Source organism: Staurois parvus, unplaced genomic scaffold (assembly GCF_062004578.1).
Source record: "Staurois parvus isolate SC_StPar_1 unplaced genomic scaffold, SC_StPar_1.0 ptg000230l, whole genome shotgun sequence".
Classification (NCBI taxonomy): domain Eukaryota; kingdom Metazoa; phylum Chordata; class Amphibia; order Anura; family Ranidae; genus Staurois; species Staurois parvus.
This window is the reverse complement of record NW_028318026.1, coordinates 6,878,956-6,951,044: the sequence shown is the minus strand read 5'-3', so window position 1 is coordinate 6,951,044 and position 72,089 is coordinate 6,878,956. Positions and strand designations below refer to the sequence as shown.

General features: G+C 40.5%; 1 protein-coding gene across 1 annotated transcript; it reads left to right on the top strand.

The window, feature by feature from the left end:
- Positions 1-41,057: 41,057 nt before the first annotated feature.
- Positions 41,058-62,962, top strand: LOC149460452 (solute carrier family 7 member 13-like). The gene is made up of 4 exons (XM_089679734.1): positions 41,058-41,793; positions 48,144-48,275; positions 51,029-51,393; positions 62,626-62,962. Exons 1-4 carry the CDS (start codon positions 41,070-41,072, stop codon positions 62,869-62,871), a joined length of 1,467 nt encoding a protein of 488 aa, XP_089535860.1. The 5' UTR covers positions 41,058-41,069; the 3' UTR covers positions 62,872-62,962.
- Positions 62,963-72,089: the final 9,127 nt, after the last annotated feature.

Sequence of the window (72,089 nt, the reverse complement as noted above, 5' to 3'; positions counted from 1 at the left end):
CTTTTCAATTGAGATCAGAGGTGCTCCCCCAGAAGATGAACTCTGACCTCCAAAATCCACTAAATGACCCCCACTACAAAGGTCAAACTGGCATATTAGTCAGGCACCAGGACCCAGGAGGAATGGACCAAAAGCCAAGAGTTGCCATCTTCGCTAGATCAGCCTGTGTCCTGTATAACTCAGAGAAATGACCTCTGCAGCCCAGCCGTTTTACTGCTTCAGTTAGTCACATCCAGGAGAAGGGTATAACTTTCATGCTCAAAAATAGAGAAACCAGGCCATAGTACTTACTATAATAAAACCAGTGTATTAAAAAGTTAAATCGCACTCACATGGCAAATAAAGCTGCTGTCAAGTCCCTCCAGATCACAAATATGTGTTCAATTCAGGATCGCTGTGACTGCCCGACATGTTTCCGCATGAATTACTTCCTCAGGAGCAAAGAGCACAGCGAGACTATGCCTTGTATTTATCCACCAGTACAAACAAAATGGCAACCACACCAATGTGTAACTTGCCTATGCAACAAGGAGCACATGGAAGGGCAATGCATGTCAAAAAACAACAAACAAAAGCTCACTTACCAGCCAGCCTGCAACAAACAAAATTACCATGTCTAACAGTTCACATTAAAACCAGGGTTTAGTTTGCACACATTTTCAAATATATGCATAAACTGCAGAGGCCACTTCACGGCACCCAGTGTACTGCAGTCCAAACTCTATAAATTTTAAAAGCCTCCAAAGTTGAAGCACGATATATAATAATATATAATATTAGGCAGATTGAGGGCAGGTATGCCTGGAGGGAACCAACCCCTCCTTATTTATCCAGCAGAGGTCATCTGCTGCAGCTGCACAGTCGCACTAAGAACTAATTCACAGAGCAGCATGTTCCAAGAGACCAAATAAGACAACACACAACATAAAAACAAAAACAGCAAAAACCCAAAACATCGTATGTACTATATTGATTCGAGCCTCTGGTCCACATGGCATTGTAAGCAGGACTATTATGTAGATTTAAAAAAAAAACATAAAAACAAAAGGCAGTAAAAAGAAAAGGAGAAATGTTCAGTCCTGAAGCCAGCCGGGCTTAAGCAGGCTCGGATGGGGGGCAGCCCGGGTGGGCATGTGGTGATAACTTGGCACCTTTTACGAATTGTAGTAGGAAGGGGAGATCAGATCGGGAGTGCCGGCAGGGATGAGGGAGTACTGTCAGACTGGAGTGAAGTCCAGAATGGAGAGGAAGGAGCAAAAGAGGACCGTCACCCAGACCGTGGATTGATTGAGCCTCAGTGGCAGAAGCAGGAGCTTTGGGGCAGCTGGAGGATTAAGAATCAGAGGACTGAGGCCTGCCGTCTAACTGAGCCTGCCCTCAGTGCCCCCACTGCCCTGCACCTCAGCAGTCCTACAGAGGAGGCAGGTCAGTGACAGCTCCAGCCACCTAGGCTACACAAAATCTGCAGGATCATTGATGTAAGGGAGGACTCAGAAGGAATACACTAAGGTAAGGGGAAACACTGATATAAAGGTTCCCCAATATATCAGTAACCCCCCTTACCTTAGTGTACACACTCTACGGAAAGTGGTCTGTGGTCACTAGAGTCCCACCTCCCACATCAGAGTTCCCAACGTTCCCCCTTAAATCAATGTCCTTAGAGGTCCCCTTTACATCAGAGTCTACAGGATCTCCCCTTACAGTGTAAGGGGGAACTCTGCAGATCCTGACGTAAAGAGGAATTCTGATGTAAAGGGCAATGATGCAGAGTGCAGACCCTGATCTAAGTGGGAACCCTGATGTATAGGGGAACACAGCAGACCATGATGTTAGGGGGAATGTTGCAGACTCTGATGTAAGTTGGGGGGGCTCTGGTGACCAGAAATTGCCTTACATCAGAGTTCCCTTTTACACCAGAGTCCACAGCATACCCCTTTACATCATGGTCTGCTGCATTCCTCTTTACATCAGTTACCTTTTACATCAGGGTCTGCAGAGTTCCCCTATACATCAGCGTTTACCTTTACATCATGGCCCACAGAGTTCCCCCTACACTGTAAGTGGGAACCCTGTGGACTCTGATCTAAATGGTAACTTCGTGGACTTACACTGTAAGTGGGAACCCTGTGGAATCTGAGGTAAGGGAGAACTTTGTGGACTGTGATGTAAAGGGGAACTCTGGAGTCTGATGTAAGGGGAAAACTCTGTGGACTGTCATGTAAAGGGGAGCTCTGTGGACTCTTGTGTAAGGAGGGAGCTCTAGTGACCAGAGATTTACCTCTGCTTAGTAAATGGTGTTTGACGGATCTCTTACAGTACTGTAATCTTGCGAGATTATAGTAAAAGCAGACGTTTTCCAGCGTTTGTAGATCGTTCTTCCTTCATTCGGAGAACTGATCTACACAGCTTCATAAAAGGCATTCACAGGAGAACTGTGTTCTCCGAGAATCTTGGAGAACTGAGCAGCGGTCTTTTACCACTACTTGATAAAAGGACACCTATACCTCTTTTAATACAAGAGAGGATTTTGCTCACTTTAGAAACCTCAGCTTGGCATTGCATGCCATTATTAAGCTTGTGATCTACCAGAACTCCCAGATCCTTCTCCACCATTGATTCCCCCAGTTGTACCCCCCCCTAGTATGTATGATGCATGCATATTCTTAGCCCCCAAGTGCATAACCTTACATTTATCAACATTAAACCTCATTTGCCACATAGTTGCCCAATTCAACAGTGCACTGAGGTCGGCTTGTAAATTGAAGACATCCTGTAAGGACGTTATTCCACTGCAAAGCTTGGTGTCATCTGCAAAGACTGAAATTATACTTTTAATCCCAGACCCTATTTCATTTGTGAATATATTAAAAAGGGTCCCAACACTGAACCTTGGGGTACACCACTGACAGCCCTAGACCAGAGTATGAATCATTAACCACTACTCTCTGAATATGGTCTTTTAGCCAGTTTTCTATCCATTTACAAACTGACTTTTCCAAGGCGGTACACTTTACCTTACACATTCTCCTTTAACCTCCCTAGCAGTATTCCCGAGTGTAGCTTGGGGTAAAATGTCTGTACCAAAAGCGGTAACCCTAAGCTACACTTGGGCTTACCATGCGGCGCTGCATAGGGAGTCCCTGCAGAGCTTACCTTGTCCTTTGCTCCCGCAATGTGTCCCCTGCAGTGTCCCCGGCCATCTCCTCCGGCTGATGCCAGCATCCGGCTCCTGTGTTCCGGTCCCTGTGACGTCGGGACGTACGGGCGCCGGCAGCAGCGGGAGATTTGAAAATTTTAAAAAAATGTCATTTTTTTCAAAACGATTTTACATAGTAAAACACTGCTGTTTCAACCAATTTCACATACATTTTGTCCCTAGTGCTCTGTCCTGTCCCCTGTCTGCATTTTGACTGTTTTTTCTGCCTGAAAACTTAGAAAAGTCCATGGCGTCCAAAAAGTGTCCCTTTAGGTCAAAAGCGGGTTTAGATCAGCTAGAGAACAGCGATAGTAAATCAGAACCACTTGCAGAGTTGAGTGATAATGATTCGTGGAGAAATTCGTCATCAGACACTGAAAACAATTTTGCGAGTTTGCGAACTTGGTGCTATATTTCAAATTTCAGTGTTTTTGGTTTGATTATATTATTGAATTAAATGTATTATTATTATTATATTATTATTTTTTATGATTATTTATTAAATTATAATTTATGATTTTTTTTTTAATTTTCTCATACCCGGGATGTTTAATAGACTCTTATTCGGACAGATTTCAGTGAGTTATTCCTAAAAATTACAGCCTACAATAAAAGAACTACATATTTCCATGCAAAATAATGGTACCGCTTTCAACACCAAAAATCTGAAATAATCATACCGCCAGGGAGGTTAAGTTCCTTTTTACACGTACTGTTATATTCTTTGTAATATGTAAATGATGATAGCGTTCCTTAATTTTTATATTTTATAAAAGCTCTTTTCTTATTATCTATAGCTTTTTTTAACTTTGGCGGTAAGCCACATAGGTTTTATTTTTAGCCTTTTAAACTTGTTGCCTATAGGAATATATTTTGCAATGTGTTTGCATACAGTCTTTTTGAAGAACTCCCATTCCTGTTCTGTGTTCACTGATGCCAATATTCCCTCCCAAGTCTTGGAGAGTAGCCCTGATCCAATGGAAAATTAGCTCTCTTAAAGTTGAGTATTTTTATCTTTCCCATATGAATAAGGGAGGGTTATACCATCTCTCATACCATCTCTCAGAATTGTTTTTTTTTGCCATCTGTATCACACTGGGGAGATTTTCATGTTCTGTCCCATAGCCACAAAAAAGTTAGTGAAAGGAAATCCCCGCAGGTCTGTCAGAATTACTATGAGAGAAATTTTATCTTATATTCTCTCCAACTCAAACTATAATTGTATTAAACTTAAGAGGCCCAGAAATCCAGAGTCAATTTCAGGTCTCAGTTCAAGCAGGATACAATCTTGTTCCCAACTGAGATAGTTTTTTTTTGCAAACAGAGTTATTTTACAGAGCTCATCTTGTTGAACAATGGATCTCTCCCCACATAAAGTCTAGGACAGAGTCCTCTGATTGTCGCGCATATAGTATCTATTTGACAAGTACAAAATTGAGAAAAGCAAGGACACCTCAGAGCAGGAACAACAGGTTTCTATCCTTCTCTGCACCTGGAGCAAATAGAAAATACCAGCCTTTCCAGGCCCCATAAATGTAAACTGTGGGGACATCTTGCATATAAACCTGGATTCAACAAATTAGCATTCTGGCCATTCAGTAACTACCATTGTTCAGCTTTGTCCAGAGCTAAATTCTGGATAAAACCATTATTATTATCACAGATATATTTAGAAATATATGGTTTTAAAATTATAACACAATTTCGTAAGATGTGGCTAAATGGTTAGCACTTCCACCTGGCAGTACTAGGGTTGCTGGTTCGAATCCCAACCCTGGTACCACCTGCCTGGAGTTTGCATGTTCTCCCTGTGACAGTGTGGGTTTCCTCAGGGTACTCTGGTTTCCTCCCACACTCCAAAGACATGCTGGTAGGTTAATTGGCTCCTGTCTAAATTGGCCCTAGTATGTGTATGTATGAATGTAAGTTAGGGACTTTAGATTGCACGCTCCTTGAGGGTTAGGGACTGATGTGAATGTACAATATATGTATGTAAAGCGCTGCGTAAATTGACGGCGCTATATAAGTACCTGAAATAAATAAATAATAATAATAATAAAAGAGTTTATCCTAACACAAGATCCCATTGTAAGAAGGAAATACCGAATATTAACACTGGCCGTTATGTGCAATCCTATATATTTAGTGTGTTCAAAGGTATCTTATTGTAGAATAGTGTATGTGTGATGCCATATCTCTGACCAGTCAGTAGTGAATTAGTACGTTTATATGGAGATATGGATATATGTATATCTATATATAGTGTATCTTTCTGTGCTAAATGTGCATACGAATAATTTATATATATATATACTGTATATATATATATATATATATATATATATATTTATATATAACTCTTTTTAGTTAAGATTTCACATAATTTGCACTCCAAGACAGTTATACAGTTGTCACAAAGTCCAATTTGTTATAATGAAATATTAATCTTTTCCTATAACAAATGAGTTACTTCAATTTCAAGGAAAATCAAAATAGTCAGGACTTATCTTAGAGTGACACTCAGTGGCAAAATGGTGGTAATACTAAAACAAAGAATGGGTGGAGTCTGAGACAAAGTCACCAATTAAGGAAAGGTCAGGTAGACAGAGGATATGATCATATCATCAGATGATATCATCACATTCACTGAGACAGATCACCTTCATAAGACAAGGCCACATCCATTTGATCACAACATTCCATCAGGACACAACTTCCATCTGACCATCCATCTTACTGCATATCTGGCATACAACTCTAGCCAGTCCAGATGCCATTTTGTGAGAGCTCAATTCCACCCATCAATCGGCACCCATCTTTGATTTACCTGAGAATTGGAGGGTAACTATAATCTCTATTTTGGTAATTCAACTTGACCAAATTAATATGGTTTTTTTTGTCATTTTGTGGTAGCTTAATTGTCTCCTTACGATAAAATACCCACCCGCTTTTATATAGTTTAGTTTTAGTAGTACTATTATTCCTATTTTGTTCTAGGGCCATATTGGCATATGGTTTTATGCATTTGGCGCTTATTCCACCTGCAGGGGAATAACCACTGAAATTTTGTAAAACAGACTATTGTCTGATAGATATTAATAGTTACTTTGTCTATGGGGAGACATTAATTATTACTTTTATTCATCCTATATATATCTATACAACCAGTGATGCAGAAAATTTTGTAAAGTTTATGCACATTATCCTGGTGTCTATGTGCATCACAATCGAGCTATTATATTATGTGTTTGTATGTGACTTATTGTAAATAAATAGTAATTTATTTAAGAATCTGTAGTCCGTAATTACACTGATCTAATCTGTGTTTTAAAGGATTATGATTGGCTCTAAATTACTCAGAATTATTAATTAAGTCAGTTAAATTATTTTATATTTGCTATATTTGCAAGCCCCTTGAGCTGACTGAATTAATTGTCCAAACGTTACCTGGAAGAAAATATTATTGTTGGAGGTACTGCTGGATGAAATATTAATAATTAATAATTCATCAAAAGCACAGGTCACAGAACTAGTGTCCCCATTGGAATATTTCCTCTTTATGACTTTTCTGGGGACAACCCAAAAACTATGATTTTTCCTTTTACTTTCACTTTTGACATGTAGTGGGTGTGATAGATAGCTTACGATTTTTTTTTCATGTGATATATACACCCAGTAAGGCCTGCAGAAATTTTTTTTCTCAAGAGAAAAACACTTTCCCGATAGGCAGGAGGTAGGCAAATTAGTCTGTAAATACTCTTGTGTACAGTCCCCTGAATAGTAATTTAGGCAAGAGACAAAAACATAATCTCCTTTATGCTCTTGAGACTGTGCTGGGAGAAGCAGCAAACCTTCTGGCAATGGCACGTATTGATGTGTCATCCTGGAGGAGTGGAATGCCTGTGCAACCTCTGTAGGGTCCAGGTATGGCCTCATGCTACCAGTTGTGACACTGACCAGTGACTAGCCAAATGCAGTCAGAAAAAATGAGTAGGGAAAATGTCAGTGGCCTCCACCTGTAAAATCATTCCTGTTTTGGGGGTCATCTCATTGTTGCTCATCTAGTGCACCTGTTGTTAATTTAATTAACACCAAAGCAGCTGAAACTGATTAACAACCCCCTCTGCTACTTAACTGGCCAGATCAATATCCCAGGAGTTTAATTGAGTTGATGCTATACTCTGATTAAAAAGTGTTGCTTTAATTTTGTTGAGCAGTGTATTTAACGCCTCCATTGCCCTAGATGTTAACCCCTTCCTGCCCAGCATCATTAGTATAGTGACAGTGCATATTAATAGCACTGATCACTGAATTAGTGTGACTTGTAATGTCATTGGCAGCTAGTTAGTTACCACAAGGTGTTAGTGTCAGATTGCTCGCCACACTGTCACAGTCCCGTTATAAGTCACTGATCACCGCCATTACTAGTATTAAAAAAAAAAATAGATAAAAATTCCAGTACTGTATATGTACAACATAGTTTGTAGACACTATAACATTCACACAAACCAATCAATATACACTTATTGGGATTATTTATTTTACCAAAAACATGTAGCTAAATACATGTTGGCTAGTGAGTATTTTCACGAGTACTCGTACTCATGAAAATGCTCCCGATACCTAAAACTGATACTTTGTAGTGCGATTTGCATCCATACAAAATGTATGGATGCACACTGCACTGCAAAGAATAGCATGCGATTTGAACAGGAATGAGATTCCTGTCCAAATCGCATGCGGTTTCTGCACTGCTCCTGTGTGAACCCAGGCTTGTCATAGAGTTCACACAGTGCAATTTGCGGCCATACATTTTGCATTGGTGCAAATCGCACGGCAAAGTATCAGTACTTGTGCTCACCAATCAAAAAAGGGTATCTGTGCATCCCTAATTTTGACCAAAATATATTAACCTCTTCCCGACTGCCCTATAGCAGAACTACTGCTACAAGGTGGCAGGGCTGTCCAAAATCATGTATATATATATATATTTATATATATATGTGTTATTTTTCATTGTCGGGTGGGGGGGTGCGTGTGCTCGCTGCCCTACCAGTGCCGCCATTGGCAGCTACAGCTGTCGATCACCAGGTTCTGGCCGGAAATTCCCCACCAGCACCTGGCAATTGCCAAGGAACACTGACCAGGGAGAGGTCTGTATGTAAACAAAACAGATCTCTCCCCTATCAGCATCAGCATACTGCTTTGTATTGCTCTGCAGAGCAATGAAAAGCAGTATGTTTCCCTAGTAAAACACATACAGCACACATAGTAAAACAGCACACAGTGAACCCTTTGATCGCCCCAGATGTTAACCCTTCCTGCCCAGTGTCATTAGTACAGTGTCAGTGCTTTTTGTTAGCACTGATCACTGTATTAGTGTCACTGGGGATGTCAGTGGCAGTTAGTCTGTTCACTCCAGTGTCAGAATGCCCGCCGCAGTCCCACTATAAGTTGCTGATGGCCGCCATTACTAGTATTAAAAGAAAAAAAAATTCTGGTATATATACCACCATTTGTAGATGCTATAACTTTCATGTAACCCAATTAATTTACACTTAATGGGTTTTTGTTTAGCAAAGACGTAGCAGAATACATTTTGGAATAAATTTATGAAGAAATCTGATTTTTTTTTAATTTTTACTGGATATGTTTTATAGCAAAAAGTAAAAAATACTGTTTTTTTTTTTCAAAATTGTCGCTTTTTTGGTTTAAAAAAAATGCAGAGGAAATCAAATACCACAGAAAAAAAGCTCCATTTGTGGGAAAAAAGGATATAAATTTCATTTGGGTGCAGCATTGCATGACTGCACAATTGTCAGTTAAAGTAGCATAGTGCCATGTTGCAAAAAATGGCCTGGTCAGGAAGGGGGATAAATCCACTAGAGGGCAAGTGGTTAAGAGATTTGATTTTTTTTTTTTTTTTTATCGGATATGTTTTATAGCAGGAAGCAGAAAATATTGGGGGGGGGTTCCAAATTGTCAGCATTTTTTATAAAATAAGAAACCCAAAGGTAATCAAATAGCACCGAAAGAAAGCTCTATTTGTGTGAAAAAAAGATATACATTTTGTTTGGGTATAGCACTGCAGGGCAATGCAATTGTCAATTAAAGTAGTGCAGCGCCGCATAGCAAAAAACAACCTGGTCAGGAAAGCGGATAAATCTTCCAAAGGGCAAGTGGTTAATGATAATGGTAAACAGAACAAATAAAGTGGGTGAATCATCCTAACAGGGGTACAGACACCAATAAAAATAACTAATAGGTGTTCTGATGTATCTACACTCTAAACTAGAAAAAAATCTTTTGCCTTTAGTTACACTTGAAATACTGATCCTATCAGCAGCATTAAAGTCCATGTGGTGATAAATGCTGGGATAGATCTGACTCCTTATTTGACTCCAAAACACAAGAGAACTGTACAGCTGATTTTAGATATTAGTCCTACATCCTATGTATGCCCTACATTGTACCCATCATTAAACAAGCTTACCAAATGCCTAATACTAGACCACTGTTGAGAGTAATACTGCCCAAAATAAAAGGCAAACTGAAAAGAGTCCAATCTTCTTTTCAAATAAGCTTTTACCATTGTTTGGATAACAGGTCTGATTTCAGCATGTTATGTTGTCTGTGTCAATATCAGACAATGGAGCAGTGATAGTGTAATCCAGGTTGGTATAATGGAAATCTTTATCAGGAGCAACCTTTGGAAGAAGTCAACACAAGATGTTTGACTGGAGCTGTCAAGGGACAGAAATAGCTGGTATCACATATAAAAGTGTAACCATGTTTATTAATTGAACTGCATATATATTATTGTATATAAATGTGTCACTTAATAAGCACTTATGTCAATGTGCCCAGAAACGTACTTTATCAATTGCAGATAGTTATATATTACTAGTTGTTCTTTTAACTGACCAAAGTTTTCACCAAATTTAGAACCAAATGTATGCACATTTTTGATGGGGAGCCCCCTCCACTCCTTTCCCACTCCTGCATATCCCTCCGCTGCTTTTTTTTTTAAGTGGTAGTAAACTCTTACCATAAGTTTTGCCCATACCAATCATTGCTGTAGCGGGGCCATTGCCGTTTCCCTTTTGAAGAACTGTTTCCCTTTTAAGACTGCATGTTGTCAGAAAGGGTTTGATTGGCTCAGCTCTCGGCAGTATTGGAGTGTTTGCGGGAGTTGCAGTTTCATTACAGAGTCAGACAATGTAACGTTACACTGCAGAGGACTACAGGACCAGGAGGCTTTGCAAGGAGGAAGGGGTTTGGGAAGCCACATGTGCCTTTGCAGAGGACATGTGGGAGCTAGTCTGCAGCCCCTACTGTTGAAGTACGCTGACACTGTTTCCAGAACAGCAGAGGTTGCTAAGGACAACGGTTATCTACAGCAGCTGAAGTCAGCAACAACTATGCTCATTGGTAATGATATAAGACCTCCTGCACTTAAATGGATAGACTACAAAGAAGCTGCTATCACCTAACCTGGCCTTAGTAGGTGAAATGACAATAATAAAATAAATGGTGAAGCGCTATTACTAACAGATAAATAAATATTGATAACGAAGAATGGCCACACTAATGAACACATACAATTATATTAATAACTAGAAAAGCTACAATTTCTGGGGAAATTGTGTGAAGTGTTCTTGCCTCCACCAGTAGTCTACAACTCACACTCTAGCTTTTGTCATTCTGCTGCCTGCTCACACACCTGGGTTCCTATGGCAACTCACTCTACAGCAAGGGCAGAGAAGAGTGGTTAAAAACAAACTGCTCCAACTTGCTCACTTCACTAGTGGTTGCCATATTAAAACGGTTGTAATTTAAAAAATATAAATCATACACCGAAGAGCTTTATATTGTGAGAATCACAAGACCCAGACCTACATTTTGATGCATAGTAAGTCTCTGAAATATTAAAAATGAAGGCACAGTCGCAGTTTAGAAATTGCCCTTCAAATTTGAGGTGGCTAGAGTGGAGTTTCAATGAATGTCAATGGGCGGCGTGAGTTGCAAACAAATGGTCATATTGTGAAAACTATCAGGACTATGGCTTAGCCGTGGACATTGTTAGTGGCAGCAGGGATAGCTGAACATTTTGATATAAGATTTGTGTAGGTGAGCTTGAAAATGAGGGAGTGATGGCAGTTTAGAAATCATGTCCTGATTTTTCAGCTCACACTCTAGCTTTTGTCAGCTCCCACTCTAGTTTTGAACATTCCGCCATTCATTCCTATGGGACCAATTTCACCACAAAAACGCCGATATTTCGTGAACCATTCGGTGAAACGTTCCACAAAGTAATAGCACACCAATCAGGAACAATCCGCACGTTTCGGTATATTACTGTCTATGTAGTGTAAAAACTGTGGGAGGAGTTAGGGTGGTAAATTTGGCTATAATAATAAGAATATATATGTGAGATAACAGGAAGTGGTCTTGCCATGCAAGAACACTTAAATATTCGCATAAAATATAAAAAAAATCAGTACAGTATATAAATTCAGTGTTCTGATCCAATTGGATCCAATAGGTGCAACTAAGGTGAAGTTATAGGATAACCTGTAACAAAGAAAGTGGATCCCTTTTCCTGACGGAAATAAACACAAACCTCCCCTTGTCCCCAATTGGGACTTGAATTGGTTAATATGTGACCCCTCAGGAGGGGTATGAAAACCAAGTCCAAGTGACCCGTGTCAAAAATAAATGAATAAAAGTCCAAAAATCATTTAAGCACCTAAACGAATCAATATCAATGTCCAAAAACATAAAGCTGATGACTTCAAACCCTCACACTCGTGCACGTGATTAGGTGGTCTTCACTCAGGTGACAAGAATCCTACAAATGGCAGAAATGCCCCCTCACCTCCAAGCATTAACCACAAGGGCCAACTCGCCTTATAAGAACACACCAGGATCCAAGGAAATGGATCCTGGTGTGATCAGTATTTAAACGATTGAGTGTTTTGTTTTGCAGCATCAAACTATTCTTAGCTTCCATACTGGTGTGAATGGATATAGTTCTCCACTATATAAGTTCTGGTCTTTTGTTGTCCCTTATCACATCTCACATGAATTGTAAAGAGCAGCCTTCTTTGAATCCTCCAGTTTGTAAATATCGTATAAATCAAGGGACTTATTCTGTACATTGCGTTGTAAATACTGTTTAGCGTGTAATTTGCATATATTATGTAACTCTATCAATAAACGTATATTGCAGATGGTACTACCTATTTTGTGTAAGAACTGTCAGATCTAGCTGTGTATATGGAAAGACTCCTACAGGGATTAGGATGCATTCACATGTACACATAACCTAGTTAACAGATGGCGACCATGAAGGGACACAAATACGGTGGTCTCTTTCAGCAATATTTTAAGGGATTGCAATTTCTACAAAGGCACACTAATGAAGGGGTTTTCATTTTACTGCTAAGAATGAACATTGGGTGCTCTATATGCTTAATATAGAAATGGGCTACAACAAATTCAGTAGCTGTCTGGTGCAGTTTATAATCAATTAGAAGCCTACTGTTAATATATTGAGGAACACATAATTTTAGTTGTACATTTCAAAAGGTACCGTATTTTTCACTCCATAAGACTCACCTGACCATAATACGCACCTAGATTTTAGAGGAGGAAAACAAGAAAAAAAAATTTCTGAACCAATGGACTGCAGACATAGTACAGGAGATGACTAGAGACTGCGGACACAAAACAGGAGATGACCAGAAACTACGGACATACTACAGGAGATGACCAGAGACTGCGGACACAGTACAGATGACCAGAGACTGCGGACATAGTAAAGGAGATGACCAGAGACTGCGGACACACTACAGATGACCGGAGACTGCGGACATAGTAAAGGAGATGACCAGAGACTGCGGACATAGTACAGGAGATGACCAGAGACTGCGGACATAGTACAGGAGATGACCAGAGACTGTGGACATAGTACAGGAGATGACCAGAGACTGCGGACATACTACAGGAGATGACCAGAGACTGCAACCATAGTACAGGAGATGACCAGAGACTGCAGACATAGTACAGGAGATGATGACCAGAGACTGCGGACATAGTACAGGAGATGATCAGAGGCTGCAGACATAGTACAGGAGATGATCAGAGACTGCAGACATAGTACAGGAGATGACCAGAGACTGCGGACATAGTACAGGAGATGACCAGAGACTGCGGACATAGTACAGGAGATGACCAGAGACTGCAGACATACTACAGGAGATGACCAGAGACTACAGACATAGTACAGGAGATGACCAGAGACTGCAGACATAGACAGGAGATGACCAGAGACTACAGACATAGACAGGAGATGACCAGAGACTGCAGACAAAGTACAGGAGATGACCAGAGACTACAGACATAGTACAGGAGATGACCAGAGACTGCAGACATAGTACAGGAGATGACCAGAGACTGCCGACATAGTACAGGAGATGACCAGAGACTGCGGACATAGTACAGGAGATGACCAGAGACTGCAGACATACTACAGGAGATGACCAGAGACTACAGACATAGTACAGGAGATGACCAGAGACTGCAGACATAGACAGAAGATGACCAGAGACTGCAGACAAAGTACAGGAGATGACCAGAGACTACAGACATAGTACAGGAGATGACCAGAGACTGCAGACATAGTACAGGAGATGACCAGAGACTGCAGACATAGTACAGGAGATGACCAGAGACTGCAGACATACTACAGGAGATGACCAGAGACTGCCGACATAGTACAGGAGATAACCAGAGACTGCAGACCTTTGGGGAGCGGTGGGGGAATCTGACAGGCACCAGCTCCCACTTCCACTGCAATCGATCGCCTAGGCATTTGAAAGTTGAAGTTGTCCTCCCTCTCTCCCTCCCTGTTGTCTTCTGGGACACGTGGCAGGTCCCAGAAGACTACGGGGCCATTCACAAAGAGCAGCGCTTCTCGCGCATGTGCAGTGGGCACCCGGCTGTAAAACTGCAAGCTGTCACAGCCGGGTGCCCACACTAAAGATGCCAGCGCCAGGGAGAGAAGATGGCTGGTGAAGCCAGCCGGGGTGGAAAAAGCCAGTAATTACATTAAAAAATCAGCACGGACCTATAGTGACAACAACTTTTTTTAAACTTTTTTCTGACCTCCAGAACTGATTAATTGGTTTTCAGTGCATTCCTATGGGAAACCACGGTTCAGTTTACAAATTTTTAGCAGTACGAAACGTCCCAGAGAACGCATTAAATTCGTAAACTGAGGTACACCTGTATACATAAATACACACACCTAGCAAAGGTAAAGTATATTAGGCAAGGTATACAAACATGGTAATTAATAATGTAGTTTTAGTTATCTTCCACAAAGGATCTGAAGAATTCTATAAGTATTCAAAGCTATAGATATACAGGGGTACAAATATTGCTTACTCTTGTTTCATGGATTTGTTTTCATCTTTTTGGAGAAAAACTTAGATCTGGTAAAACAACAAACTGGCGGAGTCTGCTTTGTTTTATGACATATGATAGCTACAATTAGGTTTTCTTTTTTTTTCCTTTCCTTTCTCCTTTCTTCTTCTCCCGTTTGCAAGAAACACAAAGTAATTCATTTCAAATTACATGAGCTTTCTCTAACCATAATGTATGTGACTCAGTTAACGATTTCAATCAATGTGTGTGTCCGTGTGATGTACTGGAAGTGTATGAACTGTATATATGTAAAATTAATACTTTTTCTCAGAGGTGTGAACACACCATTGTTTGATGGCCATCAATGAGAAATATGATCACTTTTACACGTATGAATTTACTACTTTTTTTTGTTTGTTTGTTTCTCTTTCTGACCCCTGTCTAATGAGCTCAGTACTGGCAACAAAAATGTTTTTGTTTTCTTTTAATCTTATTTGGTAAAGAACCTGTGCACAGATATAACATCTTAATCACAATAACTCTTAGAAAATGTAGGAGCTTAATTTATTTATTTTTTCTTTTCTTTTCTGGGGCTCAGAGTGAAGTTTTCATTCACACTGACACAGGGAAAGTACATGATAACATGTTATTTTCCACTTGATGGTATTTTGTGGATTTAGTATGTTTTTTTTTCTCATCCAAAAGGACTCATGTCCTAATAATGTGTATAAAGGCTACAGGTTTACATGTTGTTGTTCTAGATTACAGGTACCTAGAAACCCACTGAGTCTAGTTCTTCTTAAATTTTTTTTTGCATAACATTTTTGTCAGAGTATAGATACAGTATATGTGTGTCCCCAATCTTTTCCAAATCTACTTACAGTTGACTGCTGGAAGTCAGTTCCAAGCATTCACCACTAGATTAGTCATAAGAGACCTCTCTGAGAGGTAGGGTGAGGTGTTATTAATGATATCTGAGTTTTGTATTTTAGAAAAAATACCAGAACATTGGTGGATAATCCAGATTTGACCTAGACTGGGCAAAATACTTTTAAAATCGGAGAACCTTAAAGCATAGCAAAAGTTTTCTTTTGATGTTTGTTTTTGGGAGAAGTCTCTGAATTGGATCAATTAATGGCAGTCGGGACTAAATACAATTTGAAAATACAAATAAATATTTTTTTCTCTTTCCCTTCATTAACAATAATTTTTGTTTCCATCTCTCTACTTTTTTTTTTTGTGTCCCTGCCTTGCAAATTTGGTCTAAAAGTGGATCAATTTAATCACTACAGGACAGGAGTGGCTTGTGATCATTCGCCTTATAACAGCCATGTTTTTTTATGCAGTTTACATTTTGATTTTGGAAACTGAATATAGATTCAATGCTCTTTAACAAGTTAAAGAAAAAGGCATAGGATAAATGTCATGTTGAGGGCACACAAGGAGGAGCCTGAACATGGCCCTGAGCGGAAGCTCAATGTGAGAGCTCCCAGTTACCAGGCACCCCCATTGTCCCGCCTGAAAGAAAATAAATGCCTGGGAGGCTGCTGCTGAGATCTACCTAAGCATGGGTACAGTCCCCCTAGAGGAGTGTGAGTCCCATGGACCCTGTTTTGTGGGGTCTGGTGGTGGAGGAAGATGGAGCTGAGGCGAAGGAGGAGAGCGGGATCCATGTCAGTTGGGAAGGAGAGGAGGAGGACCTAGCCAGAGCTCAGTGGATGCCGAGTGGTCACGTGGTCCACCACAAGGGAGTGCTGGGAGGTGGAGATGTGTATAAGTGAGCGAACCCCGGCTTTCTCCTCTCTTGCCCGGGACTGTTGCTGCCAGGATTTTGTGGAGTCGAGCTGTGGGAACCCTCCCCCCGAGAATCCCTGCCACTTGGAGGGACTACTGAAGTCAGCAACCCCCAGGAGAGAGCACCTGAAGCCACCTCAATTAAAGTGGAGGAAGAAGGAACCAAGAGGGTGAGTGAGAGCTGCAGGAGTACTGTGATTGGTACATTGCATGGTGAATTGAACTGTGTTTCAAATCTGAGGGGGGGGGGGTTCACCCAGGGGGTCATAGAAGGAGGTGTGGAAGGAGGGAAAATTAAGAAAGATAAGATCCTGAAGATCTGCGGACCCTGGCAGATGATTTCAGGAGAGAGCGGAGAGAAAAGATTTAAAGGACAATATCTCTGGAGGGTTATGATTCTTATATTAAAACTCAGTGTGAAAATAAAGGAAACTATCAATGCCACTAAGTCACGCTAGATGCAAAATTGTAACTCAATAATTGTGTGTAAATAATATAAATCCCTTCCTGCCAATATACAATCGTCAAAATTAAATAATATAAAACCACAGTGAATTTGTGAAAAAGTGGCGCATACACTTCACAGTGTCAAAACTAATCATAAAAAAATATATATTGGAATCTTAACCCAAATTTGTTATCCTATATACTCAAAATATTAACCCCTATGAGTAAGTCATGAAATGATGAAATGCGTTAGGGTGTGACGGTGCTGCAAACTGGAAGTGACGCAGGTCCATAACCAAAAGTGACATGACGGCGTCTTGTCCGACAGTTCCGGAGGTGGTAAGAGCAGCAAGCGGTCCGTGCTGATCACTATGACTATCATTATGGGCTTGTTTTAATTTTATACATTGTAAGTGCAATACTTTTAGCAATAAAGTGATATATCTTGGGTACTACACCATTGGAGCGGGTCTTGTTCTTCTCTCTTTTCATGATATGGTGGAGTATGGAGTAATAATGGAGTGGATACTTAAGTAACCCTGGCAGTTGTTTATTGTATGAGCTAAGTTTGAGAAACTTCCAGTACTTACCAGTTGAAGCCTTCTTCTATATTCTACATACCAAAGGCAGAGGACATTATAATACTGGTGAGTGCACTGTGCACTGTGTGTGTTTTTTAACACTGTATGATTTTCATCATGGGACTTTTTTACCACTGGATTTGTTTTTCTCACTATATTGTGTTGATTTGAACACTTGATTTTTTGGTCACTGCAATTTTATTTATTTAATATTTTGAGTATATAGGATAACAAATTTGGGTTATCATTTCAATATATAATTTTTTATGATTAGTTTTGACACTGTGAAGTGTATGCGCCACTATTTCACAAATTCACTATAATTCTTATATTAGCAAAAAAAATAACCCCCAGCTCTGGGAAAGATAGGAAAAATAGAAACAATTACTGACTGTCAGCAATCACGGCAGCGCACGGCTCTGCACATGCGCAAAACGCCAATGCGCTCTAATCGGCAGGCGCTAGGACCTAGGCAGCTGCGGCGGCGGCCACGCATGCGCACTCGCAATCACGGACGCGTGCCTGGCACCAATGACAGCACAGGGCGCACTATTTAAACCAGCCCTGCACAGACACTAGTTGCCGTATGGTCTTATTACCCTGTTCCTGCTCTTGTGTTCCTGCTAATTGACTTGTTGCTGACCCTGCTTGATCCTGACCTCTGCTGACTATCTTCTGCTCTGATCCCTGGCTTGTTTGACTACTCTTCTGGATATCCCTATTGATCTGAACTCCTGTTACCGAACATGGTGAGTGACCTGACTTCTCTTTGTCTGCTGCCTTGTACCGTGCTGTCCCCACTGTTACCGACCTGGCCTGTCTGACCACGCTTCACTACCCTGCCATCCATCCATCCATCCTGTATGGATCCGGTCACCGCTGCTCAGGCCTATCCGCCTCTTCACGTCAGGCTCTCTACCAGTATATACCTCTGGCGGATCCCTCTACCACAGGCGGGTGTACTCAGGGGCCGCGACCTTGTTACTGTCTGCTCCAAGTCCATCCCCACCATCAGGGGCCCTGGTGAACAAGCAGACTGGGGCTTAGACCCCGCGCCCTGAGGACTCCTGTCCTGTGGATCGCTAAAGGTACCGCCAGGCGGTGTATGACACTGACAGTATGAAAATTAAAGTGACAAAAGGAGGAAGGCCAAAGGCTTCCCAAACAAGTTAAATTAAATAATACATACCCTCACAAGAGAAACAGACCCCAGAGACACAACAGGGAATGAGTGGAATACGAGAGATGGAAAATAGTATTGGAGAATGTTCCAGACTATCTTTGAGAATGGCTAACATCAGTCAAAATATAGAAGAGGAAGATATAGAAAAGTCAGCGGACACAGAGAACTATGAAGAACAAGAACACATCTCACAAATGCCTACTAAAACAGAAATAGCAGAAATGTTTAAGGGTCTGGAAACAGGAAATTGCGAAATTACATAAAGATCTGGGGCAGGTGTTATCAAGGGTGGAGGAGACGGAAGAAAAATTGGATAAGCATGCTCAAGTTATATTAAACTTAGAAAAACAGATGAAGGAAATGAGAAAAGAACAAAGGAATCTGCTATATAAATTGGAAGACCAGGAGAACAGGGATAGAAGGTGCAATCTAAGGATACGAGATTTGCCTGAGATCTCACAAGGGGAAGATCTGATGGAAATAACAGGGAAAATGCTTGATACAATAATGGATAGATCTGCAACAGAGCCTCTTACAATTGATAGAGTGCATAGAATTGGAAGATTCCAACAAGAAGGTAGAAAGGAAAATCCGTGGGACGTGATTGTATGATTCCATTATTATCAAGATAAAGCGGAATCCCAAGAGGATAAATGGAAAAGCAACAATAGAATAGCTAAAAACGCAAGTTTAAGTTGGAAAAAAAGATGGAGGACCCTGAGGGGCGCATCCTGTTTTTAAGGGGGAAATTGCAGGAAATAGAATATATATTGGCAAACATCTACTGCCCTAATAAAAAACCTGAGGTTTATTTAAAAATACTCAGAGGAAGCTCCTGGACTTTAAAAAAGGCAAACTAATTGTGGCAGGAGATTTTAATTTTTGCATGGATCCTCAGACTAATACAACATCACTTGTGCAGAGAGATGGGAGCAAGCCTTAAAATCCATACGGAGAATGTTGCATCAATGTCAGATTGTTGATGTCTAGAGAATTAAACATCCGAAAGACAGGGATATACGTTCTACTCTCATGCACACGAGACATACTCGAGGTTAGATTACATAATGTTGGACCATAGACTCGTGGAGTCCCTGGTTAAAGTAAATATAGAAGTCATAACAATATCGGACCATGCACCTGTCACAATGAAGTTATTATGGGGAAGAGAGCAAAATAAGTTAAACACATGGAAATTAAATGAGACACTCCTTCAGGATCATGAGACGGAACAGAGGAAAAAAGAAGATATAGAACAATATTTTGAAAGAAATGTGACTGAAGAAGTTTCAGTGGCAATGGTATAGGAAGCCCAAAAGGCCTATATTAGGGGATTCTTGATAGTGATTGGGGTAAAGAAAAAAAAGAAAGAAAAGAGAAAATAAATATGCTTCTTAGGGATCTATGTGAATTAGAACAGCTGCATAAAAAGAGAATAACAAAAGAGACTCAGCAGAGTATGATAAATAAACGAGAGGAACTTAGTAATCTACTGGAGCAACAAATGAGGAGAGCTTTTAACAGGATGACAAATGAGAGATATCGTTGGGTAGACAGACCAGGGAAATATTTAATGAGAGCACAGAGAAAAAAGAAATCTATGAATTATATAGAGAAAATAAGAGATAATAATGGAGAACTAGTGTATTCAACTAAGGATATTGCAGAAGTATTTAAAAAATACTATAGTAAGTTTATATAATATCACCCCCAATGGCTCATAAGAGAAGAGGAAGAAAGAAATAAAAAAAGACAGATATACTTAAAAGAGGTGGGATTGCCGAGAAGAACAGTTAATATCGCTTGAAAAATCGATAACGCAGGAGGAAATTCAAGTAGCAATGAAGAGTACAACAGCAGGGAAAAGCCCTGGACCCAATGGGTATACTGTAAGATATTATAAAAAAATTTAAAAACCAATTAATACCCAAGTTGAGGTTATATATGAAGGCATTGGGAGGAGGGATGGAAATGTGGGAGGAATCCTTGCAAGCTTATGTTACAATCATACAGAAAGAAGGAAAAGTGTTCCAGTTATAGGCCTATATCCCTCTTGAACACAGACACAAAACTATAGGCAAACTTCCTTGCAAATAGGTTGAAAGACTTGCCAAAATGGGTTCATATGGATCAGGTGGGTTTTGTACCGGGGAGGGAGGGTAGGGATTTATTTATTATTTATTTCAGGTACTTATATAGCGCCGTCAATTTACGCAGTGCTTTACATATATATTGTACATTCACATCAGTCCCTAACCCTCAAGGGTCGTACAATCTAAGATCCCTAACTCACATTCATATACAAGGGCCAATTTAGACAGAATCCAATTAACCTACCAGCAAGTATTTGGAGTGTGAGAGGAAACCGGAGTACCCAGAGGAAACCCACGGAGGCACAGGGAGAACATACAAACACCAGGCAGGAGGTGCCATGGCTGGGATAATGGATTAAGATCTTTGCTTCTTATACAAAGAAGCAAGTGAGAAAGTCCCTGTTCTGCTATTTTCTGTGGATGCAGAAAAGGCTTTGACAGGCTAGATTGGGGGTATATGCTAGATACGCTTGAAGTCTTGGGGATAGGTCCCAGACTGAGAGAATAGATAAGGAAGCTATATAGTCAACCCTCTGCTGCAATAAAGGTCAATGGAGAGCTATCAGAGTTCTTTAGGATGTATAATGGGACAAGGCAGGGATGCCCATTGTCACCTTTACTGTTTCTATTATCCTCCTAGCAATGATAAGGAAAAGCATAGACATAAAAGGGATCCAGTTAGGAGAGACAGAGACAGAGCATAAGGTAGCAGCATATGCTGATGACATGCTGTTCTATGTGGTTAACCCCAGGTTAACATTGCCTAACCTAATGGAAATAATGAAAGAGTATGGTGAGTTGTCAAATTTAAAGATTATTTCAACTAAAACTGAGATCTTAAACGTTAATCTTCCAATTATTGAGAAAAAATTATACAAAGAGAATTTCCCTTTTCATGGAAGGAAAGGGAAATAAAATATCTGGGAATAAATTTAACCGCATCCTCAAAGATCCTATATAGAGCAAACTATATTCCATTAATAAATGAGATCAAGGATGAATTAAGGAATTTTGTGTCAGGAGCTCCATCTGGGATAGGACAAATACATTTGATAAAAATGGTAATTGTTCCAAAACTTTTGTATACATTCCACATATTGCTATACAGCTTCCAGGAATGTATTTTAAAATAATTTAAAACATTATAACAAGATATATCTGGGGGCATAGAAAACCTAGAATAAGCTATGAAGTTCTATGCAGAGATAAGGATAATGGGGGATTAGGTGTACCAGATTTTAAGAGATATAATTATTCAGTATTGTTATCACGTATTTTTGATTGGACACATAATGCACTTGGGAAAAGTTGGATAAACATAGAAAATACACTAAGTGAGACACAATTGAGTTGGATAGTGTGGCTACCACCTCAATATCGTAGGCTGGCAGAAAGCACAAGCACTTATACACGAAATGTATTTAAAATTTGGGAATGAAAGCATTGTGGGGAACTGGATAAGAAAGGGAGATGCACAATTAAAGGATATAATGAATGGGGAAGAAATCTGTTCCTTTCAGGAACTGAAATATAAGAATTTGTTGTTTTCTAAATTTGATGAGTGGCGATATTTTCAAATAAAACATTTTGTTGGAAAGCTTCCTAGGCCCCTAAGGACAAAAGTTGAGTTGAACCCATTTGAACTATTACTTAGTACACATATTGACGGGAAGCATGGGGCTTCCCACATTTATAAAATCCTTACTAGAATGACAGAAGTCACTGTCCCTTTGTATATGGAGAAATGGGAAAAGGAATTGGGTCTATCATTAGACGAACAACAAAAAAAGAAGATTTATAGATTAGCACATGGGACTGTAAATATGAAGGTGGTGGAAATGAACTATAAATGTTTAGCTAGGTGGTATATTACACTGAGCGTATTACATATGCAATGTGGAATTAATCCACCTTTGTGTTGGCGTGGATGTGGGGAGAAGGGCACAATGGCACATATTTGCTGGGAGTGTCCTAAAATTCAGGAGTATTGGGAGGGAATAATTCACCAGATTCAGGAAATAATTGGGATTCAAATTCCAAAAGATCCAGGGGTCTGCCTACTTCATGAGCTTACAGTGGAAAAATATAAAAACTTATATAAAAAAAATATAAAAGCACCAAAAATAAAGGATTGGATAGGAAGGGTGGATTATATGTATAGAATGGAGGAACTTTATCATACAGATGAAGATAAAATGGAGAGATTCGGTAAAAGGTGGGGAAAAAGGGAAGAATTCAAATAAATATGCTGACATGAGAGAAATAGAGATGAGAGGATGTGTCTAATTAAATGTAGAAAGTAAGATAAAAAAAGTGGATGAGGAAATCCCGAGGACTTCCACGAGGGGTGAAGAAGAACGTGGAGCTAGGGGAAAAAAGATTAGGGGGGAGGGAGGAGAGGGTGGGTTTGTATGGGGGAAGGTAAAATTGTATTTTGTTTTTGTATTTGTATTTTTATACTGAGATGTAATGATACAAGAGCTTATTTTTATTGTACAAAATAGGTTGAAATTGGAAAATGAGTAAAATATTTATAAAAAAAGAAAATGTTATGTTGAGGCAGCATTAAATCTGTACTTTTTTATTTTTGTTTCTTTTTTTCTCTTTTTCTGTTTATCCTTTTAGCACTTCTTTTGTTCCCGGGTGCTTCTAAGGTTGTTTGGTTTTGCTCTGATGAAAGAAAAAAAAAAGATAGGGATATGGGGTACAATATATGGAGAGCATTTTGAAATTTCACATGGAGAATATGTTTGATATAGAATATTAAAGCTCCCTTACAGCATTTTGTGTTTGAGCGAATTTCTAACATTTTTTTTTTCCTCTCTTCTAACATTGAATAATTGTTTTTATATACATTTATTGAAGCTCCCTTATGTCGTTTAGTTTTTGCCAACTACAACAATAGTAAAAGTAACACCAGATTTAAGAAAGAGTTGTGTATCCATTCCACTTGTACATGTCACTTGAAGTCCGCTTTACAGCCCTAAAAGGTGTCAGTCCTCAAATGTGTTTTTTTTTTCTATTTTTGTTTTGCCATTACTAAGTTCAAAAGGAATTGCTTGGCTATCATATAGATATGCTGGGACTGTTGAGACTCGTAGTGATTGGCAATTAACAGGTTTAGTATAGTACAAGTGTACTTAAGGGTCATTTAGCTTGAATATTCCTGAAGCCACAAGTAACTGGTGACATCACACTTCTCCGTATTCTGAAATTAAGTTATTTTGTCTGCTTATTTGACACTGCCTATTCTGCTCTGGGACCTCTTCCTTAGCCTGCTAAAGGTATGACCTCTTCCTTACCCTGCTTAAGGCATGGCTCACACAGTAGCTACACCCAGTAGCCAAGGACGGAATTACGTGCACAAATGTTTGGCACCAACCAAGGCTTTAACCCATAAGGGTTTGTATAGCTGAACGCAGTTTCCAGTAAAAGTATATAGTGGTGTATTGCGATGGTAACAAGATCCCCAATGGAGACGTGAAGGGTTATACACACACTGTGGTCATCAGCAGAAGGTGGGACATTATTTCAGGCTTATGACAATGGATGAAGACAGAGGGTGTTTTCAAACCAGAGAAACTGTCTGAAGGTGATAGCTATCCAAATTGTTAATGTGAAAGGGTCTCATGAGTATGTCGCAGTACATCTTTAGCAATTGCCAGCAACGGTCCACAATAATCAGATGTAATCAGGGGTGGACTGACAACTCATGGGGCCCCCAGGCAATAGGGGATCATGGGGCCCCTGTGTCCTTGCCCAAACTCAAAAAAGCCTATGAAAAAGGTACCAGGGGCATCTCATGGGGCCCCCTACTGACCCTGGGCCCTTGGCAGTGCCCGAGTTTCCAAATTGTCAGTCCACCCCTGGATGTAATAGATAAACATCACTTTGAATGCATCTGTCTTAAAAGTGCTCTTCAGGAAACCTGTGTTTTCCTTTATTATATTTCTGCCCATAATAATAAAGTATAGGTATACCTTCAGAAAGTCAGGAAAGGTGATTCACATGCGTCTGCTGAATACACTATACCAAATTAAAATTGTCACAGAAGGATGTCACAGAAGCAAGTGTAAGGTGATCAAATCTGCATTATGGACTTTATTATTATTATGGGAATCAAGATCCTCAATTTTTTTGTTGGTTTTGTCTCCTCTTATTATTATGGACCTATTACATACAGAACAAGTGAACTACAGGTATTGAGATCCAGAAATGTGGACTGTAGAGATGGAGAGTTTAAAGGGTCTTTTCTAAGAGTTTTTTTCTTTTTGGAAGGCAACAGCAAAAGCTCTGAATATTAAAGGAGATTACACATAAACCATTATTTGAGGTGTGCCTTGTTTCCCTGGCCACAAGGCGCAGACTGTTTGATAACGAGCTTATGTGAAATCTTCATTAACAGATGTAAATATTATTATAATTACAAGTATATTTTAGTTAGATGGAAATATACAGTATTTAAACCATTGAGTGTTTGAAACTATTCCTAGCTTCCATACCGGTAGGGATGGATATAGTTTTCCACTATATAAGTTCTGGTCTTTTGTTGTCCCTTATCACATCTCACATGAGTCGTAAACAGCAGCCATCTTTGAGTCCTCCAATCAGGCTGTGCCCAATAGACATTTGCTAGGTACAGGGTGCATTCACATATACACATAACCTAGTTAACAATTTATTTCAGTAATTCAATTCAAAAAGTAAAACTCATCTATTATATAGAATAATTACACACAGAGTGCCCTTCCATGGACACAGACCTTAGTGAGGTGGAAGGGTTTGTGTGCTTCAATGATGTTGAGAGCTATGCTGGCGTCAGCATTGCTGCTGGTAGGGCCACTCAAGCCAGACAGGTCGCAACTGCATGGCCAGACTAACTGTGTCCATCCCCAGCCACGCAGGATGACTCCTGCATGATAGGGGTTGGGGAAAGACCTGGCAACCTACCCTGTAAAAAAAAATTGCCAAGAAAATTCATGGAAAGTCACTTATGGATTGCAAATGTACCCAAAGGTGGGTCCCCCAGGCCTGTAAGTACCTAACAAATGACTGGGGAAGAGCAAAGATCCTTTGCAAGTAATTCGAGAAATTATGATTCAAATGGGTCAAATCCCTCAGGAAGCCCTGCTGCTAATGCTGCCTGCAAGCAAAGAAAGAATCTGCGCTGCACTAAAGTTCATAAAATTGCAACATGGAATGTTCGTGGAATGTGTCAAGGAAAATTGGAAATTGTCAAACAAGAAATGGCAATATTAAACATAGATTTACTTGGAATCAGTGAATTGCATTGGAAAGATGATGGCTATTTCCAGTCAGATAACTTTTCAGTGTATTATTCGGGTAATCAAGAAATTAGAAGAACTGGCATAGCTTTCATAGCTCAGAAAAACATTGCTCCTGCAATTGAAAGTTACACCATCATTAGTGATCGTATAATGGCCATTTGTTTACGTGGGAAACCATTAAATATCACAGTTTTACAAATATATGCGCCAACAACAGATGCTCCAGACGATGCGCCAAACTTGATTCAGCCTTAAAACAGGTACTAACAAAGGATATTATTTACGTCATGGGTGATTTTAATGCAAAAGTTGGCAGCCAGAAGGAGATGAATATTGTTGGAAGGCTTGGACTGGGTGAAAGAAATGAAGCTGGTGACCATTTGATTCAATTCTGTAGTGAAAACTGTTTTTGGATCGCAAAAACTGCCTTCATGCAGCCTAAACGTTGACTGTATACATGGACATCATCAAATGGACAACATCGCAATCAGATTGACTATATACTCTGCAACCAACGTTGGAAAAGTTCAATCCAAGCCATAAAAACATTCCTCGGTGCTGATTGTGGTTCTGACCATGAACTACTTGTAGCAACCACCAAAGTGAAATTCGGTAACACCAAAAGAAAGGCCGCCCTAAACGATTTGACGTCTCAAAAATTCCAGTTACATATGCTGTTGAAATTAAGAACAGTTTTGAGCTCCTCAGCATGATGCAAAAGGAGCCAAGTGAATTGTGGCATGATATAAAATCAACAATCAATCAAATTGCACTTAAGCATATACCTTATAAAAAAAACGGGAAAAAGGAGTGACTAGCTATCGGAAAAAACAATTAAAATTGCTGATGAAAGAAGAGGAGCCAAGGTAATTGGGGACCATGTTGAGGTAAGAAGGTTTAATGCAGAATTTCAAAGAGCAGCAAGCAAGGACAAAGAAGAGTACTGGGATCAACAATGCAGAAAATTAGAAGAAGACGGCAAAAAAGGCCATACCAGAAATCTTTTTGCACAGGTAAAGAAAGCACGAATTCCGTTTTCTGCTCGCAAAGGAGCAATAAAAGACAAAAATGGGAAAATCCTGATTGATCAGCAAGGCATCAAATGCAGATGGAAGGAATATGCAGAAGAGCTGTTGGCAGCCAATGATAATGTGGAACCAGTACTTGAGGACCCAGTAGAGTTAGAGCCAGCAATACTTACTGAGTAAGTAGTATGGGCACTGACGAAGCTACCAAACAACAAAGCTCCTGGAATTGATTATATTCCAGCTGAATTGCTAAGACCCATCCCATCAATAGTGATCAAAGAAATCTGCCAGAAAATCTAGAAGACTATGAAGTGGCCAAAAGAGTGGAAAAGATCAGTTTTTATTCCTCTACCAAAGAATGGCGATTCACGAGACTGCAACAATTACCGCACAATTGCATTGATTCCTCACATAAGCAAAATCTTGCTAAAAATTATTCAACAGCGCCTAAGTCCAGTCATTGAAAGAGAATTACCTGACTCACAAGCTGGTTTCCAAAGAGGTCGAGGTACACATTATCAGATTGCTAATCTACGTTGGATTATGGAAACGTAATGAATATCAAAAAGCATCTACATGTGTTTCATTGATTACACCAAGGCATACGACTGTGTTGTACATGACAAGCTATGGAAAGCATTGCAAAAAAGGGAGTGCCAATGCACCTTGTACAATTAATAAGGTCACTTTATATCAATCAAGAAGCTACTGTTCGGACACAATATGGCGACACTGAGTGGTTTAAAACTGGAAAAGGTATACGACAAGGTTGTAATCTCTCCCCTTTTCTTTTCAATCTATATGCAGAGGTCATCATCAGGAAACTAGATCTAGAAGAATCTGAAATTGGGGTGAAGATAGGTGGTAGGAATATTAATAACCTTCGATATGCTGATGATACAACTTTACTGGCAGAAACAGAAGAGGATCTGAAACACCTTATAGCAAAAACACAGGAGGAGAGTGCAAAAATGGGGCTCCGTCTTAACATCAAAAAAACAAAGATCATGACAACATCTAAAACTCGAACAACCAAAATATACATTGATGAAGAGGAAATAGAGTGTGTTCAGGATTTCTGTTTTTTAGGATCTATGATAAACCAAACAGGAGATTGCGTTTCTGATATTAAAAAAGAGATCGCATTAGGTCGAAACGCGATGCTAAGTATGCATAAATTGTGGAAAAGTAGGGATATCAACCTCATCACCAAATGCAAGCTGATAGTTTTCCCTATAACAACGTACGGGTGTGACAGCTAGGTTATGAAAAGAGCCGATAGAAGGAAGATTGATGCATTCAAATTATGGTGCTGGAGAAGGCTATTGCGGATACCCTGGACAGCAAAGATTACCAACAGAGATGTTTTAGAGCGAGTTAAACCAGGAATAACTTTAGAAGGAAAGATAGTCAAATTACAGCTAACTTATTTTGGGCATGTGATGCGATCTGATTCCTTAGAGAAGGCAACATTACTTGGTATGGTCAGTGGGGGGAGAAAAAGAGGAAGGCTGAAAACACGCTGGTTGGATGTTATAAAATTGAACACTGGCCTAAGCATGTATCAGCTAATAAGAAAGGTGCAAGACCAGAAAGAGTGGAGAGTGATGGCCCATGCAATTGCCAAGAGTTGGACATGACTGAATGGATAGAGAGAGAGACACACAGAGTGATATATTTCAAGCATTTCTGTTGGCTGATGTCAATCAGCCGGTCCAGGCTAAGGAAAGATCCCAACTTTAAAGTCGGAATCCACCCCAAAGTCTGGAGTGGCACCTGGCTCAGCCACTCCACGATCTGTTGAGAGCCTGAGCCAGCCCCTCCCTCCCCCTCCACAGCCCAGCGCTCCAGTTAGTATGGGGGGGTTGAGCAAACAGCGGTGACAGTCGCAGCTCTCTGCACAGAGCAGCAGGGAGAACTCAGTGATCAGCAGTCATGCGATCGCTGAGTTCTCACCCTTAGAGCTGGCGGGGGACAGATGCTGCATCCACCTAGGTAAGTATAATTAAAAATAAATAAATAAATAAAAAATGAAATCCTAAACTTCTCTTTTAATGAATGTAAAAATATAATAGCCAGTTTTGAGCTGTCTCTACCTTTTTGGATCAGTTTCTCAACAGTGATGCATAGAAAGCTAAATTAGGAAAAACACAAAATCTTTGGGGCTAATTTACGCAAAGTATAACTAAAAGGCAAAACTTTTTTTTTCTGTTTTGGATAGAGTGGAGATAAATTAGGCCCCCTGTCAGGTTTTTGTTGCTCTTTGTCCCCGTTATGGAGATTCGCTGTCTTATGTGTCCTGGTTACCATTATCATTAAAAGTGAATGTGAAAGTTAAAAAAAATCACACATTTTGGGTTGTCCCTAGCAAAGTAATAGAGGGGAAATCTTCCAATAGGGACACTGGTTCTGGAAGTAAAATCTCACCAATGGCAACGTTGACTTTTTTATTGGTGGTGGAAGAAGGGTATTTATATGTGTGATTTTTTTTATATTATTTTTTTTTAATATTTGATAATTATAAAGATATTTTATATTTACCTAATGTAATTTAATTAAGTTGTTCTTGATACACCACGTGTGTCCTGTGAAAGCAAGATTCCCTTTGACTAGTATTCCAGTCCCAATTTTTCTTTTGTATTATTACATATGCTGCAGGGACTGCATTGACTTAGTGAGTTTGCAAATTTCTATGGTTTAAAACACTTTACCTCTTTATTAGCAATAAAAACTGACAGGGGTTCTAATCCTCCACTGTATCCATTCCTCAGCACGAGATCAAATGCTGCATGGTTTCATGAGTAAAACACTTTACATTTTGATGAACTAACTCATGCTTTATTTTAGTGGCATTTTTTTGTGAATTGCAAAAAAAAGTTTGAATAAAAATCACTGATTTTAAGAGTAAAATAACTGTAACTTAAATAACTTTGTGACTTGAACCCCAGGTGTTAATTTAAAATGATTTGCAAGAATGTCACCGTTAGAACTGTAATCAACATTTTGATAAGTAATTTCAAAAGTAACATAAGTAATTAAAAAGTTTAAGATTAACTAAGGGAAATAATTTTCTTAGTTGTAAGACAGCATGGTTGTCATGTGTTTTTGCACCTTTATAAAGGGGATCTGCACGTTCTGAAACATCAATTCTTGGGGTAGGATTGAACCTCTGTGAAATGCTTTGATTAGAGGTGTCTATGTGGCAATAGTAGACTTTATGGATGTACTGTATATTGCTGGCAACTTTCAAGGGCATGAAGGATTTGTTCTAAGCCTACACTGTACATATTGATATATTCATTACACTTGAGAAGCATTATAAAGAACAGCTAACCAATACATGTATTTTTGTTGAGATGATGTTCAGTGCATATTTTTATGCACCAAGCTGTTTGTATACTGTACATTGCTTCTAGCCTGCAATGTCTGAGAAGTCCTTGGCACTGATTTACTAAACCTGGAGAGTACAAAACCTGGTACAGCTCTGCAGAGAAACCAATCAGCTTCCAGGTTTCATTGTCAAACCAGGGGCGGACTGACCATTCGGGCACTCGGGCACTGCCCGAGGGCCCGGGGTCAGTAGGGGGCCCCATGAGATGCCCCTGGTACCTTTCATTGGCTTTTTCATAGGCTTTTTTGGGTGTGGGCGAGGACACAGGGGCCCCATGATCCCCTATTGCCCGGGGGCCCCATGAGTTATCAGTCCACCCTGTGTCAAACCTTAATTGAATAAGCTGAAGTTAGAAGCAGATTGGCTAACATGCACAGCTGCACCAGATTCCGGTGTACCAGTTTTAGTAAATTCCCCTCTTTATGGCTGTAAAGCTGGCCATACATTATACAATTTTCTTGCTCAGTTTCCTTTAGATTCACCTTCAGTTATGTTGTGTAAGAGCCTGCCTGTGTGCATACAAATTGCAAGGTTTTAGGGTTGACCTCATATTATATGGTTTTGGTATATCTAAAGGAGAATTTGTAAAAAGAAAATTGTATAATGCATGGCCAGCCTTAGGATGTTACTCTATGGCTAAAAATCCACGTTGCTTTCTAATTAAAACCACCTTGTTGGTTGACTTATTAGACATTCTAACTTGTGGAGAACCCTTGTATTTATGACACACCACAACAATGATTTACTCAATTGTAACAAATAACTTTTAATATATTCACTATCCATAACTAGTAGTCATGATTTTTTTTTATCATAATGACAGTCCATAAGCATCAATGCATTCTTGGATATAAATTTATTTTTTGTAGCTTACAAATTCTTAGTGCTAAACTAACTGCACACTTGATGTCACCTCTCAAAGTACAAGACTGAAAAAAAAGAAAAATTGACATGCAGCACTTACCCCTGAAAAAGCCACTTGATGTGTTAGGTCCCCTTTTCCTGTGCCCATGACAGTGCCACATAGTCTGACATACCTGGCTGGGCAGAGAATGTTATTGCAGGCAGCTGTATATACAACAAAGACTCAAGGTGCGTAGACACCAGGAAGGACACAGCAACTAATTAAGTAATAGCAAGAAGTATATTGCAACAGGGTAAACAAAAGAAATATACTGTAATGGTTAAACAGTAAGATAATTGTACTGCAATGATTAAGCAGTAGGAGTAATATGCTGCAGAAACAATAATTGTTATAACACACAACCCCTTCCTAAACCCTGTACTTGAAACCCTAACTAATATAAATATAGATATATATATAGATATATAGATATATATATATATCTATATCCAATAAACATAACCCATAAGTTCGTTGGTGAACGCCCAAAGTTGGTATTCCGCAACAGCCATTCTCTTCGAGATAAACTTGTTAATACTCATCTGACACCTTTGGAAATACTGGAAGTGCCCCAACAGGGGGCAGGGACATATAGATGTGGGGAGTGTGGCTATTGCTCATGGATCCAAGAAGGTAAACGATTCCCCAACCCTCGTGGAGGTATTTTGAATTCCAAACATCATGTCAACTGAATACGAAGAGAGCCTTCTGTCGTAGGATTCAGAATCACCTTTATTATATAGATGCGGGTTTACTATATACCCCAATTGGTAAACATGTTGACTTAACGCATGGATATGACCTGAATGTCATCTACTTTTTTGCCCTGGATAGAATTTATATGGACTAAAGGCTACTCACCCTCCAGGGCTAAACACTGCACTTATTTTTAAGCCATTTTTGTAAATACCTTTTTTTTCTTTTTTTTATTGGTATTAGCTGATTTTGTGGTGGTTTGTTTGTGTTATTCTGTAATTACTATTGTCATTTGGTCTTGATCTGCTGGTTCGGGGGAGTGGGTCTCAATTTTGCCTTATGATGTAGCCAGACATTCGAGTGCCAGGCTACTGTTGGAGAGTAGATTTTCCCCTCCATCCTTGGGCGGTACTCATTCAGTGCCGGACTTTGGAGAGCATTGCACTCCTCTTCCGGTAGTTGGTTTGACGTTTCTGGTTTGGGCGGGCAAATGCATGGCAGTCTGACGCCCACGGCAGGTGGGGCGTCATATGTGGACCCGACGTCTGAGACGCCAGGGCCATATAGGGGAGGGGCAGTGGCGGGATGAGACACGATCAGTGGGCTGTTGCATTGTTTGATGGACCAAATGCTGCTGGCCATGAGGAGCAAGACTAGATTGCCTCTATCATCATTATCCAAGTGTCTTGGTAATTATATTTATTGCCCATTTTTTTGGTCTGGAGGTTGGTGGCAGATACTAATGGAGCAAGTGGTTTTGAGGTGTCTCCTCTTTGGAGGAGTAATGTTGTTGTACACCCCACATGCAAAAAAAAAAGTGTATGCTTATGATATTGCTTTGAATAATGAGTTTAGTCCATTGGGGTATTTTTGCTTGGAATAATAAGTCTATCTTTATCATTACTGCCTCCTATTAAAGGCATTCAGTACATATAATTATTTTTTTAATATATATATATATATATCCTGGATAATCGACGTATAACCTGTTGTGAAACTGCACAAGAGATTAATCTTTTTGTGGGATCAGAGAACACAATCATTCACAAATTTTTGCATTTTAAAAAAGTTAGCGTACTCTGGGTACCAAGACAGTTTTCTGCTTTTGACAGACAAAGAAGAGTGGAAGTCTGCACTGTGTTAAAGGGGCATTTTGACAGGGAAGGCCAGGATTTTCTGGATCGCATCATTATACGCACAAACTCATATTGCTCACTGCACTACTTGCTCATTACAGTAACTCGGCTGGGAGGTATTGCCACTTCTCCCTTAAAGCCCACACCTCACTCCAAGGGATTTACACCTATTTGGACCCAATAAAAGACGAAGTGAAGCAGGATGTCCTAGGATGGTTCAAGCATACTGACAAATCTTTATATGCTGACGCTTTCCAGGCATTAACTAAATACTAGGATAAGTGTATACATGAAGCAGGGGAGTAGGTTGAAAAATAAATTCAGTTTCCACTCCTTGAAATTTGTTCTTTTATTATATAAACTCAAAAGTTCTGGTTTGACTTGAATGCCCCTCATGTGTATGTATATATGTATTGTGGCAGTGCGGTATCTTGCCACGGTGAAAATCACGGTGATAACCCAGGATTCTCAACTATACAGGTTGAGGGGCTCCAGGCAGTTCTCTTAATGCAGAGGAAACTGGTTTATCAGTTTCCTCTTTGGTTTGTAAAGCCCGTTTTGGGACCTGTGGCCTGGAGATCTCTAAGAGATTTGGGAGGGATGAAATCTCCAATCATGAGTCCATGTTTTGAGAGCAGCCAGCACACTGATTGTGCAGGTGTGTGCAGGCCTTTTTGTAGAGGCCCAAACCATGATTCTGGGCTCCACCCTGGCAGACAGTAGGTCTCTGCTTTGGAGTCAGGAGGGCTTCACCTAGGAGAGGTGGAAGCCAGACTAGCTGTGTGCTAGTGGGTAGTTGTGTGCAAAAAAGCCATTTTTGAAAGAGTCTGCAGGAGACAGACGTAAGCCTGAAGTGGAAGGCCAGAGGAGGATTGTATGTATAAGCAAAGAGGCTAAAAGTCGGTTTTTGGAAGAATGAAATGCTGAAAACCCCTGTGAGGGAAATTGCTTGCTTTGGCTTTATGGAACTTTTCCTTTAAATAAAAGTGGGCTAAAACGGCCCTTAAAAAGAAAGCGAGTTGCTGTGTGCTTTAAAGAAAAGCTCTACCATTTTGATGAGAGTTCCCACAATATATATATATATATATATATATATATATATATATATATATATATACTATATTGCCAAAAGTATCAGGTCGCCTGCCTTTACACAAACATGAACTTTAATGGCATCCCAGTCTTAGTCCATAGGGTTCAATATTGAGTTGTCCCACCCTTTGCAGCTATAACAGATTCAACTCTTCTGGGAAGGTTGTCCACAAGGTTTAGGAGTGTGTTTATGGGAATGCATGACCATTCTTCCAGAAGTGCATTTGTGAGGACAGGTACTGATGTCGGACGAGTCCTGGCTCGCAGTCTCCACTCTAATTCATCCCAAAGGTGTTCTATCAGTTTGAGGTCCGGACTCTGTGCAGGCCCGTTAAGTTTCTCCACCCCCAACTCGCTCATCCATGTCTTTATGGACCTTGCTTTGTGCACTGGTATGCAGTCATGTTGGAACAGGAAGGGTCATCCCCAAACTGTTCCCACAAAGTTGGGAGCATGAATTTGTCTTGGAATGCTGATGCCTTAAAAGTTCCCTTCACTGGAACCAAGGAGGCAAGCTCAACCCTTGAAAAACAACCCCACACTATAATCCCCCCTCCACCAAACTTTACACTTGGCACAATGCCATCAGGCAAGTACCATTATCCTGGCAACCACTAAACCTAGACACGTCCATCAGATTGCCAGACAGAGAAGCATGATTCGTCACTCCAGAGAACACGTGTCAGGAAAGGCCTGCCCATAGTGCAGGTGAAGTTCTGCGGTGCACAAATATGCACATGCTCAGAGTCCTTACGAGGCAAGTAGATGTGAAAGCACTGGGACTTAGGAGTGTGCATGCAAGCACGTGCCTGTCACCAATGCTGGCGCAAAAAGGGCTATTTAAACTGGCTGCAGTAGTTGTCTCATTGCCATATGGTCTTATCCCTGCTTGTGTTCCCTGATTCCTGTGATTGTCTCCTGATACCGAACCAGCTTGTTCCTGACCTCCGCTTGACCACTAACTGCCCTGACCTTTGGCTTGCCTTGGATTATCCTTCTGTCTCTGCTCCTGTCTGGTTGATCCTCCATTGCTGACCTGGCCTGTGACCCGACTACTCTTCCTCCTGCCGCTATAAGCCTGATCTGCCTAACCAATACCGAACCCGGCTGGTCTGACCCTGCATCCTCAGCACGCTGCTCTCGGGTATCCATCCATGCAGCACGGCTGCATCAGAACCCTGCTCCCTGCCTACAACTCATCAGTTTACCAGCTATTACTGGACTGATCACAGGCACTCATACCTCACCGTGCCCCTGTGACCGCTGTCTCACCATCAGCGGTCCTTGAGCCGGAGTTGTACGGGAGGCCTGCCTCTTCACGTCAGGCTTACTATCCAGGTACGTGACAATACGTCTCCACTGCTCTAGAGTCCAGTGGTGGCGTGCTTTACACCACTGCATCCGACGCTTTGCATTGCACTTGGGGATGTAAAGCTTGGATGCAGCTGCTAGGCTATGGAAACCCATTCCATGAAGCTCTCTACGCACTGTTGTGCTAATCTGAAGGCCACATGAAGTTTGGAGGTCTTTAGCTACTAACTCTGCAGACAGTTGGCAACTTTTGTACACTGTGCGCTTCAGCATGCTCTCACCCCACTCTGTCATTTTACATGGCCTACAACTTTGTGGCTGAGTTGCTGTTGTTCCCAGTTGCTTCCACTTTGTTAGTGGAGGTTTTGATTATGGGTGACTTCAACCTGTCTGACATTAACTGCAATTCTCAAACTGCTGATACAAGCAAGAGCAGGGATGTAATGGAAGCACTGAATGGGCTTTCTCTAAAACAGTTAATAAAAAGTCCAACCCGAGGCGATAAAATTCTAAACCTAATACTGACAAATGGGGATTGACTGTCTAATGTTGAGGTGGGAGAAAATTTGGGTTCTAGTGATCACCAATGTCTTTGTGTAAAATGATAGGAGTAAGTAATCAGTTAAAGTCTACCATCCTGACGGCAACTAGATTATATGTCAGGCAAGTTATTAAGAACAAACGGAAGAAAAAAAACAATATGGTTATTAAGAACAAACGGAAGAAAAAAAACAATATGGTTCACTAAAGAGATAAGTAGGATAGTAAAGGAAAAAAATCAGCATATAGTAGATTCAAGGAAACAGGAGGCATAGCCGACAGAGAAGAGTATAAGAATAGACAAAAAAAGGCTAAACACATTATCAGTGCTGCCAAAGCACAGAAAGAGGAGGAAATTGCTAAATCTATTAAGAAAGGAGATAAAACCTGTTTTAGGTACATTAGTGATAGAAAACATATGATGGGATCACTAAAATGAAAACTGGGCGCAACACTTATGTTAAGGGAGACCTGGATGTAGCAAACCACTTAAATAATTAATTTTGTTCAGTCTTCTCAGAAATAAATTATAGTAACTGGGAACTGGGAAATCATATTGGTTCTAGTAATGATGGTTCATTTTTAGAATTTCCAGAGAAAGAGGTAGCAGAGGAACTGGCTCTGTTAAAGATTAATAAAGCAATGGGCCCTAATGGTGTTCATCCCAGAGTTCTAAGAGAACTTCAGGGTACAGTTGTTGGACCATTAACTGATCTTTTTTTAATCAATCTCTTCTAACAGGAGAAGTTTCCCATGACTGGTGGACAGCTAATATTGTACCTATCCACAAGAAGGGCAGCAAGGTAGAAGCTGGCATCTACAGGCCAGTGAGTTTAACATCGGTTGTAGTCACGTTAATAGAATCATTCCTGAAAAGAAGGATCATTGATCACTTAAAAACACACAACTTGCTGGATCCAAAGCAGCATGGCTTTGCCAAAGGCAGATCATGTCAGACTAATCTGATTGGATTTTTTTTTGCTATATTACCAATGTTTTGGACCAGGGTGGTGAGGTGGACATAGCATATCTTCATTTCAGCAAGGCATTTAAAACAGTTCCACATAATGGCCTAACACAAAAGTTGTACAAGCTAGGACTTAACATAAAATGGCAACCATCCCAACCTATACCCAGCTTTAGCAGTAAGGTGCACATGGAAGGACAATGAACATCGCAAACAAACAAAGGATTTCCCAGCCTGAAAAACAACCAATTTGGCCCTGTCTAACAGTTTGCGTTAAAAATGGAGGCTTTTGTTTGCACACAATTGCAAATACTTGTGTAAGCCACAGTCCCGCGTCAAGGGTCCTCTGTATTCTGTGGACCTAACTCTAAAATTTCAAGAGCCAAAAGCTATGACTTAGCCCTTGGGTGGTTAAGTGGATATGCAGCTGGCTTAAGGATAGATACCAGAGTGTGGTTGTAAATGTGGTTCATTCTGAACTACTGTACTAGATCCTGTTCTATTTATTCTATATGTAAGTGATATAACTAAAGGCTTATCGGGTAAGGTTTGTCTTTTTTTCTGATGACACAAAGGCGTGTAATAGGGTTGATATGCAAGGATGGAACATGATTTGGCATTGATGGAGGATTGGTAAAAAAAAGTGGAAATTGCAGTTAAATGTTTCTAAATGTAAAATAATGCACGCAGGGAAAAAGAATCCCTTGAGAGAGTACAACACTGGGGGGTACATTGTTGGCCAGCACTTCAGTGGAAAATAACTTGGGGGTACTTATTTCAGATGGTTGCAAAATGAGCAAACAGTGTGGCCAGGCAGTGGGGAAAGCAAATAGAATTCTAGGATTCATCACTAGAGGGGTCACCAGCAGGAGGAAGGAGGTCCTGATTCCCCTATATAGCTCTTTAGTTAGACCTCATTTAGAATACTGTGTCCAGTTCTGGAGACCTCACTTATGAAAAGATATTGATAAGATAGAACAAGTCCAGAGACGGGTAACAAAAATGGTATAAGGTCTGGGGGATAAAACATATCAAGAGGGACTTCAGGAACTTAACATGTACAGTCTTGAGGAAAAAAGGGAAAGGGGAGACATGTCTGAAGCCTTTAAATACATCAAGGGGGTGAATAGGGTTCAGGAAGGGAGTATTTTCAAAACGAAACCAAAATCAAGGACATGACATTACACTAACTGGAGGATAGTTCAAAGCTAATCTCAAAAAGTACTATTTTACTGAAAGAGTAGCTGATGCTTGGAATAAACTTCCAGCAGAGGTGGTGAGCCAGTCAACAGTAAATTTCTTCAAACATGCCTGGGACAAGCATAGATCTATACTCAGACAAAAAAGTAAAAAGGTAAAAAAAACATCTCCCCCAACAAACAAACACCCCCCCCCCGACTAAAAAAAAAACGCACAAAAAAACAAAAATAAAAGCCACACACAAAACAAAAACGGGCACACTCCATGCATCAATCGGTCTTGTTCATCATTTTTCTATGTTTCTATAATACCACTACAGTTGACTGTGGAATATTTAGTAGCAAGGTAATTTCACGGATGGACTTATTGCACAGGTGGCAACCTGTGACGTTACCATGCTTGAATTCACTGAGCTCCTGAGAGTGACCCATTCTTTCACAAATGTTTGTAGAAGCAGTCTGCATGCCTAGGTGCTTGATTTTATACATCTGTGGCCATGGAGGTGATTGGAACACCTGAATCCAATGATCTGGAGCGGTGTCCCAATACTTTTGCCAATATAGTGTATATATATATATATATATATATATATATATGTACACCACAGTAACACTTCAGTAGTCAGTAATATGCTACCCTATTTTTTCTGCTGGCCAGCCCAGCCGCTATGGTGGAGCGCTCAAGGTAATGTCCCTTTGAGAACTGATGCAGGCACTGCCACTGTATTTCTTGCAGACAATTCTGCTTGCTGGGCAATTTATTCCTCAGTCAGTGCCTCTGCGTTCAGCTCCCTAATTAGAGAGCAGGCTCAGCCAGCATCTAAGGCACCTTCCTGTGTTCTGGAATGAATGCCACTGTGTCACTCTTCCTCCCAGGTGCAGCAGTTCGCTCTCAGCCTCAGTATCTCTACAAGTTGTCCCCTAATCCTCTCCTCCTGACTAAAAAAAAACAAAAATAAAAGCCACACACAAAAAAACAAAACAAAAAACGGGCAGTCTCGATGGACCAATCGGCCTTTTTCTGCCATCATTTTTCTATGTTTCTATAATACCACTAACAGTTGACCGTGGAATATTTAGTAGCAAGGTCTTTTCACGGATGGACTTATTGCACAGGTGGCAACCTATAACGGTACCATGCTTGAATTCACTGAGCTCTTGAGAGTGACCCATTATTTCAAAAATGTTTGTAGAAGCAGTCTACATGCCTAGGTGCTTGATTTTATACATCTGATGCCATGGAAGTGATTGGAACACCTGAATCCAATGATTTGGAGGGGTGTCCCAATACTTTTGGCAGCGCTCAAGGTAATGTCCCTTTGAGAACTGATGCAGGCACTGCCACTGTATTTCTTGGAGACAATTCTGTCTCTCTTTTACCAAGGTGTAATGCAGGGTTGGCCAGCAGCCTCTTGCTGGGCAATCTATTCCTCAGTCAGTGCCTCAGCATTCAGCTCCCTGATTAGAGAGCAGGCTCAACCAGCATCTAGGGCACCTTCCTGTGTTCTGGAATGAATGCCAATGTGTCACTCTTCCTCCCAGGTGCAGCAGTCCGCTCTCAGCCTCAGTATCTCCGGAAGTCATTCCTTCTTCTCTTTTCAGCCTGGGAATATTATAGCCCTCCTCCTCCCCTCCACCACAGTGCCACTTGAAGTTAAAGTCTCTTTTCTCTAGAGTCTGAGTGCTGGTTCACATATATGTGGATTGGATGCAGTTTGAGCCACATCCAATCAGCATGACATGTGAAATAACATTTCTTCCTATGGTGCCTGTTCACATATGTCGGTGCACTGGCAGTGTGAATTCAGTGCGGATTGAAAAAGAATCCTGTATGATTTCTGAGCAGTGCGGTCCGGTTCAGGTGTGGTTTACAGGCTTTTGAATTCTATGGAAACCATGTCTAAGCCGCACATGTCATCATTTGTGAACAGGATAAAATCCTGTCCTAAACCTCATGTAAACCTGACCTGAACCGCTGAACACCTACTGTGTCAATTAGATGTGAATCCTGAGCTTCAATCTGCACCACACATGTGTAAATCCACACTGAAGCTAGTTCATACTGTAGAAACTACACCTCCCACAGTCCTCCACACTTCTCTCCAGAGTCTCAGGCAATTCACATCCAGTTCGCCCCCTAGTGGATGGATGACTTAAGATTGGCTGCTATATGTTCAGTGACAGCAGCCATGCCTGTAAGCTATCTCACAGATAAGACACAAAAATGCCCCTCCCCCCTCCAATGTGAACAAGAGTAGCATTGTACACAGGAAACTGACAGTGAGGTCCATGATGTTTTTCCTCCCCTGCCAGTTCTGCTGACCAAGCTACACACTTCCCCTACCAAAAGTCTTTGGTTCACAAAGAAAGGACTGGGCCTGGCAGAAGAATAAAGTGTTCATAACAAATGGAATAACACAACATGGAAAAAGATTTATCTAACAAACATTTTAGCCAGGGCAACTTACAACCAAGGTGTGTCAGGACGTGGGCCAGAGTCACCTTCTACCAAAGCTGGAGTGGAAAGGATTGGTATTTTTCGGGATGTTTGAGCTCTGGATAGTCTCTTGTGAACATTGGCCTAAGAAAGTCAAAGGTTCAAATTTGCAGTATGTCAATAGTGAACATGACATTCTTTACATTAATGCATAGTATGCATTAAGGTAAAGAAAACCCTTCTAGCTTTACAACCACTTAATGAGTGATATATTTTGTGAAGTCTTTTTAATGAACAAGCAGACTTGCTCCTTTAAACAGCCATTGATCTGACACCACAGCAAGACTAATAGCAAGATGCTGAAGTCACAGTCATTATCACAAGATCCAGATACCAATGAAACAGATGGAAAAGTTTGCTTGAAAAGACGTTTGGGCTTCTTTGATAATGTGAGCTTTCTGGTGGGCAGCATTATAGGTTCTGGAATATTTGTCTCTCCTAAAGGTGTTCTGGAATATTCACAGCTCAACATTGGTGTGTCGCTATGCATATGGGCAGCTTGTGGTGTGTTCTGTATATTGTGTGCACTTTGTTATGCAGAGCTGGGTTCATCTTTGCCATTCTCTGGTGGAGAATATTATCATATCAAGCGAGGACTGGGACCTATACCAGCTTTTGTAACCATCTGGACATTAATATTCTTTATAAAGCCATCATCCAATGCTGCCAGAGCCCTGACTTTTGCTGAGTATGTCAGTCAACCATTTTATGGAGGATGTCCCCCACCTGATCATCTCAAGAAATCTTTAGCTATTGGAATTCTACTGGCTTTGGGATTCATAAATTCTAAGAGTATCAAGTTGGCCACATGGGTTCAAAATATGTTCACAATCCTCAAAATGATGGCCTTGGCACTTGTTGCTGTCTATGGCTTCATCGAGTTTGCCACTAATCCAGAAGCTTCAAAGCCCTTTCAAGATGCTTTTATTGGACAAGTTCCAAATGCGGCACAAACAGTGGAGGCCTTTTATCAAGGCCTGTATGCCTATGGAGGATGGAACTACCTAAACTACGTGGCAGGTATGTAGTGTATCTATAATTTCTTTTATGAATATTTCTAAGTAATTTGTTTTATAGGAATGGTAGAGGTGGGTTGGGACCAGCTGGATCCAACAATTAGTGTTCGGGGTTGTTGAATCATTAGAAATTAGGAGTGAAACCCCTGCGCTACCTCAATAATGAGAGAGAGGAAGAGAAGAAGAAAAAGTAACGCACACAAGCAGAAAGAAAAATAAAAACAGTGTGATGATAGTGGCTGCTGCTAACATCAAATTGTGTTCTCACAATAGTAAAGCAAATTAAAAATAAATAATGATGTAGCGCTGCTAAATAATAGCTACAAAAAATAAAAGTGTGACATAGCTGAATAAAACGTCCATAATGAGTCCATATATATAAAACCAATCAATTTGTAATAAAGATTGTTCCATAGTTCATGTGCTTTCTTCTTCTGCAGATATCCCAAACACCATCAAATAAAATAGTGCGCATAACATATAGTGCCACCTCAGTGCTCACAGAACTCTCACTTCAGAGCACATGGAAATGTGCTTTATGATATCAAATGAACAAAAGGAGTTTTCACTTTTTCAATCCACTGCCAAGTGATAGTAAACAAACACCTATGAGATTTCAATAGATTGTCAAACCAGAGCCAGGGATCGGTCCCTTTAAGGGTGATGGAGGTCACACATTCCTATCCTTAAAATGGAACGAAGGACACTCCCATGATGCAGTATGTACTAATATAAAAATGTATTAGGAAGCAGCAATACACTCACATGTAGAAAATGAATAATATTCCTAAAAATCATCAGATGCAGGCTTCACTTGTCAGCTGAACTCACTATTCATGTGTGCCCAGAGCTAAGCCCCTTACGATTTACATCACGCCCACATGACTTCATCAGACTTCATCAGAAATTACTTTCTTTTTTTCAGTTATGCTAGGAAAGGTTCTCTGGGCTCCTAATGCTATCTGCCCAGAACAGGATATGAATGTGCAGAGCTAGGAGTTAAGAGAAAGGTCATTTTAAGATTGATTTAGTGTTAGGGTAAGAATTGGAATTTTGCAGGGGTTTTACCCACATGCTCCAGGCCATTTCTGGCACTTTTTGTTTACATGTAACAATCAGTATTTTTTGCTAAAAAATTGGTTAGAATCCCCAAACAGCAGAGGCACTAGAGAATAAATTGGTGCGTTTTGCAATTTTTTATGGCACTTGGTATTTGCGGAGTGGTTTGCAAACACATTTTTTTGGAATAAAATGCACGTTTTTGAAGTGTAAAACTAAAAAAAAAAAAATACATCACTATTTTTTATTCAATATAAAAGATGATGTAAAGCCAAATACAGAGATACTAAACATGTCATGCTTTAAAATTGCGCATGCCCATGCAACGGTGATAGACCGAATGACGGCTACAACGCTGTGTGCTCGCAGTGGTACGCACCCGGCTTTCTCTGTGATCACTGTGTCCTTCGGAAACAGCTGATCACATGTCATGGTAAAGGGCCAATCACAGCGATCGTTTACCACGTGATCAGCTGTATCCAATCACAGCTGATCATGATGTAAAGACACTTGCCTGTTAGAAGTCATCTACACTGATAATCAGGGCACTGATTATCAGTGCACCCCGCAAAAGTGCCCATCAGTGCTGTCTATCATTGTCAATCAGTGTCCAGCGGTCCTGTCAATCAGAGGCCAGCAGTGCTACCAATCTGTGCCCATCAGTGCTGCCAGTCAGTGCCACCTATCAGTGCTGAATATCAGCACCAACTATCAGTGCCCTTAATGCTGCCTATTAGTGCCCATCAGTGCCACCTATCAGTTCCCATAATTGTCGCCTATCAATGCCTGTCAGTGTCGCCTAATCAGTGCAGCCTATTAGTGTCTATCAGTGCTGCCTATCAGTGGAGCCTCTTCAGTGCACATTAGTGAAGGATAAAAATTACTTATCTGCAAAATTTTCTAATATAAACTAAGAAAAACTTTTTTTTCAAAATTAGTCTTTTTTGGTTTGTTTAGCAAAAAATAAAACCCCAGGGGTGATTAAATACCACCAAAAGAAATCTCTATTTGTGAGAAAAAAAAAAGATAAAAAGGGGGTAAAAGTGCGCAGCAGGCAAGTGGTTATAAAAATTCCCCCAATCTCGATGGAAGAATCTGTACTGCCAGCTATTATATTAATACAGTAACTGCACCCACAGCTACCTGAATACCAGAATGGTGACTGCAGCTAGCAGAACCACCAGTTGCTCACATTTCACCTGATTTGCAGCCTTGTATGGCTGGCTTTTGTCTTTGTAAGCATTTTGGTGACCTGTTCTTCAAACCTTGACTGCTTTTCTGGTTAGGATTAGGGATGAGCATATTTGGTCCATGATTTCCAAAGCTGATTTGTCTATGTTGCGCTTACTTTCCCAAGAACCACTTGGTATGACTGGTTCTCTGTTCTGCCATGACTTGCTGAATCTCTTTATCCCCTTTGACACACCTGGTTTTATCATAAAATGCTGCAAACACCTGTATTAATGAAAGAATCTGCTAAATTTCTGTAAAATAACTGACATAAATCCTAGGTAATGATATGACAGTAAACCTGGACCACAATAATACTAAATATAGTCAATCTGATATATACAGCATTGAAAAGAACATCATTAAAAGTAAAAAGTATAAACGGCAATGAAAAGTTTCATTGCAATTCTCTGCAACAATTGATCAAAAAGTGTCCCAGAATGCACTCTGTGTATATACTGTACCTCTGTCCTTAGATATATTTTCCTGAGCGAGGCACCTCTGAGAAGTGGTTTTATAGTACTTGGGACCTAATTTTCAAACTTAAAGTACTACTGAACGCACAACAGTAAAATCAGTCTGTATATTCAGTAAAGCATGCTTGTTATACTCACTGTGGAGCCTAAGGAGCTAATCCTCCACATTATGTAGCAAGGCTTTTTGATCCTGTAATTATAGTGTGTTTACTTGTGAGCCACCAGGGTATACTAACAGAGGAGCATATATATTTTTCTAGATCGCTGGTTATTTTGCACACTCTCTACAGGTATGCATTTGATATCAATTAATTCAATAATTACCGCACTCTAATACTAATTAAAAAAGTGCTCAGTGCTTGAAAAATAATATAAATAAATCAACAATTAATGATACCTTTAAAAAATTGTAAATACTTCTATATATGTGCCAATTAATAAATCAAATAATAATTCATGATAAAAATAATATATAAAGTCCAAAAAAATCCAAAAGGTATAAATAAAAAGTCCCAAGTGCAAAAAGAAAGTGCTATAGTGTTCAAGTCAAATCAAATCATACTCTCCTTCCAACATATGGTTTGCTTCAATCCTGCAGCTTTATAATTAGCCTGTGTGTCTGTGAGGGATGATCCCTCCTTTGATCCACTCTCTCCTTCTAATATGTGCTTCAATCCTGCAGCCTTGCAAGTAGCTTGTATGCCTGTGAGGGATGATCCCTCCTTTGATCCACTCCTTGTTGTAACAGCCAAATGCATGCAAAGAGAAAAGAATATATGGTGCCTTATCTCAGAGACAAATTCATATGTTAATTCACTTTCACATTACACTCACATGTTAAAAACATCAATAGCGCTTTTTGTATAGCAAACAACCGCTGCCTGCGGTGAAGGTCTGGCCAGAGGGTGTGTACCCCACGCCGTCAGTACTCGCCGTATCAGATGTGCGGTGACGTCACTGCCCCTCCCCAACGCGTTGCGCCACAGGGACTGCGTAGCTTCATCTGGGGGATGATGTGTCTTTTTGATCCTGTCTTCTCTATTCCTCCCCTTCTACTGTCCCCAATCCATCTGCTGATAGAACAGAGCCTTGGGGGCAAGCTGCACATACTCAGTGTGGTGTGTATTGCTAGAGAGTTTTTTTTTTACTTTGAGAGAGTGAATGTGATAAGCACAGGGCTAATCAGCGCTATCCAGACAAAGGGTCAGGGGTAATGCAGCCTCATAGGACAATCATGGGAGAATAAAAACTCCTCCTACAAGCTGTAACCAGTGCTCTGCTGGACACTGATAGAGATCACAAGACTGCTATATACTGCTGATGAGAATAGGTATTTAGCAGTTTATATTTACTAAAATAATTACATTTCCATGTTCTGTGTACTGTGCAAGACCAGATATAGTGAATGCAGGGTCCTGGGTTTAATAACTCTTTAAGCTAACCTTTGGGCCTTGTCTGTACGGTGGTACACTTAATTACCAACCCTGCGTTCAATAATTAGTTCCTGGTAGAGACTAGTCCTCAGGGGTGGACTGACCATTTGGAAACTCCGTGTCAGGGCAGGGGCCGAGGAACGGACAGGCAGGCCTAACAATGTAACGCACTGGCTGACGACAACCACCACCCACAGACTGAAGTCCATCAGGGCGCGGAGTCTAAGTCCCAGGCTGCCCTTCACCAGGGCCCCTGATGGTGGGGATGGACTTGACGCAGCCAGGAACCAGGTCGCGGCCCCCGAGACACCTCAGCTGCGGTAATGGCCGCCGCCAATGGCGTGTAGCTGGTGGAAGAGACAAAAGAGTAGTCAGACAACAGCAACAGGACAAAACAGTACAGGACAGCAGACGAGAATCACAGGTCACGAGCCGGGTTCAGCAACAGAGGGTCAGATCAAAGGAGAATACAAAGAATAGTCGAGTCACAAGCCGAATCAGATACCAGGAGAGTCACGAGAGTCAGAACAGAGTAATAGCAACACAAAGACACAAGACACAAGTGCAAAGAGCATGTGCGGACCACAGGCTTATACGTCATCAGCCACACCCCTCTGGGGGATGGACCTCAGAGACCTGAAGGCATAAAAGGATTCCCACCATGCACAGCAGAAATCCAAGATGGACGCCAGCACATGGAGTAACATAACCTCAGGGAAAAGGTAGGACCTTGACACTCCGGCACTGCCCGAGGGCCCGGGGTCAGTAGGGGGCCCCATGAGATGCCCCTGGTACCTTTATCATAGGCTTTTTTGAGTTTGGGAAGGACACAGGGGCCCCATGATCCCCTATTGCCCGGGGGCCCCATGAGTTGTTAGTCCACCCCTGCTAGTCCTCTTCCTGATCTGTTAGCAGCAGTAATTTGCAGACACTCAGCAGTGGCTCACCAGTTCTGGCAGTGCAGCGGATCTTGGTCTGGGCGCTTGTCTGTTTGGTAGTCCCTTTGCCTCTGTCCTCAGGAATCTGATCTTCAGTGGCTCTCACAGGTCTCTTTCTTGGTGTAGGCATACACAGCCACACATCTGCGCTCTCCAGTTCCCCACACTGCAAGACCCTGTCCCTCTCCCTGAAAGCCCACCAAACTGTCTACTCTCCCTGTCTGCAGGGATTTGTGGGTATTGAAGTTTGCAGCCATATCCACCTGCCCTGTGCAGCACTCTTCCAGGACTATAGATCCCATGGCCTCCTACGCTGCTGTCTCATCCAGCTCCCTAACCCTCACAGGCACTACCACTACAGACAACCTCCAGCGGGGGGTAGTGGGATCGGCCAGAGAGCATACACAGCCACTCTGTAGCACAGCAGGGGGATGGGAGAAGAAGGAAGAGTGGGCACAGGCATACACACAGCCGCTCCTGCAACTCTAGTGCTGAGGGAAGTAGGACAGAGAGGTGCAGAGCACATGCAGGGAGAGGGAAAAAAATGGCACAATGCATCATGGGAACCAGGAAGCCACTAAGAGGAGGAGCTTATTAGTCTCAAATGAAAGAGGTACGGATAGTAATAATGTAAGCGTGACATTTAAAATACTTGAAACCGGAAGTAGCAGCTTTACAGGGACTAAATTTAATGAAAGGAACTAATTTTTGTTATTCTGCACAGTGCTTTTTAATAATATGGTATCCCTTTACAGGAACATAAGAAGTTGTTTAACCCCTTCCTGCTGGCACCCTCTGGCTCTGTAAGACATTCTAGATGCCGGAAGGCGGAGGCGGGTATTTCGGTCATGTGACCTTCATGATTGGCTGTCACAGCGATCACATGATCAGAAAGCTCTCAATCACAAGTCGAGATCAGGAGCCACCAGTAACTGTGCTCTCAGATACACATTTATGCGGCCTCTCAGTGTTAAGGCCCACCCACCAAGAGGCTGCATATATGTGTATGGCCGGTGGGAAGAGGTTAAAGGATTCAAAAGTTGTGTTGTTATCCAATGTTCTTTTGAAGATTTCCATCTACAACAGCAAGAACATTTGATAAAAAGCCTGAACATTCAGATGGTTTCTTCTATCTTTGCCATGAATCATATTTTCAGCATTTTGCTATGACAAGGGCTGCACTATGTTTAATTGATTACTTTGGTTTCTGTTTTCCAGAGGAGATAAAAAACCCAAGCAAGAATATTCCTCGCAGTGTAGTAGCAGCCTTGTGTACCGTGATTGCCTTCTACTTGCTGGTGAACATTTCATACCTCACCGTCCTGACACCTGATGAGCTTATATCCTCAGGTACATCAATTTCTATTTAATAATAAAAACAGAGTTAGTAAACTTTTCAGAAATAAGCAGAGAATTTAGTCATATTAATGTTTCTGTAATGTAAAACTCCTTCTAAAACATCTAGTTTAAAGCTGAACTCCAGGTATGGATTTTATTGCATAGTTACATTGGTCCATCAATGTAAGTATGCACATGCTATACCTGTGGCACAGGACCACTGTGGAAGCCTAGAATCACTGCAGTAATCCCCACTACCACAAAGATTGCCACTGTCTTCTGGTTCCTGTGCTAGGTGGCTGCTCTGCTGCATAGTAAAGAGAAGGAATTGCTCACTCAAGACGGACACTATTATCAGAACGTCTTGCATTTTTCTCTATGGATGCAAGAAGTTTTCTGATTATGGACGAGGTGGAAAGGCAGCGTGGTGATGTCATAAACTTTACCTCATCAAGTCAGAGTGTCGGCGGGGTGCAATGTTCGATACCCGAAGAGGAAGAGAACTCACACAGAAGCCAGCTGATACAGAAAAGTATATTAATGTATTATTGAGGATACTGAGATAGAGGTACAGCATCTACATACATGGCCACACTGGCCTGACAGCACTTACAGGGAACTGGACAGAGGATATTCAACCACACTGTTGATACCTGACAGCATCTGAAAAGTGAGAGCAGACCAGCAATGAGGCACTTGAAAAGGGCTGGAACGCATGTGGAAAGCAGCGTAAGGCATGATGACGTATTCAGACGTCTTGTGACGTCATCTCGGCTTACACCGAGTTCCTCTTTCCTGATCCTCCTCCATACTCCAGCTGGCACTTGAGAGTGAGGTGAGCAGCTTACAGCACAGCTAAGGACATGGCCAGCGTTGGGATCTTTCTTCTCCTCACCTGACACAAACAATAAATAAATACTATAAACAGTCTTAATTTAGAGGTGCCTCTATATTCCCTTTTGGCTCTCCTGATGACACCTATGGAAGCCTCAGAGGAATATGGGATCCCCTTATGCTCCGCTCTCTCTGCATGGCCACCAAACAGTGCCACCTATGTAGAGAGGCCAAACTACCACTGCCTACAAGAGAATGCTTTGAGTTAATTGAAATAAATGCAAGGCTCTCTGTGAATGCTCATGCCAAGAAAGTGACTTTCTGTGGTTACTATGCAGCAGGGCAGCCGCTTGGCACTGGACCCAGAAGACACTGTTGATCACTGTAATATTGGCGACTAATACAGTGATTCTCCGGTAGCACAGTGATGCTGCCCCATATACGACAGTGCATCTGTGCTTGGTTGCACTAATAGGTGTGGACCAAGCCTCAGGGTCTTCTTTTCTGTGTCTCTCACACAAAGGGCAGCCCAATAAAATGAATAGGCTGTTCGACAGGCAAAAATGTGTGGGCTGTGTTTCTGTCAGCACTACAAAGGCATCAAAGTTGGTCTACTCTCTCCCAGGGCAGTTGCTTCTTGTTCCAAAATGAGAAGGGACTGAGAAGGAACTGCCCTGGGACAGACTGGCTCTGATGCCTGTGTAGCGCTGACAGACACACAGCATGGCTCAATGTGCAGCTCCCTTAGTGTTACATCTCATAGTAAGATCCTTAAAGCAAGAGTGCTTTAATTTTAAACGTGAATGCATTTTACTCTGTTAAATAAATACCAATTATATGGTGAGAACAATATTGTTCCTTTTGTGTTTTCTTGAGTTTGCCTATGTGGTTCAACATCTTTACCACTACTGGAGCAGTGACAGCCTTTATTCTGGTTCTAAAAGAGATATGTCTACAAGACCTTGTTGCTGAAAGGGCATTTCTTTAGGGGAGAGCATGCTCATATGAGTGGTTGTTGGACTCATGGAAACACAAATATTCAAGTTTGTTTCAGCACTTATGGAAGCTATCAAAGGATTTATGATTTGGGTTTTTGGACACTATGCATGGATTTATGGATATGTTTGAACATTGCTTTTTGAAGTCTTTATACATTTTTGGATATAAGATTGTTGGACACAAACATGTTTGAACACCAATTATCATTTGCTTAGAAGCTGCAACAAGTCAGATAGAACACATTTCTTTTCCTGACTGAAAGATGTCCAACATTGTCTGGCCTTTTTCTTCCTGCCTTACTGTCCCTGGCCTGCCACTTTTAGTTCTTCCAAATATTGAGACTCTGTATCCCATGTGGACATTATCTAGGGAAATCTGCGTGCAAATGAAATCCCTCTAGGAAAGACCACTCCTCTAGACTGACACCCAACCATTAAGACATTTTGAGGTTTGCACGTCTCAGGACTGAGGGCTCTCAAGAGGAGAGCTGAGGGAGGCAGAGCACTGTAATATTTTTAGGAAGCTATCTACAGCACCCTGATGGCCCCTTCCATCAGCCAGGGCATAGTGAAGCATAGAGACCCAATGATGATGCCAGCAGATCTACAATAGCGGGTCTAATGAAAATATAAAGGTTTTTATTAACATGCTGATGAGCAAAGGGGGAAAGGAAGAACCAACAAAGGCAAAATATGACCAGACTAAATTTCAGCTTTACACAATTTAATAATTATACAATATATGCACTTACTAAAAATACACTATTCTTTCTCCTTAGTTAAAAGTTTCCTAGATATGTATTAGGGTACACAGTACTCTATATAAAATATTTTGGATTACTTGCTTTTTCATTTCTGGGACCACTTAACAGTTTTACACTGACTTTCTGAACAAGGTTAAACTGATTCTGTTATACCATTCTGTCATTGCAGTTGCTGTCTCGATCACCTGGGCTGATAAAATGATCCCATCGTGGTCCTGGATTATACCTGTCTCAGTGGCCTTCTCCGTATTCAGCTCTCTCAACGGTGGCATGTTTACGCTGGGGAGATTAAATTATGCTGGCAGCAAAGAAGGACATTTGCCGTCACTCATCTCCATGCTCCATGTCCGTTACTTGACTCCAGCTCCAGCGATGATTGTCTCCACACTAATGGGATGCATATTTGTCATACCTTCCGACCTCATCTCATTAACTAATTACTTCAGCTTTTGTTTGTGGCTCCTGGTTGGACTAACTTGTACTAGCCTGATTGTTCTTCGCTTCAGGGAGCCCAACCTGAAGCGTCCTTACAAGGTGAGACAAAAACCCAATTATGAATAATGGTAATGATGATAGTATCACTTTGGAAAAAGTACATTTATCTTTAAATCCTAACCGCTTCCCATCCCCAACCAGCAGCCCTTTAATTGGGTCTTAATGCCAGTAGGTGAGACGGACCTCCCCATCATGAGATTGCTGTGATTGTTCATCTTAAAGATGAAAGGAGATCCACAGATGATCACTGACATATACCAACATAAAGACTCCCGAAACACAAAATAGACTAAACATACTTACTGAAAGAAATAATGCTGCTGCACTTTGAATAAAAGCAAAAATGTCAAATACCCGTATATAGCAGCAGTCCTGATTGTGAACTCATGCACACAAAAGTAAAAAAGGTGCTCAATCCTTGATTGTGAACTCCGTATTAAAGTGACAGGTGCTCCTCTGTGCTCAGACTGGTGCCCCACATAGATTTGCACTCACGGTCACCGTCCGTTTTTGTTTTTATTTTTATGCTGATTACTTACTATCTGTGGAGGAGAGGAGAATTTTTGCTATTGATATAGTCCCTATGAAAGAACACCGGTTACCATTAGCAATGTCGCTTAATGCTTGTGAAGGAACATCGGTTACCATTACCACGTTGCACACTGGGATAGTCCCAAAAGCGCATATTACCATCCTAGAGATAGGTGGTCAGGGATTGATGGTGAGTGCAAATCCATGTAGGGCACCAGTCTGAGCACAGAGGAGCACCTGTCACTTTAATACGGAGTTCTCAATCAAGGATTGAGCACCTTTGCACTTTATTTCACATACTGGGACTGAGTACTATTGCCAGTATAAAATATGTTTATTGTTTATCACAAATCATTTACCTATTGTTACTAAGTTTATTGTTTGCACGGGCCAAGCGCAGTCTATATGTTATTTTTTCCAAACATTATTACTGTACATATCTTTTGGTATTTTTAATAATTTACATATATGTTTTTAACTGCATATTTTTTTATTTTTTTTTCCCAAAAAATATTTTTATTAGAAGAAGAAAGGCATATCAAAGCATATACAACTACGGATCACAGTCCGAACATAGACACAGCATTTAGCCTCCCGTTTTGCAGACGGGCTAAGGATTTAAACTGCAATACAGATCAAGATGGGGTATAACATTATATCAAGTGTATATTGCAAAACAGTAGATACAAAGAATATAATATATAAGTCGATATAGGGATATTGTATACTGACCTATGTATTAGCAAGCTCTTTTGTTAAGGGAGTGTTGAGTGTTGGGTAAGGATAGCATATAATGGTGTGTATGTTATGATTTGTGAGTCCATATCAGGAGCATGTGAGCTATGTGAAATTAGTCACACCTGTATGAGGGTAAATGCTCTATTTTGTTGGGGATAAATGAATAAGAAGAGCATATAAAAAGTGTGAGGTAAAGAGAAGTCAGAAAGGGGAATAGTTAGAGAAAGAAGTGTAGAGTGAGGTAGTGGGGGGTTAACTGCATATTTTGCTGTTTGATAAACATTGTCTTATTTATTTCTGTTTTTTTAAGATATACACATAAAAGAAATATATGCAAAAAAAGAGAGCAAAATATACATAAACTCATAAATTCATTACAAAAATAGAGTTTTTCATTTGACAAAAGTATCAATCCTGCATTAAAATATATAAGAACATACACATTATACTCTTAATGCCATAAAATCAAACATATACAATATGATCTCATACACACCCTGCACAATCTCATGAAGATCTTAACAATACACAAACTTGTTTAGAACACTACACATCAACACATTTCACAGACATTGTCCACTTCTTCAGGAGTACAATGTCTCTGCAAAAATGAAAGTCAAATCCACACTCTTCTACATCAAGGTCTGTACTTGTAGGCTAGTTTAAAAGATCAAGGTTTAAAATACATTGAAGCAATATAAAATTACCAAAACAAACTATTATATATAAATAATTATCAAATAAAGAAATACCAACATTACAGTACAGACCATATTACCATATGAATCTCCACTGTTATACATTTGCCTTATATCGCAAATGGGCAGACTGTGCACTCATGGCAGAAAAACTGAAAGGAAGCAGTAATAAGCCATAAAACACCACTAGATACCCCATGCCACCTGAGTAAAAGGCCTATGTAATATATAAAGTAGATCCAAAAATGGTGTACACACTGTCCACCACCATCTACCCAACTGGACATGTGACAGGGGACTCCTATTATCCACCGCTCTGCTCCTCCTCCTTTCAGCCCTTGTCCACTCCTGGAATTACCTAACTTCTGATACTGGGCAGCATGCTGCCAAATGCAGCATAAACTCCAAATTCGAGTGCACAGCATGACATCACAATGCCACTTCTGGATTTTACCACAACCAAACCCCTGGCAGAAGCATTACGAACAACATGTGCTCCAGACTGAAGTCTAAAAGGTCATATCCCTACCAGACATGCCCCCACCAACTGGTTGTTCTGGCTGCATGGCAGGAATCCTCCTCCCTATAAGAGGGACAAGAAGCAGAAATCGCAGACATCTACATATAATAACATTATACAAACACTACACATTTAGTGACACATATCTAAATGTATATACAGCTATTTTTTTTTTTCATCGCAGGGAAATGACGGACCTTCTATACTATTATTTAAATGAATGCTGTAAAATTAATTATCCAAATTAAACACCTCTTTTTGCTAGCCAAGATATACACAATAAAAAATAAGTAATGAGAAAACACAAACTTCAATATTTCATGATTTTGTCAAACACTTGGACATGTATTTTTCACATTTTCACTTATATTTAGTTTAGTAATTTGCCAGTTAGAAACAAGTTATCAATGGATTTTGCTTTTAAAGTGGCACCCTGGAAATGCTCATAAAATGCTTTACTATAAATGTATATATTATGTATGTAGCTGCCTCACATTAATGAATTCAGCCCAGTGTCTCAGGTTTAAAGGATATGTTCACCTTTGGAAACATGTTCCTCCTGTTTTTAGGGTGGAACATGTAACATTTTCCCATAGCTGCAGCAATGTCACCCCCTCCCTCTGACAGATAATACGGGGAGAAGTCTCCACATACTATCTGTAAGATTTGAAAATAGCGTGTCCGTGCAGGGCTTGGTCCACGCGGCTGTCTCATTCATCCATGGACTTCTGTGAATAAATGAATGAAATGCAAGTCCCGACAGCCTTTGTGGCTGTTGGCTTGTAGTTCTACCATGGCACTGTAGAGTGCCGTGGTTGTTCATTCAAGCTTCCTGTCAGAATATCTGCTTGGCCGTACATCCCGTACAACAAGCAGATATTCTGACAGGTCTGTAGGAGACTTTCATGGCATCAGCGATCTATTGATTGCGGGTGCAATGCTTTCCAGGCTCTTTTGCAAAAAAATAATAAATGCACATTTTTTTACTTGCAAAAAAATGTGAATTTATTATTTTTGTACAAAAAGTGAACTTATCCTTTAAATGTAGCAATCGCCATGCAGAGGTTGCTTTAGGTGCAATAAACCGCACCAAGGATCTAGAGAAAATTGGGAAAGGAGTGAGAAATGTGATCTTATTGTAGTAATAAAATGAGGTTTAGCTAAGGGGGGGAACAGGGGGGTCCAAACCCCCGAAGAGATTCAGCGACGCAGTAGGTAGCTCTGATAGCTTCTTCAGTGTTAAACATTCCATATGATGCTTTCAGTGATTTCATGAGTGTTAAAGTGCTTTCATTCCATTAATGTGCCCAAAACCAGTGATGTGTCCAATCGATCATCTATTTCACCACGTGGTAAGATTAAATGACTTACCAGAAGCCTACTAATATAAGCATATCACATGATCCAACCCAAATTTTGGAAAGGCGCCCGTCACCAAGGTCTTCTCCAACCCTCTCCGTTAACAATGGGACATAGCAATATGTACAATCAAAAGAAAAAGATCACTACTATGGTGTAGTATATTTATTAAAAGTAGAAAAATTAAAATAAAATTGCACTCACATATCATGTTCCACTGACGGCACTATCACAAAGGCATGGGATAGATACAAGGCACTGTGCCCCACCGCTCACCCTCTGTGAGCTGGCGTGATTTCCAAAAGCTGGATCCAAACCAACAGAAGTGATGTATCACAGGGACCAGAAATTAAGACAACGGCTGGGTCTCAATGCATTTTCTGGAATCACATCATCAGGAAGCTCAGCCGCCATCTTTAAACATCCATATATACCCTCAACAACAAAGGAGATAATCAATGCAATGTAAATGCCAAATCATTCCAATCTCCAAAAGACACCATGCAAATATCCCTTGGATCATGATATATTAATTACATGCAATTACTTTCAAATACAAATCTTAAAATATGTTCATTAGTATATCACAACATATTTCTAAACCTTCATGTGAAAATCAACCAACTCTTGTAATGTTTTTGAATTTACCATGTGCAACCAATTATTCTAATTCCACCCATACATACCATACCATTAAAATAAGTCAACACAACAAAAAAATCCTAAATGCCATCTTGTGGTCAAATAATGTGTTACACCTATATTGTATTACCCCTAAATAAAAAATTACCAGATGATAAAAAGTTCTCCACTTTTTTATTTCCATTTCTATTTTGGGTGATCTTTCAAGAAATACACCTACCACATTTGTAAAACCCTACTTTATCCAAAAAAAGTGTCAATTCTCTTAGGAAGAGCCTGTGAGGCTGCTTGTACATTTACACACTACAGTGCAAGTCACCCCATTGCCCCAATTTAGTGCCCCATGTGTCCCTGATCACTGCCCCACAATGCCCCTAATAAATAATGCAGCCAACCCCTGTCACCTGTCCTAGTGCACACAAAACACCCCCATACATCATACCAATGTCTTGATCACTGCCATACCAGTGTCCTGATCACCGCCATACCCCATATCAGTGTTCTGATGACTGCCATATCCCACACCAGTGTTTTGTTCACCGCCATACCCTATACTAGCATACTAGCTACTACCATACCAGCGTCCTGATCACCGCCATACCCCATACCAGCACCCTGATCACCCCCATACCCATATCAGTATTCTGATCAGTGCCATACTCCACACCAGCATTTTGATCATGGCCATACCCAATACCAGGATCCTGATCACTACCATATCCCATACCAGCGTCCTGATCACTGCCATATGCCATACCAGCATCCTGATCACTGCCATATGCTATACCAGCGTCTGGCATTTTAGGTTCTCAAATATATATTCTATGGTTTGTAGACTCTATAGCTTTCACACAAACTAAATAATATAAACTGTTTTGGGTTATTTTTACCCCAAAAATATAGCAGAATACATTTTGGCCTACATTTATGAAGAACAATGGTCTATTTGCAAAATTGTATAACAAAAACTAAGTAAAAGAAATTTTTTTTCAACATTTTTGGTATTTTTTCATTTATAATGCAAAAAATAAAAAGCCCAGTGGTGATCAAATACCACCAAAAGAAATCTCTGTCTAAAAAAAAAGGATAACAATTTCATATGGGCACAGCTTTGCGTTGTAATTATCACTCAAAGTGTGATGATGCTGAAAGCTGAAAATTGGTCTGGACTGGAAGGGGATGAAAGTGTTCAGACTTGAAGTGGTTAATAAATATACTACACCATGGTAGCGATCTTTTTCTTTTGATTGTACATATTGCTATGTCCCATTGTTAACGGAGAGGGTTTGAGAAGGCCTTTCCCAAATTTGGGTTGGATCATGTGATATGCTTATATATGTAGGCTTCTGGTAAGTCATTTAATCTTACCACATGTGGTGAAATAGGCGATCGATTGGACACATCACTTGTTTTGGGCACATTAATGGAATGAAAGCACTTTAACACTGATGAAATCACTGAAAGCATCGTGTGGAACGTTTAACACTGAAGAAATGGAATTCAGACACAGGCAGCGGCAGAGTGAGGCTGTCCTTATCTCCTGCTTGGCTTCAGTCACGTGACACAGCAAAGGGGGACATCCCCTCACTCTGGAAAGCCTGATCTGATGAGTGGGTTTCATGGAGAGGGGAGAGATCTGTACTGGGGAGGAGGGGGATCAGTACTGGGAAGGGAATTTGTAGTGGGGCAGGAGATTTGTACTGGGGAAGAGAGGAACCTTATTGGGGGGTGATATGTACAGGGGGTTTTGACTAATCTGTACTGGGGGGATTTCAATTTGGGAAGGAAGTCATTTTTTGTCGTGCTTTGTCTACTAACCTGTGCATTACACACTCCTGACCAGCAGACAATGAAAGGAACACACAATCCAGAACAAACAGATCTCTGACCAAAATACACCAACCTTCAAACATGATCTGTCCCCAAATCTAATGTTCATTCAGTAAGGCTGGCCATGGACATCAGATAGTAGTAGGCCTTGCACAGCTCTGTCACAAAGCACAGCCCTGTCTGGAAAGGAAAGGGGAAATGTTTTTATGTTACAATTCCTCTTTTAATTACAGGTCCCCCCATCACTACCCTGTGGCTTTGAAAGGAAAAGATTGATGAGCCTATCTCTCTGTCACTCTGCTCTCTCCTGCTGTCACCATGTTCCTTGCACTGCAGCACACCTATTTTGCTTCTTTGGATTCTTCTCCCTCTTCCTCTCTGGGCTCTCTGCTGTACAGGGACTGAAAGAGTCTAATACTAAGACAAATCTTTTGTAATTGGAGTTTATAATTAACTGTTAACCTTCAGTAAATAATTATTAGTTCCAAGCAGGATCCTTAAAGTTGAACTCCAGGATAAGCAAATACAGTCTAAATACAAGAGTCATGTGTATTCTTACTTGATTCTTGGTGTGCTTTGTAGTGGTGCACCGAAATGAAAATTCTGGTGCCGAAACCGAAAACAAAAATTCAAAATGCACTTGGCCGAAAACCGAAATGCGCAGTTTTTAAAAAGGAATATATATTTTTTTGGAAAAAAATACACTTTGATTAAAAAAAAAATATATACCCCAATTTTATGGTGAGTAAATAGATACCCAACATGTCACACTTTAAAATTGCGCACACTTGTGGAATGGCGTGAAACTGAGGTACTTAAAAATCACCATGGGTGATGCTATAAAAATTTCTACAGGTGAGCAGTGTAACGTTACAGAGGAAGTCTAGTGTAAGAAATATTGCTCTAGCTATTAAGGAAGATATTTGAATAAAAGTTTTCGGGCCCAGAGTTCTGTTTATGTGAATTTGGAAAATGTGAGTGAGAGATGGTTATGGAAAATAGGGTGAAGATTTTATTTTGTTTCCTCCTGTGTTTAACCACTTCCCCATCGCCGTATAGCAGATATACTGCTACACGGCAGCACGGGTGCGCAAAATCACGTATATACGCGATTTTGCATTACCGGGTAGGGGGCACGCACGCATCGCCATTCGTGGCCAGTGATTACCAACTGTCACCGATTGGCAGCACAGCCATCCCAATCAGTGTGCTTACAATGAAGCACACACCCCACCCCCTAGTAAAACACTCCCTGCACATAGTTAACCCTTTGATCGCCCCTCACATTAACCCCTTCCTGCCCAGTGCCATTAGTACAGTGTGAGTGCAGTTTTTTAGCACTGATCATTGTATTGGTGTCACTGTGGATGTCAGTGACACCAAGTTAGGCTGTAACGCCAAAAAATGGACTGGTCAGGAAGGGGGGTAAATCCCTGGTTATCCGCTTGCTGCCTGCCTGCCTGCAATGTACTGCAGACAGGCGGCAGCTACAGGCAAAGCGACGTACAGGTACATCGCTCTGGCTGTACTAACACAAGGGGGCACTGCGTGTACTAACACAGGGGGGGGGCGCTCCCCACTCGCAATGAAGATCCCAGTGAACGGGTCTCGGTGATCATGTGATCGCTATGCTATCACATGATCACAATGTTAGCAAAAGCTGTTATGAATCAATCTGATTCATAACAGCTCTGATTCTTTTCCTGGTGAGCTGTGATTGGCCCACAGCTCTCACATGATACATGGGGCCAATCACAGCACCCTGCACCATGTGACCAGCTCTAGCCAATCACAGATCACCATTATATTGAACTGTCATGAACTTAACTCAGTTCAAAGCAAGCTCTGCACTGCAGAGCAATAATCTTTATTTGCTCTCACAAAGTAAAGTGGAAAAAAAATCCCTGATCACCCCCCACCAGAGTAGTACAATGTTACTATGGTAACATTGCACTACTCTGATAAACTTTTTTTTTTATAATTAAAAAATGGAAAAATAAAATAAAAAATACTGTATTGAGAATTTTTAAGGGTTTTTTTTTAACCACTAGTTGACCACCTTCCTGGTGTAGGCGAGCAGTGGCTCTGAGCAGAGCGACGTAACCTTACATCGCTTTCTATTTTAGATTGTGAACACACCTGTGCCCCCCTGTCCAGGGAAAGAAGAGAGAACACTGCACTGTAAAAGCACTACATTTTACACACACACATTAGAATAGCACATTTAATCCTTTGATTGCCCCTATTAACCCAGCCAGTGCCAATAGTACAGTGTCAGTATATAAATTTTTTCACTTATTGTATTACTACCACTAGCGACATCAGATAACATCAAAGTCTGTAAGCTGCCCTCCCAGCCAGGGTCCGCTAGCGTTAGATTGCCAGCACACTATCGCACTCACACTATAGGTCGCTGATCACCGCCATTACTAGTATAGTATTTGTATGGGTCAATATGTTGATCACAGAACTATACTAGTGCTTCCTATGTATATGTCCCCAAAAATGCAGTATTAGCATGATCGGCCCTGTTCCAGCACTAGTGTTTAGCCGCTCCGCTGTTTTATATGGAAGATTTGTATCAATTGATTGTGGACCAAGGCAATTTATAAACACAAAAATACATCACCACCCACCCAAATTCAGCTCTTGCCAGACAATTCGCATGGAAACCTATCGCGGTTTCTGAATTTAAAACTTTTTTGTGCCTAACCTTCAACATGGGCGTTACAAAAAAGAATGAATTGCCGTCGTATTGGCCCACAGACCTGATTCATCATATGTCCATGTTCTCTGTCATTACACATATAACCAACAAGGACCAGCAACATACTGGTACATTTCTGGACTTTGAGTGGTTATACCGGGATGATGCCTGCAGCTAAAGGCATCATCCTGGTATATTTTTTTTCAGCTGGTGGTTGGCTTTCATGTAAAAGCAGTCCGATTGGCTAATTAGCTTCAGGATCGTTTTTAAAATTAGCAGGATGGGACATGTAAAAATAAAAAAAAAATCAAAATTAAAAAAAATAAATCACTCACCCCCTTCCCGTACTCAAGCACAAATGCAAACAGAAGCATTGGTCCCCATGTCGGTATGTAAATAGAGATTGCACCATGCATGTGCGGTATCACTGCAAACATCAGGGCAGTTATTCAAGCACTAGATCTGTGTAAATATAAAGTGGTGACCTGTAAAGGCTTTTAAAGTGTCACCTATCAATATTAAACATTTGCGTAGTTTGTAGCCATTGCACAGGCATGTGCAATTTTATGTCATGTTTCATGTTTGGTATCTATTTATTCGACGTAACATCAGTTTTATATTTTATCAAACAATTGGGCAATATATTGTTTTAGTGCATTTAGATTAAAAAAGTGTATTGTTTCCAAAAAAATCGCTGCGCAAATACCATGTAACATAAAAAATTGCAACACCCACCATTGTATTCTGTAGAGCCATTGCTTTAAACATATGTATAATGTTTGGGGGTTCAAAGTAATTTTCTTGCAAAAAAAATGTTTTTTCATGTAAACAAAAAGTTCAGAAAAGGCTTGTTCTTCAGGTGGTTAGAAGAGTGGGTGATGTGTGGCATAAGCTTCTAATGTTGGCCCTGAAATGCCAGGATAGTAGAAGCAGGCCCCCAAATGACCCCTTTTTAAAAAGTAGACAAGATATTTGCTAAGAGGCATTGTGAGTATTTTGCAGATCTCATTTGTTGCAACAAGTTTTTGGAAAATGAAGAAAGAAAACAAAAATGTATTGCTTCTTTTTTTCTTTTTCAAAACCCTGTAACAAAAATTATATCTGCAAAATACTCACCATGCCTCTTATCAAATTTCTTGGATTGTCTACTTTCCAAAAAGAGGTCATTTGTGTGTGTGTGTGGGGGGGGTTTGTACTATCCTGGCATTTTAGGGTCTCCGAAACTGTGATAGGTAGTGAGGAAGTGATATGAGGAAATATGCCCTTTGAAAGACTGAAAGTGGTCATTGGATTTGGATAGGCTGCCAAAAAGTCTCTCACATGTGGAATTCCCATACTTGCGAGAAGTAACAGAATGTGTTTTGGGGTGTTATTCTACATATACCCATGGCATATGTGAGCAATATGTCATTTAAGTTACAAATTTGTGTAAAACAAAAAATGTCATTTTTCAAAAATTTGTGTCAAAAAACTAAAATCTTCCATGGACTCGGCATGCCTCCTAGCAAATTCCTTGAGGTGTCTACTTTCCAAAAAGTTGTAATTTGGGGGGTCTTTGTACTGCCCTGGCATGATAGGCAGTCAGAAAGTAAAATTACAATATATATACCATAGTTTGTAGACGCAATAACTTTAACACAAACCAATTAATATACACTATTGGGATTTTTTTATACCAAAGAAATGTAGCAGAATACATTTTGGCCTAAATATATGACTAAATTTGAGTTTATTGGATATTTTTTGTAATCAAAAGTAGAAAATCTTTTCTTTTCAAAATGTTCATTTTTTTTTCATTCATATCACAAAAAAATAAAAAACCCAGTGGTGATCAAATACCACCAAAGTAAAGTTCTATTTGTGTGAAAAAAAGGCATATATTTTGTTTTGGTACAGCATTTCATGACCATGCAATTACCAGTTGAAATAGCGCAATACTGAATAGCAAAAATTGTCCTGGTCAGGAAGGGGGGTAAATCTTCTGGAGGGCAAGCGGTTATGCTAAGCGGTGATTGATAACAAGGACCAGACACTTACAAATAACAATTAAGTCATATTTTGCTCTGTCTACAACATAAGGCCAGAAACGAAGAGCTACATAAAAATAACAGATACAAAACAAACTATCTGGAGCAGAAATGGTTGCAGGGGCTGTTTATGATGTGACTTTTATTATATAAAGACTTTGATGACTCCAAATAGAGGATATACTTATATAATAATCAATATTTTTGTGTTGTTTTCAGGTCTTCCTTCCTTTTGCCTTTATTGTTGTTGGAATGTCGGCATTTCTGGTCCTAGTTCCCATTGTACAGAATCCAAAAGTGCAGTATTTTTATGTTTTGCTGTTTATGTTCAGCAGCATCATCATCTACATTCCCTTTGTCCATTTCAAACTGAAAATCCCATACTTCGATAAAGTCACTTACTATCTACAGTTACTGCTTGAAGTTTACCCGACTGATATATTTGAAGATTCCAAAATGGAATAATAATGTTGCTGTTTCAATTTACAGGAAAAATTGCCTCTGTTGAGAACTGATGTGAATAAATAAAGATTTTTCAAATTCCTAGAGTACTAAAGAGCTGGGTCATCATGACATATCTATATTCAGTAGGCGGATAAACATGCTCTACACTGCTTGATGAGGGTCAGAAGGAATATCACCCCAACAAGGAAACAGTAATTAGGGACACTTACCACTAATAACACCCTAGAGATAAACTTTATTTACCTTTCTGTCTTATTTGCCTCCACAGGGCCTCATGAAAAAAAATTAATCCTTTTGTACCTCTTGCATGGCCAGAGAAGGAATGGAGAGGACAGGGAGTGAGGAACCACACACGAGGTAGGGGAGGCTCAAATCTGAAGATAGTGTGAGTGGACGTTTTCCCTGAGGCCCCATTCACATTATCGCTTAATGTGAACAAACATTCACGCTATGTGATTTTGACATCATTGATGTTAAACTGGCAGAAGTGATTGTTGAGACTGGGCAGCTCCTCTCTAGACTGCAAGACTATTGCCACAATGGGAAAAGGTCTCTTCAAAAGAATAAATTGATTATGGTGGTGACACAGCTATGGTTTGGCCTGTGGAATGCCTGTCCTGCTATCAGCTCTGATGATAATCCTGTGTTGAGTCCGGTCAAGCAATAGCGGCTACAGGAACTAGGCCACAACTTGTAATAACTGTGTACAATGCCCACAGCTGTGTGCAGGAAAATAAAGATGGAGCATGTTTCAGTGTTCTCTTTCCATGGTAATGCTTGAGACTCTCTCACCCAAGGGATGGCATCTGGCGAATTCTGGCAGTATTTCTCGATCCTCCAATGGAGCCTCCATGCACTCACCGGTCCCGCCTCATTTGCTGACAGATTAGCTCTCTAGAAAATGCTGTAAGGTCAGCGATTGGCAGAGTTAGCTTGCCTCTTTTTTCTTTCCTCCCGCGGCCTGGTCTCGTCTTCCGGCAGTCAGCACACTTCTCTCTTTAGATCTCTCCCTTCTCACTCTCCCTTTCGTCTCCCTGGCTTACTGCTACAAAACAGGTCATGTACTCGGATTATGAAAAAAAATATGAATATATATCAACTTTTAATTTTTACATATAAACCGTTAAAAACAGGAGAAACTGTAATGACCTCTTAACAGGTTGTTGCTCTATCCCTTGTAAAGGTAACTTTTATTAATTTAGCCAGAGGCATAGCCAGACATTGTGATTGTCCAGTTATTTTAAAGAGCATTTGTAAAATCAATAACTATTGATTTGTAAAATCAATAACTATGCACTACAGGAAATTAAAATAAATAGCCCATAGACCTCCGCCTAGAGTTACTGCATTCTTAGGGGTACCCAAATAAATGATGTAAAGCTGGTTTCTTGTATATTCTCATAAATCTTCATACTATACTGACAGATGATTGGTTTATCTTGGGGATGCAATTCTCAATGACAAAATAAGAAACTTTAGTAGGTCTAGAATCCTTGGATTTAACATTGGCACAGCACAGGGCCATTCAGCAATGCCCAGACAGAGGTAAGGGGTTCTGCATCCTCCTAGAGCAGAATGAAAAGTCCTCCTACAAGCTTTAACGTGCTCTGCTGAACACTGATAAAAGTCACAAGACTGCTCTGACTGCTGATGAGAAATGGTATTTAGCAGTTTACATTTACTAAAATAATTGCACTTCCATGCTCTGTGTACTGTGGGAGACCAGATATAGTGAATGCAGGGTCCTGGGTTTAGTAACACTTTAACAGTGCAGCACTTCATCGTGTGAACTGATACAACCAAGTGAATGATAAATTACACATAAAATATAAATTACTATTTATTCATACACAACTAAATGCAAAAACAATCCAATATATTCTGATATCAAAGCCCATCAGAGTAAGCATCAGCATCAAAGAATACCACCTGGATCCTGCCTGGCTTACACGTTTTGTGGGTAGCACCCCCTTCCTCAGGGTGCTCTATTCAAAATGCGTAAGTCAGCTAGGATCCAGGTGGTGTCCTTCCAAGCTGAGGAGCATGTGCAGTAGATTGAGCTGGTTTCTCTGATGGGTTTGATATCACAGTATTTGTGAATACAATTATGTTGAAGTATTAATCAATGTGATATTGGGATAATGAGCTGGGCTGGTGCACCCTCTCTTCTTTGTATTTTCTATAGTAAGCTATTGAGGCATCCCCAGTCATGAGAGGGCAGCAGAGCGCGGTGTATCCTCATCTTCCGCTAACATGCTGATACGCAGGAATAATTGGTGTTTAGCAATCACACTCCTGTGCAGGAGGTTTTGCTATGTTGTTGTCATAAAGTCCAATATATATATATTTTTATAGAGTGCAGTATGTGATGTGATGATCAATCCATGCCTTAAAGATGAATAAACATATACAGTAAACTGTGGAAAGTCCACCAATCCAAACACAAACCGTGCACCAATTTCTCACAGAGAGTCATATGAAGTGATATTAATTATGTCTTCTTCTTTGGCAAACAGCAACGTAATATGTCCTCCATCTCCACTTTTTTGCAGTAAATGGATGTTTGCCCTGAGATGCTGACCTCTTAATCAGAAGAGGCCAAATTCAGCCCACATGGGATAGCATTATCTGTCCTTAAATAGAGCCACTACAATAGAAGATAGACAGCAATCCCTTTCTAATGGTCAGAACACAACCTCCTCACTTTCTCCCTGATAGTTTATAAAAACTCACAAATAAACAGAAGAAATATCTGGTGCTCTCTATAAATATTCTGGGGGTCCAATAGCACCAGGTCAGATTCAGAGTGACCAGATTACATGGCAGTATGAACTCAGACAGATAGGAGTGTATTTACCACAAGGCAAACAAGGCATTTGCCTAGGGTGGCATTTTTCAGGGGGGGCAGCACTGCCCCTTGGAAGAAGGGACACACACGGCATGGGGGCCTGGTGGGTTCCGAGAGATGCTGTGGGTTTCATGACGTTGTATGCACAGCCCAATTCATGTTCCTGGGGATGTCCGGAGATGCGAAGGTGAATGTCTTTCTCTCTCTCTCACCATGGGGGATGGTGGCTGGTGTATGGAAGGCAGTGGTAGTGGAAGGCTCAGGTGGAATGCAGGGGTGTTCTTGGTCAATGTCTGGCTCTTTCTGCGGGGGGGGTGCAAATTTTTGTGTTGCCTAGGGCAGCACAAAACCTAAATACACCACTGCATGAGACAGATTCATATATTGATGGCTCTTCCACCTCCAGTTAGTAAGGGCATCTCAATAAGTTCAAAGTACCTGATAATGCTATCCAATGTGGGCTATTTTTGATCTCCTGTGATTTTAGGGGTCAACATCTGAGGATAAGCATCCATTTACTGCAAAAGGGTGAAGGTTAAATAAATTATACAGTATACCTAGAACAATTGATTTATGTACATGTTTTATGATGTCGGTGATGTGTGGTGCATATATTTATGGACCTAGCTGCTTCTGTGCAGTGGGGTTGATTTTAAAATTGGAGAGTGCAAAATCTGGAGCAGCTGTGCATGGCAACCAATCAGCTTCTAACTTCAGCTTGTTCAATTAAGCTTTGACAAAAAACTGGAAGCTGATTGGCACCAAATTTTGCACTCTTCAGTTTTAGTAAATCAAACCCATTCCCACTACCCTGCAGAGCACCAAGGAGTCTATATAACTGCTATGGGTGATACTCTATGGCTAAAAATCTGCTTCACTTTTGGATTAAAATCACCTTGTTAGCTGACTCATTCCAACTATGAGAAACCTACGTTGTGCTGTGCTGTGGAATATGGAGGACCATTGTATCTGTGACAAACCACAATAATGCTTTACTTCATGGTAACTAATAACTTTCACTATACTCACTATTTGTAGATATTAGTCATGATTATATCATGATGATATTTTACATATGGATAAAAATGACAGTCTGTAAGCATCAATGCATTCTTGCATATACATTTCCTTATTGTAGCCCATAATGTCTGTATTGCTGAATTAGCTGCACCCTTGATGTCACCTCTCAAAGCAAAAGACTGAAAAAAATTAGAAAATAATAAAGGAGAAGGTTATTTTTGCACACTATACCTGAAAATATTAAAGCAGCTAAAAGTATATTTATTCTTTAATGTGTGAACACATTTTCACACAGTTTGCAGGTGCTAGATGAAAAGTAGAAATAGACCTTTAGATTCAGGTGAAAAAAGCGCCTGCACACTGTATGTGAACACAGTTAAAAAATTCCAGTATGGATGTTCAAGCTGATTATACTTATAATATATTTTAGGTTTCAGGTGCATAGTTACAGTAGGTAGATTGTACCAATGTAACAGACAAAATCAATTATTTAATATTCTTTAAGGCCCCTTTCACATCTGGCTTTTTGGGATCTCATTCAAATGGATACTGCGCTAAGTGAACCCCTATACCTTTATGAGCACTATGAAGACTTTCACATCTCTGAAAAGCGATCAAAAAATGAAAATAAAAAAATATGATAGTTAAACTAAATACGTGCATACATATGCTCTATAAAGACCCTCACCCCTCTGATGGGTGATCAAGAATAAAGAAAGAATATACACAACTCTTGCATTTAGACAATAATTACTTATCCCAGACTTCAGCTTAGGCCCTGTTCAGATCTGGCATTTTGGGATCTCAGACAGAATTGCTGTAATTCTGCCAGCAATCTAAGAATCGCACTGCAATAGTGGCAAAACGCAACACGTCATTCATTTTTAATGGCACCTAAATGCAGTGTAGTTCTGCCACATTTGCATTGTAATAAATTGCATTGCAATTGTGGAAAACAACCTCACATGAAACTTGTCGCACCCAAAAGAGGCTCCTGCCCTTTTCTGGGTGACAAGCTTTGCGCAATGTAATTTGCTGCAATTGCAGTGAGACTTATTACATGACAATCGCAGCAGAACTGCACCGCGTTTTTGGTGAAATTAAAAATGAATTCTATCTGAACATACGTGGTGCATTTTGCCACTTGGCAGTGCGATTTGAGATCACAGGCAGAATTACAACGATTCTGCCTGAGATCCCAAAATGCCAGTTGTTAACGGGGCCTAAGCCAGTAATGACTGTCTAAATGCAAGAGTCGTGTGTATTTTTACTTTACTCAGTGTGCTTTGTGTATTTCTTTTCCAGATCTGTGCAGAAAGTGTAAACTTCAGCTCTGTGCAGTGGCCGTAAAAAAGACCGGTCACTGCTGCTCTCTCTCCTTGTGCGGGGTGACTGGTCTTGTCCCCACCCCTACCTGTTGTAGGTGGGGCCTGCTGTGTCCTTCCCACAGCTTTGCTCTCTGCACAGGCTATGTACAGCCCAGTGATGATGTAAGTCGATGCTACTGATGCTAAGGTAACTGTGTTTGCAAAGAAATTTTGTGCACACAAAGTGGATTTAAATTCTCTGTCTGAATATACTGCATTTGAGGTAAAGTGTTTTTGTACCTAGAGTTCAGATTTAACTAGCAGAAATTAAATTTAAAACAAGCTCTCTCACCAATCTGGTTTTAATATGAACTTATTTCATTCTCAAAGATCCTCAAAGATCACAACAAAGACTTTGAAGTCAAGTTTCAGCCCATTACAATTCAGGAACACCTGCTGTTTGTTTACATTAAAAGGACTGGAAGACTGCCAAGATCTGCAGTCATATTTAAAAAAAATAATTTCTTCATAATGCTTATAGATACAGAGGTGTTTATTAGTTCTTTTACTGCTTGTTTAGAATATACAAACACTTTAACATCCTTTTAAGCTGGAGGTCCCACAAGATCTACCTGTTTTTCAGGCGAATTTGAACAGAAGCTCAGTCTTTGCCTATGGGCAGATAGATGTACATGGACGTGCGCCCCTTTGCATCCAAATACTTCCGAGTCTTTCTAGGTCTGAAAAAAAGCAAAAAGGTTTGAATCTTTTTCCATTTTTTTGGACCTAAATGTGATGAATCAAAGGTAAAAAGATGTGACACACGTCTGCTTATATCCACCTGCCAATACACCTAACATTTTAAATGTGTTATTTTCAATAATTAAACATACTAAATAAAGAAGAAAAAAATAAAAACAAAAATATAAAAAGGAAAACCACAATTCTTGAATTTGAAATAAAGGCACACACAAAAAAGTTTCTTTAAAATATGGTGACCTAGAGTTGTTTTTTAACGATACAAATGTATATACATATATAAACACATACATGCAGTATAAATAATAAATAATTATGGTGATGTAAGCCTTCTGCAGTGTATTTGTTTGCATTATATATGGACAGTAAGTCCATCTCCAATCAGTTATAATTTGCATTTACATACCATGCACAAGAGATGTTGAAGCTGCATTGAATAATAAATCAACCTCAAACACAAGGAAAAAGACTTACAGCCATTCTTAGACTTAACGAAGCAGGATTTTCTGCTAGCAGTATACCTAATAAAGGCCATAGGGATCATATTTCTTCCTTGAATCGCCAAAATGTGTTTATTTGTCATCATTTCACCCACTGGGGCTCTTAAATCTATTTTAAGCAGCAACTGCTCTGTGTCTCCAGGCTAAAATCATGACTTATTGGTTCAGTCCATAGGCCCCAAGGAGGTAAAAGATGCTACAAAGCAGGCAGTCTAATAGAACATACAGTTTTCTAGCTGAATCTTAACATACTGCACCTCTATGTACACAAGAAGACTGTTACAACAAATCTGTGGTGGCAAGCATTTGACAGCCCGTAACGCTCTGGAAAAGTTTCTTTCCTGAATTATTAAAATATTTTACAGATTTTTTTTTAAGCTCATGCACTAAACTAATAATTATATATGTAGTAGAGATGGGCCTATTCACCAATCTCGGCATGATAGTCACAAACAGGCAAAGCATTTTTTCCTTTTTTCTTTCTAGAAGAAATACTCTATATTAACCCCCCCCTCCTTTCCTTGATTTGGGTGCAGAGAGAGACAGTGGGGCATATTTACTAAAACTGGAGAGTGCAAAATCTGATGCAACTGTGCATAGAACACAAAAAGACAACTGCCCTAGTCTAGAACTGGCCTTCACAGCATGGAACACATGGACGGGCGACGCATGTCAAACAACAAAAGAGAAAAGTTCCCAGCTCAACTTGCCAGCCAGCCTGCAAACAAACCGAATTAACCTAAAAGTATGCATTTAAAAACAGGGGTTTAGTTAGCACACATTTGCAAACACATGCGCAATCTATAGATCCTTGTCACGGCACCCTGATATTCTGTAGTCCTAACTCTACAAATTTTGAGAGGCCCCATAGTAGAGGCACATGTATTTAAGCCCTCATGCACACTTGACATTTTGATAACGCTGGTAACGTTAGCTGTGTAAAGTCATGTTAAAAACTTGAGTTTTTCAGCTTTTTTAACATTTGTGCATTAGGGTTTAGCGGTGTTTTGCCGCGATTAGCGGCATCTTCCCACGCTTTTCCACATTTGCGTTTTTTAGCCTTTTTTTCCAAAAGAAGGTTCAATAATGCTGGTTTGAGACATTTTGCCGCGTATTTCAGCGTTAGAGCGTTTTTACAGCTGAAAAACTCCTCTAGAAACCCACTAGTTTGGGGTTTTTTTTCCTGCCAAAAAACGTCACAGCCAAAAAACATTGATTACAAGCCCATGTGTGCATGAACACATAGGGTAACATGCTGAGGAGTTTATTGACTGTAGAAAATAATGTCAAATGCCTAAAACAGCAGCCGTAAAAACATCAAGTGTGCATAAGGGCTAATGGATAGACCAAGGGCATGGAAACCAATCAGCTTCCAGGTTTTATTGTCAAAGCTTCATTGAACAAGATGAAGTTAGAAGCTGATTGGCTACCATGCACAGCTGCACCAAATTTGGAGTGCGCCAGCTTTAGTAAATCTACCCCAGTATGCCCAGTCTCCATAAATTCAGTGAGAACTGGAGCAGAGTGCCTGATTACTCACCATTCTCAAATGCAAGCACAGGACCCTTTAATTCCATTTACCACAACTCCCTGGGTTCCTGGAAAAATCCAGGAGATGCAGCACACCAAAAACACACACAGCCCTCTTGCAGGAAAGTACAGCATTTATTATTTGTTTTCACAGTAGCCTGCAAGGCATTGCACCCGCGATCAGTGGGTCCTGCAAACTCTTCCCCCAGCTCTCTGCCTGTACCTCTATACGGCAGTGGCGGAACTACGAGGGTCTCAAAGGTTGCACTTGTGACTGGGCCCTGGAGTTCTAAAACTGTGGGGGGGCTCGCTGCCCACTGTCTGCTGCATGCCGCCTGCCGCTGCCCAAGGGTTTTTCTACCAATATGAGACAGGAGCTGGTACACTGAGCACTCACAGGCACACAATATCCACACATTGGACCGCCCCACCCATCCTTTCCACCCACCCATTAAGTTCAGTAGGGTAGGGGGATGCCCATGTCGTGAGGTGGAGACTGAAATAAAAAGCCAACTGGCCCGGACCGGGCCAGTAGAGTAAAGGAGGAGGAGATCTCCGCCGTGTGAGGAGACCCCATGTTAGAATAGGTGTCACTGGAGACACGTGAAGGAAGGATGCATGAGATACACTGAGACTCTGCAAGTGAATGACACTGAACCTATTACCCCATACCAGCACTGCCACTGACTGAGGGATTCCATATCAGCACTGCCACTGACTGATGCCTTCCCCCCATATCAGCACTGTCAATGAACCCAATTCCCCCACCGCCACTGCCACAGGGCAGCCCGGGACAGTGATAGCATGGCAGAGTTATGTTATTATTAACCCCACCCCATTCCCCTGAGCCCACCCTGCTCTCCTGTCCCTGAGCCATATACCATTCAGTGGGAGGGGGAAAAGGGACAAGTCATGGGGTAGGTGATTAGAGACTGGTAACCCTGCCACCCTGTCACTGAGCCAGATCCGCCTTACTGTCCCTGACCCTTACACTGGTCAGTGGGAGAGGGAAAGAAAACCTGTCATGGGGGAAGGGGATCCAAAGAAGGCTGAACTATAAGTCCCAGAAGAAGGGGGATGGGTAGAGGAGCTGATGAGGGTCAACAAAGTTTTAATTGCATCCAACCACCTACTATGACTAACCTCCAGCGGGGGGGGGGGCATATAAATATAAATAAGTATACACTCACCGGCCACTTTATTAGGTACACCGTTTCAGTTTCTTGGTAACGCAAATTGCTAATCAGCCAACCA

What these genes read in the sequence shown, in the direction of transcription:
- LOC149460452 (XM_089679734.1), top strand. Translation starts at nt 41,070, where the DNA reads ATGCTGAAGTCACAGTCATTATCACAAGATCCAGATACCAATGAAACA. An exon ending in CTACCTAAACTACGTGGCAG is followed by an intron (nt 41,794 to 48,143) that starts GTATGTAGTGTA and finishes TCTGTTTTCCAG; the next exon opens with AGGAGATAAAAAACCCAAGC. An exon ending in TGATGAGCTTATATCCTCAG is followed by an intron (nt 48,276 to 51,028) that starts GTACATCAATTT and finishes CTGTCATTGCAG; the next exon opens with TTGCTGTCTCGATCACCTGG.